Below are 72089 nucleotides of genomic sequence, written 5' to 3' on the forward strand. Positions count from 1 at the left end.
GTGGGGTTAGCCCCAGTTGACTGGGTTTGACCCCGTCTTACCAAGGTTTGACTGCCCTGGGTCACTGACGTGTGGGGCCAGCCCTGTTAACTAAACCAGTTTAGGTTTAAATTAAATTCGGATTAACCACAGTCACTGACACATGGGACCCACCGGTCAGGTTTGACCAGGAACGGTTCCGTTGTCTTGCTGACATCATGCTTACATAATGATGACGCAGTTAACCATTTTCTGGATTAAAAATAATCCAGGAAATTCCAGAAAATAGTTACAACTTCTAAAAAACATAGAAAATAAACTGTAACTCAGATTGAAATAAATTATATATGAAAAATTATCAGAAAAATACAAAGAACCTGTTTATGGCATTTGCATGCATGTTTGAGCAACTTCTTCCTGCTGATCAGGTCAAATCAATTAAATGACATTTGAATAATCACATATGGGGTTTGAATTTGAATCTTGTGTTCAAACCAACTCCATTTAAATTGCTGCTAGTTACATTAGCTCAAATCACAGCATGTTGCCATGTCATGATCATGCATCATATTGTTGCATTTTGCATTCCTTCTCTGTTGCCGATATTTGTCCCCTCTCAGTAGACGTGGTTCCGACGATGAGATCGATGACACCGATGAAGAACTATACTATCTTCAGAAGTGCCAGGCAAGCAAAACCCCCTTGTTCATTCTGATACAATCCCACTCTCTCGCTCCTGCTCTCTTTTATTGCATTCGGACAACAACGATTCAACGGTTACATGCTGCGGCAGTTGAACCTCTTTCCTTTGCATGATCTGTCATTGCCACAGTAAATAGATGAAACCCACTAGCATGAGTAGGAGTTATTTGAGCCCTGATGTGCCTACTCATTCATGCTTGTTGTTATGCCTGCTACTGCTTAGAGTTGAGTCAGGTCTGCTTCATCGGGGATGAATTGGAATGTGGTGAACATGTTTTACTATTGAGAGCTAAGTGTGTGATCTTCATAGAATATGTAGGAGACAATATGAGCATCCAGGTTCCGCTATTGGTTATTGACCGGAGATGTGTCTTAGTCATGTCTACATAGTTCCCGAACACGTAGGGTACGCACGCTTAACGTTCGATGACGATTTGTATTATGAGTTATGTGATTTGATGACCGAAGTTTGTTCGGAGTCCCGGATGAGTTCACGGACATGACGAGGAGTCTCAAAATGGTCGAGACATAAAGACTGATATATTGGACGATGTTATTCGGACACCGGATGAGTTCCGAGGGGTACCGGATAATTATCGGAGTGCCGAAGGGTTATCGGAACCCCCCAGGGGAACTAATGGGCCTTCATGGGCCTTAGTGGGGAGAGAGAAGGGCCAAAAGGGGCTGCCCCCCTACTTGGGTCCGAATTGGACTAGGGGAAGGGGGTGTCTCCCCCTTTCCTTCCCTTCCCCCCCTCCCTTCCTTCTCCCCCCTTCCTCCAGGTGTAATCCTACTAGGACTTGGAGTCCTAGTAGGACTCCCCTCTCCTGGCGCGCCCTACAGGGGCCAGCCGTCCTCCCCCTCCCATCCTTGATATACGGGGGCAGTGGGCACCCTAAAACACACAAGTTTCTCTTAACCGTGTGCGGTGCCCCCCTCCACAGTTACACACCTCGGTCATATCGTTGTAGTGCTTAGGCGAAGCCCTGCGCCGGTAACTTCATCATCACCGTCGCCATGCCATCGTGCTGATGGAACTCTCCCTCATCCTCAACTGGATCAAGAGATCTAGGGACGTCATCAAGCTGAACGTGTGCTGAACGCAGAGGTGTCGTACGTTCGGTGCTTGGATCGGTTGGATCGCGAATACGTTCACCTACATCAACCGCGTTACTAAACGCTTCCGCTTTCAGTCTACGAGGGTACGTGGACACACTCTCTCCTCTCGTTGCTATGCATCTCCTAGATAGATCTTGCGTGATCGCATGATTTTTTTTGAAATACTACGTTCCCTAACAGATTTCAGATCTGAACCATTTATCTTATCACCATTATATCCATGATCTAGATCTGATCTTGCAAGTTATAGTCACCTACTGCGTGTTATGATCCGGCAACCCCGGAGTGACAGAAACCGGGACTTCTCCCGGCGATGACTGTAGTTTTAGGAATTCATGTATTCACTATGTGTTAATGCTTTGTTCCGGTTCTCTATTAAAAGGAGGCCTTAATATCCCTTAGTTTCCAAAATGGACCCTACTGCCATGGGAGGGTAGGACAAAAGATGGCATGCAAGTTCTTTCCATAAGCACGCATGACTATTTACGGAATATATGCCTACATTATATTGATGAACTGGAGCTAGTGCCGTATCGCCCTAGGTTATAACTGTCTCATGATGAATACCATCCAACAAGTCACCGATCCAATGCCTACGAGTTTATCTTATATTGTTCTTGCTAAGTTACTACTGCTATCATCACTGTTACACTTGCTACAAAACTGCTATCACCGTTACTGTTACTGTTACTGCTGCTACTATTATCAAAACTATCATATTACTTTGCTACTGATTACTTGCTGCAGATAATTAATCTCCAGGTGTGGTTGAATTGACAACTCAACTGCTAATACCTTCAAATATTCTTTGGTTCCCCTTGTGTCGAATCTATAAATTTGGGTTGAATACTCTACCCTCAAAAACTGTTGCGATCCCCTATACTTGTGGGTTATCACTTACTAGTACTCCTAGTAGCACATGGGTATTAGATACCGGTTCAGTTGCTAATATTTGTAACTCGAAGCAAAAGCTATGGAATAAACAAAGACTAGCTAAGGGCGAGGTGATGATGTGTGTTGGAAGTGTTTCCAAGGTTGATGTGATCACCATCGCACGCTCACTCTACCTTCAGGATTTGTGTTGAACCTAGATAAATGTTGTTTGCATTGGTGTCTGCATTGAGCATGAACATGATTAGATCATGTTTATTGCAATAGGTTATTCATTTAAGTCAGAGAATAATGATTATTTTGTTTACATGAATAACACCTTCTATGGTCATGCACCCAATGTGAATGGTTTATTGAATCTCGGTCCTAGTGATACACATGTTCATAACATTGATGCCAAAAGATGTAGAGTTGATAATGATGGTGCCACTTTCTTGTGGCACTACCGCTTAGGTCATATTGGTGTAAAGCGCATGAAGAACCTCCATGCCGATGGACTTTTGAAGTCACTTGATTTTGAATCACTTGACACATGTGAACCATGCCTCGTTGGCAAGATGACTAAAACCCCATTCTTTGGAACAATGGAACGGGCAAGTGACTTGTTGGAAATCATACATGTTGATCTGTGCGGTCCGATGAGTGTTGACGCGTGCGGTGGATATCGTTATTTTCTCACCTTCACCAATGAATTGAGTAGATATGGGTATATTTACTTAATGAAGCATAAGTCTAAAACGTTTGAAAAGTTCAAGCAATTTCAGAGTGAAGTTGAGAATCATCGTAACAAGAAGATCAAGTTCCTACGATCTGATCAAGGGGAGAGTATCTGAGTTATGATTTTGGCAATCACTTAAGACAAGGTGGAATAGTTTCACAGTTGACGCCACCTGGAACACCATAGCGTAATGGTGTGTCCGAACATCGTAATCGCACCCTATTGGATATGGTGCGATCTATGATGTCTATTACCGATCTACAACTATCATTTTGGGGTTATGCATTAGAGACAACTACATTCACTTTAAATAGGGCACCATCTAAGTCCGTGGAGACGACACCGTATGAACTATGGTTTGGAAAGAAACCTAAGTTGTTGTTTCTTAAGGTTTAGGGCTGCGATGCTTATGTTGATAGGCTTCAGCCAGAAAAGCTCGAACCCAAAGCAAACAATTGTGTCTTCATAGAATACCCATAGAAGACGATTGGGTATACCTTCTATCTCAAATCTAAGGGAAAAGTGTTTGTCGCTAAGAATAGGTCCTTTCTTGAGAAAGAGTTTCTCTTGAAAGACTTGAGTGGGAGGAAGATAGAACTTGATGAGGTTGTTAAACCTTCACTTCAACTAGAGAGTAGCGTAGCACAGAAAGATGTTTCTGTGGCACCTACGTCAGTTGAAGAGAAAGCTAATGATGATGATCATGGAGCTTCAGATCAAGTTACTATCAAACCTCGAAGGTTGACAAGGGTGCGTACAACTTCTGAGTAGTAACCCTGTCTTAAAGGTCATGTTGTTGGACAACGGTGAACCTACGAGCTATGGAGAAGCGATGGTGGGCCCGGATTCCAACAAATGGCTAGGAGCCATGAAATCTGAGATAGGATCCATGTATGAGAACAAAGTATGGACTTTGGTGGACTTGCCCGAAGATCGGCAAGCCATTGAGAATAAATGGATCTTTAAGAAGAAGACAAACGTTGATGCTAATATCACCATTTATGAAGCTCAACTTGTCTCAAAGAAGTTTCCAACAAGTTCAAGGATTTTACTGTGATGAGACTCTCTCAATCATAGCAATGCTAAAGTTTGTTAGAATTATGTTAGCAGTTGCTGCATTTTCATCTATAATTTTTGATTGCTCCATGCTATTATATTATCTATTTTGGATGTTAATGGGCTTTATTTTACACTTTTATATCATTTTTTGGACTAACCTATTAACCGGAGGCCCAGCCCAAATTGCTGTTTTTTTGCCTATTTCAGTGTTTTGCAGAAAAGGAATATCAAACGAAGTCCAAATGGAATGAAACCTTCGGGAACGTGATTTTCTCAACAAACGTGATCCAGGAGACTTGGAGTGGGCGTCAAGAAACAATTGAGGTGGCCACGAGGCAGGGGGGCATGCCTACCCCCTGGGCGCGCCGTCCACCCTCGTGGGCCCCTCGTTGCTCCACCGACCTACTTCTTCCTCCTATATAAGTCCACGTACCCCGCAAACATCCAGGAGCACCATGAAAACCTAATTCCTACGCCGCAACCTTCTGTACCCAAGAGATCTCATCTTGGGGCCTTTTCCAGAGCTCCGCCGGAGGGGGCATTGATCACGGAGGGCCTCTGCATCAACAACATGGCCTCTCCGGTGATGTGTGAGTAGTTTACTTCAGACCTTCGGGTCCATATCTAGTAGCTAGATGGCTTCTTTTCTCTCTTTGGATCTCAATACAAAGTTCTCCTCGATTCTCTTTTGGATCTGAACATTCATGTCACAATAAAGAAAAATTACATTGAGAAATATGTTAGAAAGCATTCCACATCAAAAATTCTTTTTTTATCATTTACCTACTCGAGGACGAGCAGGAATTCAGCTTGGGGATGCTTGATACGTCTCCAACGTATCTATAATTTTTGATTGCTCCATGCTATTATATTATCTGTCTTGGATGTTAATGGGCTTTATTTTGCACTTTTATATCATTTTTGGGACTAACCTATTAACCGGAGGCCCAGCCCAAATTGCTGTTTTTTGCCTATTTCAGTGTTTCTTAGAAAAGGAATATCAAACGAAGTCCAAACGGAATGAAACCTTCAGGAACGTGATTTTCTCAACAAACATGATCCAGGAGACTTGGAGTGGGCGTTAAGAAACAACCGAGGAGGCCACGAGGCAGGGGGAGCGCCTACCCCCTGGGCACGCCCTCCACCCTTGTGGGCCCCTCGTTGCTCCACCGACCTACTTCTTCCTCCTATATAAGTCCACGTACCCCGCAAACATCCAGGAGCACCACGAAAACCTAATTCCCCTGCCGCAACCTTCTGTATCCAAGAGATCCCATCTTCGGGCCTTTTCTGGAGCTCCGCCAGACGGGGCATTGATCATGGAGGGCCTCTACATCAACTCCATGGCCTCTCCGGTGATGTGTGAGTAGTTTACTTCAGACCTTCGGGTCCATAGCTAGTAGCTAGATGGCTTCTTTTCTCTCTTTGGATCTCAATACAAAGTTCTCCTCGATTCTCTTGGAGATCTATTCGATGTAATCTTCTTTTGGGGTGCGTTTGTCGAGATCCGATGAATTGTGGGTTTATGATCCAGATTATCTATGAACAATATTTGATTCTTCTCTGAATTCTTTTATGTATGATTGGTTTATATTTGCAAGTCTCTTCGAATTATAAGTTTGGTTTGGCCTACTAGATTGATCTTTCTTGCAATGGTGGAAGTGCTTAGCTTTGGGTTCAATCTTGTGGTGCTCGATCCCAGTGACAGTAGGGGAAACGACACGTATTGTATTGTTGCCATCGAGGATAAAAAGATGGGTTTTATATCATATTGCATGAGTTTATCCCTCTACACCATGTCATCTTGCTTAAGGCATTACTCTGTTCTTATGAACTTAATACTCTAGATGCATGCTGGATAGCGGTCGATGTGTGGAGTAATAGTAGTAGATGCAGGCAGGAGTCGGTCTACTTGTCACGGACGTGATGCATATATACATGATCATGCCTAGATATTCGCATAATTATTCGCTTTTCTATCAATTGCTCGACAGTAATTTGTTCACCCACCGTAATACTTATGCTATCTTGAGAGAAGCCACTAGTGAAACCTATGGCCCCCGGGTCTATTTTCCATTATACAAGTTTCCAATCTTTTTTTTGCAATCTTTACTTTCAATCTATATCATAAAAATACCAAAATATTTATCTTATTATTATTATCTCTATCAGATCTCACTCTTGCAAGTGGTCGTGAAGGGATTGACAACCCCTTTATCGCGTTGGTTGCGAGGTTCTTATTTGTTTGTGTAGGTACGAGGTGACTCGCGTGTGGTCTCCTACTGGATTGATACCTTGGTTCTCAAAAACTGAGGGAAATACTTACGCTGCTTTACTGCATCACCGTTTCCTCTTCAAGGGAAAACCAACGCAGTGCTCAAGAGGTAGCAGATGTCACAAAAAAAAATTTCCTTGACGGTTTCCATAAGGAAAAGTTGTATGTGATACAACCAGAAGGTTTTGTCAATCCTAAGGATGCTAAAAGGTATGCAAGCTCCAGCGATCCTTCTATGGACTGGAGCAAGCATCTCGGAGTTGGAACATACGCTTTTGGGTTTATACAAAGTTTGCAAGAAACTTGTTTTTACAAGAAAGTGAGTGGGAGCACTACAACATTTCTGATAAGTATACATGGATGCCATATTATTGATCGGAAATGATGTAGAATTTCTGGAAAGCATAAAGGGTTGTTTGAATGGAGTCTTTCAAAGGAAGACCTGGGTAAAACTGCTTACATATTGGGTATCAAGATCTATAGAGATAGATTAAGACATCTGATAAGACTTTCACAGAGCACATACCTTGACATGATCTTGAAGGAGTTCAAGATGGATCAGTCAAAGAAGGAGTTCTTGCCTAAGTTGTAAGGTGTGAAGTAAGACATGAAGCTCGACCACGGCAGAAGAAAGAGAAAGGATGAAGGTCGTCCCCTATCACTACAAAAAAAGACACATCCATGACATTTTGGGCCGAATGAATTTTTTTTGTCATACTTATGACACTTCTATGACAATAATTGTGACAAAACCCGGTATCATCATAGATGTGGTGGGCTCCTACTTCTATGAAAAAAATCATGACAGAAAATGGGCTTTTCGTCCTGGGCGGGCCGGAGACACAGCTGCATGACATTCTTTGGGCCGTCCATGATGGAAAAAAACATGGTAGAAGCGAGGGCGAGGAAAATATCGGGGTGTTCCCGGTTACGGTGGGTGGTCGGGGCCGAGCGATGCACGGAGGTTTTGCGCATTTCTCTCGTACACGCATGCGCGTGGGTGCGAGGCGTTGGACTCTAACTGAACCCGAGCGATTGCACTGCAGGCTACGCATTACTGAACCCGATCGAGCGATTCCTTCGTTACTGCTGCTAACTGAAGCCGATCGATGCTGCCTCTGGATGAACAGTGAGCCTTGCTGGGGGGGGGGTTGGATGAACAGTTCCCGGTGGGGGGTGGATGAACATGACCCAGTGGTGTTGCCTCTGGATGAACAGGACCCCGATCGATCAAGCCGGTTGGGGCTAGATGAACAGGACCCCATGGAGGGCTGGATGAACAGGACCACCCCGTGGAGGGCTGGATGAACAGTAGACGGTGGAGGGCTGAACAGTAGCCCGTGGAGGGGTGGTTGAACAGGAGCCCGTGGAGAGGGCTGGTTGAATAGTAGCCGGTGGAGTAGCGCGCGGTGGAGGCTGGGTGAACAGGAGCCCGTGGATGAACAGTCGCAGGTGGAGGCTGGAGGAGGTCGACGGTGGATGAACAGTAGCCCGTGGAGGCTGGAGGGGGTCGACGGTGGAGATGAATAGTATCCCGTGGAGTCCCGTTTTGAGGTACGCCACACCCCTCCCGATGAACAGGACCCCCATTTCGACCGTAGCGCTCCAACACAAGTCTGTTTCCTCCATTTTGCGGTACGCCACACCCCTCCCGATCAACAGGACCCCGTTTCGACCGTAGGAGGTCGGTTTCCTCCGTTTTGCGGTACGCCAGACCCCTCTCGATGAACAGGATCCCGTTCCGAACGTGGCCGGTCGAACACAAGGCCGTTTCCTCCGTTGTGCGATACGCCAGGCCTCGTTTCCATCGGCTGTTCCGTCCAAGCCAGTTGGCTCCCACGCGTTCCGTTGCCTCCCGATGAACACGACGCATTCCGTTGCCTCCCCATGAACACGACGATGACGCTGTTTTTTTTGTGGGCGGCGACGACGTTGTTTCTCCGTTCCGACCCAGCCATGTACACGAGCCCTGGCTGTACATATGCGCGAGTAGGCGTTCGAGACCCCGTCCGTATGTACGTGTCCGTATTTTCTTTCTTGCACACTGGCATCTATACGTACGCGTACATGCTACGTGCGCGCCTCTACTACGACACGTGCGCGCCTCTACATCGACCAATATGTATGTACACGTTCGCGACCAGAATGACAATGCTACGTGCTTTGACCATGTGGGTCCCAACTGTCAGGCACTTCCTTTCGTGCGAAGATGTAGCTGGTGGGTCCCAGCAGTCAGGGGGGCGAATCTTTTTTTTGCCCGGACGCACTTCCTTGCGTGCGAAGATGTAGCTTGTGGGTCCCAGCAGTCAGGGGGAAACTTTTTTTTTCACGAAATATGGTGGCCCATCTGGTGGGTCCCCGCTGTCAGGTGGAGGAATACTTATTTTGCGCGTAATAAGGAGGCACTTCCTTGCTGCGGCCGTGGACCCAGCTGTCAGCCTCTCCACGTACAGTCCACGTTTGATGGAAGCTGTTCCTTGACCACGTTCACCGTGCCGCGCCGAGAGCACCAGGGCGGTGGACGACGGTGAGACCTAGGAAGGGGACGACATGGAGCCGGGGAAGACACGACAGTGGATGCCCACGCGTAGAGGAGTATGAGGATTCATTGGTTCTTTGCGGTGTGAGGCTGCCGTCGCCGTAGAATGACAGGGGGTCTGGTTGAGTAGAGGGATGGCCTGGCCAGCGGTGGGAGTAGTAGGGGGCAGTGAGGCCTCTGCCACATCGCAGCCGGCCACGGGAGGCAGGAGCACGAGGCACGACCGGCGCTGGTTTGGGCGGCTGGATCAAGAAGACCAGAGGTTGAAGAAGCACTACGGGCATTGGATGGACATCGTACGGTCACTGGAGCTAGAATCGTGCATATTGACTAAGTTGACAAAGCCCTCCGTCCCCGTTAACTTAGTAGGCCCCTACAAAGTCAGCCTGCCACTATACTGGGTCCCAACTAGCAGGGGGAGTATTCATTTTTTGTGCGTAATAAGGAGGCACTTCCTTGCGTGCGAAGATATAGCTGGTGGGTCTGAGCTATTAGCGGCGGTAATGTTTTTTCGCGAAATAGAGAGGCCCTTTCGGTGGGTCCCGGATGTCAGGTGGAGGAATCATTATTTTGTGCGTAATAAGGAGGCATTTCCTTGCGTGCGGCCGTGGACCCAGCTGTCAGCCTCTCCACGTACAGTCCACTTGAGATGCATGTCGGTCGTTGACCACGTTGACCAGGCTGCGCCGAGAGCACCAGGGCGGTGGACGACGGCGAGGGCTAGGAAGGGAACGACACGGAACCAGGGAAGACTCGGCAGTTGTTTCCCATGCGGAGGGGAGTACGACTGTACGAGGGTTTACTGGTTCGTCTGCCGTCGCTGGAGAATAACATCAGGTGTGGGTGAGTAGAGGGATGGCTAGGCCAGCGATGGGAGTACAGTGGGGCGGTGAGGCCTGCGCGGCAGCACAGCCGGCCGTGGGGAGGAGGGAGCAGGCAGTCCCGCCGGCGCTTGTTTGAGCGGCTGGAGCAGGAAGAGCAGAGATTGAAGAAGCACGACGGCCGTTGGATGGACATCCAACAGTCACTGCTTGTGCGTCAACCTTTTTTTTAGGAAAGACTCAAATCTATGGAAAACAACATACAACCCATCTGCCATTATTTCTAATAATTTACAGCCCATTTGCTAATTCTTAGGGTTTTTTTGGAGCCCATATTCTTTTTATTAGCATTACAACCCATATTGTGTCAACGGTTAAAAAATTATACGAAATTTTGCATATTTTGGTGCGGTCCAAACTGTTTTTAATACCGAAATTTCGAGTCACATTCAAACTGATTTTAAAAATAAATATATATCAATATAAAATCCAAAAAATTGTCCATGCATAGAAATCAATGTAATTTAAAATCTCAAAATGAAAAAAAGAATTTTGAAACTAGTTGCCGGTTTGATGTGTTTTAAAAATGTACAACCCATTTCTCATTACTGATATGCCATTTTCTCGGCCAGCCGAATGAAGCTCTCCTCGTCTTGAAAGATTTGCAGCCCAACAGGCCTGACAAAGCGACTTACTTGGCAAATCACAAAAAAACTGGGTTGTGGCCGTGGACCTAGCTGTCAACCTCTCCACGTACAATACTCTTCCGATGGAAGTCGGTCGTTGACCAAATTGACCACGCCGCGCCGAGAGCACCAAGGCGGTGGATGACGGTGAGGCCTAGAAAGGGGATGGCGCGAAGCCGAGGAAGACGCGGTAGTGGATGCCCATGCGAAGAGGAGTACGAGGGCTCACTGGTTCGGCTGCGGTGTGAGGTTACCGTCGCCGCAGAATAACAGGGGGTGTAGGTGAGTGGAGGGATGGCCTGGCCAGCGGTGGGGGTAGTATGGGGGCGGTGAGGCCTCCGCGGCAGCACAGCCGGCCACGGGAGGCAGGAGCAGGCGGCACGACCGGCGCTGCTTTGGGTGGCTGGAGCAAGAAGACCAGAGGTTGAAGAAGCACTATGGCCGTTGGATGGACATCGTACGGTCACTAGAGCTAGAATCGTTCATATTGACTAAGTTGACAAAGCCCTCCATCCCCGTCAACTTAGTAGTCCCACAAGTCAGCCACCCACTATGGTGGGTCCCAGCTAGCAGGGGGTATTCATTTTTTTGTGCGTTATAAGGAGGCACTTCCTTGCATGTGAAGATATAGCTGGTGGGTCCGACCTGTCAGTGGGGGGAATGTTTTTTCGCGAAATACAGAAGCCCTTCTCGTGGGTCCTAGCTGTCAGGTGGAGGAATCATTATTTTGCGCGTAATAAGGAGGCATTTCCTTGCGTGCGGCCATGGACCCAGCTGTCAGCCTCTCCACGTACAGTCCACTTCCGATGGATGGATGTCGTTCATTGACCACGTTGACCAGGCCACGCCGAGAGCACCAGGGCGGTGGACGACGGCGAGGCCTATGAAGGGAACGACACGGAGCCAGGGAAGACTCGGCAGTTGTTTCCCACGTGGAGAAGTACGAGGGTTTACTGGTTCGTTTGTCATCGCCGGAGAACAACAACAGGTGTGGGTGAGTAGAGGGATGGCTAGGCCAGCGATGGGAGTACGGTGGGGCAATGAGGTCTACGCGGCAGCATAGCCGGCCGCGGGAGGAGAGAGCAGGCAGTCCCGCTGGCGCTTGTTTGAGCGGCTGGAGAAGGAAGAGCAGAGATTGAAGAAGCACGACAGCCGTTGGATGGACATCCAACAGTCACTGCTCTCGTGTGCATTATTTCTAATAATCTACAGCCCAATTTCTAATTCTTAAGAATTTTTTTGGAGCCCATCTTCTTTTTGTTAGCATTACACCCCATATTGTGGCCACAGTTAAAAAGTATATGAAATTTTGCATATTTTGGTGCGGTCAACTGTTTTTAATCCTGAAATATCAATTCACATTCAAACTATTTTGAAAAATAATTTATATAAATATAAAATCCAAATAATTATCCACGCATAAAAATCAATGGAATTTAAAATCTTGTAATGAAAAAATTGAAACTAATTCCCGGTTTGATGTGTTTTAAAAATGTACAGCCCATTTCTAGGCAAACCGAATGAAACTCTCCTCGTCTTGAAAGATTTGCAGCCCAGCAGGGCTGATAAAGCAAGTAGGCCTCATTTGGGTATTTCTTCAAAAAATAGAACTGGGCTAGCCATTTTCAGCAAGAAAAAACACAACTAGGCTCATGATGTGGTAAACATAAATAAAACCCTGGCTAGACGGGCCACCGCCCCCGCACAGCCCCGTTGTTACCCTGACCCGTCGCTAAAACTAGTATAAATAACAACTGCTTGTTCCTCAAATAAATAAATAAACTACGCGACCTGCTGGGTCCTGGTGTCAGCCACTCGTAGTGTAATTCTCTCGTTTATTGACTATGTTGACAATGGCGTGAGCCCTAGATGTCCAACCATTAGGAGGAACCATATTTTTGGGCTTGTAATATAGAGGCACTTGCTTGCGTACTGCCATGACGCTGGTGGGTCCCTACTGTCATCCTCTCCACGTACAATCATCTCCATTGTCCGCTCGGTTGTTGACGACGTTGACAACGCAAGAGGGTGGCGCATCGCGCACGGTGAGCGAACCAAGGCCGCAAGGCGGAGGACGATGGCGAGGCCTCGGACGGAACGAATAGGAGCCATGGAAGATGCGCCAGTCCAGTAGCAGGAGGTGGGGAGTACGAGGGTTGACTGGTTCGGGTGCGGGTGCGTGTTGGGGCTGACGTCGCCGGAGAATAACATGATGTGTGGGGGAATAGAGGGAGGGACTGGCCAACTTTGGAGGGTACGTACGGTAGGGCGGCGGAGGCGCAGCCAACCATGGGAGGCGGGAGCAGGCGGAGCCGACAGGGTGGTTTGGTTTGGGTGGCTGGAGGAAGAAGAAGACAAGAGATAGAACATACACGACAGATGTTGGATGTCAATCCAACAGCTGGTAGGCAGAATCGTTTGTTGACTGGCTAGTAAGTCGACACCACCTTGGATAGGCTATTTCCTCGTGGGTCCCAAATGTCAGAATCCAAATCTGTCACGGTCATGCAGCCTTTCCTATGAAAATTTACAGCCCATTTGATGTGCTAGTTCGAAATAAGTTTGTTGGTGCTGGTGGGGGCTAATCACTTGGCTTCTATAATGCACAGTGAGCTCAAGAAGCCGGTGAGAGTGATGTTATTTCCCTTGGTTGGGATTTGTTAGTTGTTACAATATTTCACTCTAAATTAAACGACTGGAAAGCCATTTGCCTTGCTTCAAAGAAAATATGACAGTCACAGCCGAGTTGAAAAGGGCAAGAACATCTAACTCCAGCTTAAAACTGTACAAAAGCACGAGGGTTAATTGTTCATCAGGTTTACAAAAAAACCCAGGTTGAGAAGGGCAACAACATTTAACTCCGGCACTGTTTTCGGCAGTCACAGTCAAATGGATCGGTCAGGTCCATAGAATGAACATCCTGGGTCGTAAAATTTACTGGATTATGACCACAATATGTTGTAAATAGAATCCCGACACGTTCAGAAGCTCTTTTGCCCACCTGAAACTCCTTTTTTTGCTCTTCCACACCCATCCGTCAAAACCATGCTGCTGATAAACTTAAGCCTGATGGACAATAGTAACCTCGCATTCAGCAGGAAGAATGTGACAAATCTAGTGTTTGCACGGTTGGCTACATATCGTTCTAGCGTTATTGTCTTAAATCAAATCTCATGAGAAGTGAGAAAATCCCGATGCTTATGAATCCACCGATTGGTTATAACTTTCTTACCCCATCCTATTGCCTAAATAGACATGAAGATTGAAAACAGTTAAGGTCTAAAAAAAGAGTGTCGAAAGAGCAACAACTGAACGGTTAATTCTAGTACACTATATGCGGGCTTCCAATGTGCGTGAAATTATCACCTTTATATACAACTTCTCCAGACATGGAAAGCATTGCAGCAAGCCAATAATCTTGTTCAGATCAAAACTATTCATTTGGATATATAAGATCTTGACAGAATCTAGCACCATTGATAGACCATCCATGGAGAAACTCTTCATTGAGCATAGAACATAATATTAGTACAAAATGTGTACTCCAAGATGACATATAACTTATGCGCAGAAATTTAAAATGCAGCTTATGGTTACAAGTGTAGATGATAGTATAAAGTACCTGAAGAACTGTGGAGCCAAACACCATATTGAAATGAGCACAGAGATCATGTATTACACCCAAGGTCTCCAGTTTAGGCGCAGAGAGCACGGATATTTGCAATGGTGAATAACTAGAATCAAGGATCAACCTTTGAAGTGAAGGGGCATCTTGGATGATGAGCTGCCTTCCGTCAAAAGAAATTCCAAATCTTACAAGGTTAGGCGACTTTATTTGGAGACAACCGATTCTAACTGTGAAAACAAGCACCAAGCACTCCAGGGCAGGGCAACTAGAGTGGATGATGTTGTGCAATGAGGCCTCCGATATACGAACCCGCACAAGTGAAAGTTTCTTGAGAAATTGGAGTCAAAGGTTTAGTACCAGATTGTTTGGTAGGTCGCACAACGCAAAGGTGGCGGTGTGGAGAGAGGAGGAAAACCGTGAGATGGACATCGGTGCTGAGGGCATAGGTAGATGGCGTTCGATATATGGTAGGTGATTTCCAGGGGAATAGTAGAACTCAAGCAGCTGTAGTTCTGTGAATTCAGGGGATTTCAGCCAGGCATACACCGTGCAGGGCATGGTATGCTTGCTCAGGTAGCATGACAGGATGCAGAGGCTTTGGACGGAGCCCTGGTGGGAGGAGATGATGGCTCTGGGGATTTCAAAATCATTGAAGAGAGATAGCTGACGACAGTCGAGAGTAAGGGGCACGGCGCGCCATAGAGGGCACCACCGAATTGAGAGGACTTGGGTGCGGCAGCAATCCTTGGTGGGGAGAAGCGAGATGATCTCCCCAAGGACGGCTTCCGAGAGATCGCTGATGCGGTCCACTCGAGATTCTATGGGTTACTGGGATCCGGTGGGGGCGGGGTCGCCGCTTCGCCCCGCGCTGCCGGGTGCAGGATCTATAACAGGCGTCGCCGCTGGCGGGAGCCTCATCTTCTTGGTGCTTGGGTCAGCCAACTCCATTTTCCTCGAGGGTGTCGCGTCGCGCTCATGGATTTGAGCAGAGTAACGAATGACGAGCCTAGTTGTAGTGCGAGTGAAGAAGAAGGGGAGCTGGGTTTTTTCTGTAGTAGTGAGGAAGAAGGGGAGCTGGGGTTTTCTGTAGGAGTGAGGTGAGGAATTTGGGGGTACGAGTGGAGCGAGCTGACGTGAGGTGGGTGGGAGTGAGGAGGAAGAAGAACACCCAGGTTTTTTTGGGGGGACAGTGTGCTGGGTGTGGGTAGCGCCTCTCATTTAGTAAATATATAGACTTTTGAATTGATTTTACTATTTACTAGGGTGTATAGGCTGTTTTGTCTTGGGCCCAGAGAAACAATTACTACTAGTACAGTGGAGACACTCTACAACTACCTAGAAAAACAATTACTACTAGTACAGTGGATACAATACCGCTTCTTGATCCTCCTAGGTCATCGAAATGTCTCCCTCTACTGAATGTCGTTATACTTTTGTCCACCAACATGCAGGCCATGCAGCACGCGGGCTCAAATTCCATCCACCAAATTAGAAGGCAGTATGTAGGCGGAGAGTCACCCCGGTCGTAGCGCGGCAGTAACGAGCCGTCGTATCACAAAACCCCACCTCCCCGTAGTCTAAGTTTGACGGACGAAGCAACCATCATTTCACTCTTCGCTGAATCCCCTTCTCCCTCACAGTCTTATAGAAAGGCAACACTCGCATCTTCCACTATTCTTCTTTCCCAATGAAGGGAAGGTAAGCGGATCTGTGATGTTGGTATATTTTCGTTCAGAGAAAAAAACTTTTGCAAAGCAGTAACCGATCCTCACTTTTTTTTTGTTTAATTGTCATTGCGATTGTGTTTTCCTTTCAGTGGTCTCCTAGTATTCGTCAATTTCATGATGGACCAAGGAGAACCAGGCAAAGATCTGCCGATATTGGAGCAGACATGGGAGGCTGATCCCCACGAGACAGAGAGCTCCAAGAAGATGGAGGCAGCCACCGAGCCGACCCCAGATACGCTCACGACCACTACTGAGATGGTCAATGCCCCGTTTGAGGTTACAACCCCCGTGGCACTGCAGGAGCAGTTTTCCCCCTTCGAGGATGTGTCCCCCCCGCTGAGCTGCCCAAGGTGATTTTCTTCTTTGCCGATCTCGATTGTGGTTTTTCATCTAAGTATGTGGTGATGAATAATGCAAAATTTTATTTCGATGCCATCCTATACATATTGGTTTAAATAACTTGTGTTTCTTATACTGGAAAGTAATTTAGAATTTGTTTCTGTTTCAATAGAATCCTGATGCATACAAGGATTGTGTGGTTGTACATGTCACTCGTTATGAGGTGGATGACCTGAATATACGCACTGGGAAAACAGAGGTTTTAGGCTGTTGGATCCTGGAAGCCATTTGCGCTTATACCAATGAAGAGTTGTATTCGAGCCTCACTGTTGTTAGGCGTGTTGTCCAGGGTGTACTGAAGCACAAGAAGTTCAAAGCTACTCCTTCGTTTGTGAGGCATACTATTCTTGCCAAGCTTACGCAGGAAGATGATGTGGCATGCCTCCACAAACAAGTTTATGAGTGGCAAGGCCACAAGGTTGTCTTCATGAAGGTTCACAGGATTGAGCTGCTACCAGACGTCCTCGATGATGTTCATGGCAAGGTCCGTCTTGTGTCCAGCCCAAATTAGATCGAGGCATGAAATAGTTGCCCCAGCTAGTGTTTAATAGTAGTTTGGATTGTGTCTAATTATCCGAACCTTGCCTGTTATCGAGCCCTCTAGGGCTAGTACTCTTTTTGAATCCGTCTATGGGAACTGCTACTAATTTTGTGTGCCCATGAATCATGTGAGAACCATTGTAATTGTTGCCGAAACAGATGCGTCCTCACTAGTTTTTTCATGAATATGGCATGGTTTATCATACGAGCAGTGTGTGTTTTGATGAAATAGAATACTCATTCGAGAACTGTGCACCGACGTATACATAAGTACTTGTAAACACTGTTGGTGCTACCCCACTTCTAAGCAGTTGTGCAAAACACGGCACATTGGCTCAGCTCGCTTCAACACTAGGCTATCGACCAGCTAACAATCAACAATCTGCTATCTGACATATAAGCAACTATGTATCTTGTTACAGTGGTTCATGCAGTTAACTGAGGCCGCAATGTAAGTTCCAAATGTTCACATGCTAGTCCAGCGTTCATGTGGAACACTCACATTAAACTCGGCTTCATAAAAAACTTGAAAAGCATAAGTTAAGCAATTTTATACATCTCAATGATTCATAGAACATAACAAACATATACTAGTTCACAACAAAAGACAAAGTTGTGAGAAGGTTTACAAATCAGGAAAAAACAAGCAAGGCTTCTCTGAGCAAAGGGCCTCCCGGCAGGCTTAAATTTCCTGGAGTTCACTCTGGTTTTTTCTTGTTGCCACCATCCAGGGTTAGGTTCTCTCATTCCAGAATAACCAATTATAATTGTGTTCTCAGCTGAAATGCTGAACTGAACCATGTAGTGTACTGGGAAACTGAAAGTCTTGTGCATTCCACTAAATTTAAGCACCGGTATTTTCATAAATAAGCAGACCACAATGCCTCTTGTCTGCCCACCTGTCAAAAAAAACACCATGCAGCCGTGCCAGCTAGTCCTCGGTCCATGGATGAACTAGTAGAAAGTGCATTCCGGACTAGGATGCAGTTGTTTTCGCTCGTCCCTACACTGCAATCAGGAAGTAAAACAGACGAATCAACTTCTTTTATATTGCATTGGTCATTCTACCTAGTAACTACCAATGTAGGAATACCTGGAAGACGGGTGGTTAGACGATGTCAATGAGGGATAGCCATCTCATTTTGCATAGTTCTACTAAAACTGAGGTGTGTGCTTTTAATTGCGCGGATAGAAACGATACGGAGACAGACATCCCGAAATGATATGGAGGCAGACATCTCGGTTTGCGCAAATACGAAATACGATTATTTAAACAATGACAGATATTTGCAGTGGCGTATGATTAACAACAACATCTATTGTGTTATAATTGGCACTAGATTGATAGTATGAAAGTGTCCTTAAGTAAGTATCATCACATCATAATGTCTACTACACAACCTTCTTCTTGTAGACGTTGTTGGGCCTCCAAGTGCAGAGTTTGTAGGACAGTAGCAAATTTCCCTCAAGTGGATGACCTAAGGTTTATCAATCCGTAGGAGGCATAGGATGAAGATGGTCTCTCTCAAGCAACCCTGCAACCAAATAACAAAGAGTCTCTTGTGTCCCCAACACACCCAATACAATGGTAAATTGTATAGGTGCACTAGTTCGGCGAAGAGATGGTGAAACAAGTGGTATATGGATGGTAGATAAAGGTATTTGTAATCTGAAAATATAAAAACAGCAAGGTAACTAATGATAAAAGTGAGCATAAACGGTATTGCAATGATAGTAAACAAGGCCTAGGCTTCATACTTTCGCTAGTGCAAGTTCCCTCAACAATGATAACATTATTGGATCGCATAACTATCCCTCAACATGCAACAAATAGTCACTCCAAAGTCATTAATAGCGGAGAACGAATGAAGAGATTATGGTAGCGTACGAAACCACCTCAAAGTTATTCTTTCCAATCAATCCGTTGGGCTATTCCTATAAGTGTCACAAACAGCCCTCGAGTTCGTACTAGAATAACACCTTAATACACACATCAACCAAGACCCTAATGTCACCTAGATACTCCAATGTCACCTCAAGTATCCGTGGGTATGATTATACAATATGCATCAGACAATCTCAGATTCATCTATTCAACCAACACATAGGACCTCAAAGAGTGCCCCAAAGTTCCTACCGGAGAATCACGACGAAAACATGTGCCAACCCCTATGCATAGGTTCATGGGTGGAACCCACAAGTTGATCACCAAAACATACATCAAGTGATTCACGTGGTATCCCATTGTCACCACAGATACGCACGACAAGACATACATCAAGTGTTCTCAAATCTTTAAAGACTCAATCCGATAACATAACATCAAAGGGGAAACTCAATCCATTACAAGATAGTAGAGGGGGGAGAAAACATCATAGGATCCAACTATAATAGCAAAGCTCGCGATACATCAAGATCGTATCACCTCAAGAACATGAGAGAGAGAGAGATCAAACACATAGCTACTGGTACATACCCTTAGCCCCGAGGGAGAACTACTCCCTCCTCGGCATGGAGAGCACCGGGATGATGAAGATGGCCACCGGAGAGGGATTGCCCCCTCCGGCAGGGTACCAGAACGGGTCTAGATTGGCTTTCGGTGGCTACGGAGGCTTCTGGCGGTGGAACTCCCGATCTATTGCGCTCTCCGGAAGTTTTAGGGTATATGGAGATATATAGGCGGAAGAAGTACGTCAGGGGGCCCACAAGGGTGGAGGGCGCCCAGGGGGGTGGGCACGCCCCCCTACCTCGTGGCCTCCTCGAAGCTTCCCTTACGTGCACTTCAAGTCTTCTGGGCTTCTTTCCTTCCAAAAATGAGTTCCGTGAAGTTTCAGGTCAATTGGACTCCGTTTGATTTTCCTTTTCTTGGAAACCCTAAAACAAGGTAAAAACAGAAACTGGCACTGGGCTCTGGGTTAATAGGTTAGTCCCAAAAATGATATAAAAGTGTATAATAAAGCCCATAAACATCCAAAACAGTAGATATTATAGCATGGAGCAATCAAAAATTATAGATACATTGGAGACGTATCACATCATATCAACACTGCCACTAGATTAACATGCAGAACAATAGCATTAGTATTACTGTCATGAGAGTAGCACATCGTCAGTAAATGTGCAATCAAATTTGTGTAGTTCCACTGGGATGAAGCAATGTTAGCGGTGTGAGATTTAAGTGTAACTGCAAAAACACAATTCATGGGAAATAAAGCAAGACGGAAGCACTTCATAAAATGGTGGTGGCATTGCTTCAATTTATCGACGGCACTAGACCATTACTTATAGTGACATTAGGTGGCATTGCTTAATGCTTCATGTGATTTTACATTAACGGTAGCGATATGGGCGTAGGGACAGCAGGGGCATAAAGTGGTGAGGCAGATGTGGTTGCCGAGAGCGGCAAACACTCAGGCAGCATGTCCGCATTTGTCCCATTTTTATATCCTCGGTGACATTTTCCTATGTGAGCACAGGAAATCTAGACCTGCTCATTCTTATTTGCGTTGTCCCCCAACACCCGTCACTTTCTTTCCCTTTTCAACCAAGAGATAGGTCCACTTCCCCCCACCCTTCGCCATCCACCATGCTTTCTTCATCTTTTCAACCAAGAGACCGGTTGGGTAGCCAATATCTACTACTTTCCCCCGTTTCCTCTTAGAACCAAGTCCTAGATTCATGCTACAGCTTTCCCACTTTCTTCCCTGTTTGAACCAACTCTTAGGGTCGACTGTATGAACTGGCTTTACCTCTAATAATAGTAAAAGTCTATGTGGCTTTGGAACAGCGGACGGAAGTAGAAAAAGATCCACATGAAGCCAAGTGGGGAGCTGGGGCAGTAGAGCAAGGCAGGTTTCGAAGGAATATATAGCTGAGGGTCGTCGGCATGTGGCAGAGACGGCGTCGGCATGCCGCATCTTGGCCACAATACCGCAGGGAGGAAGAAGGGGTCAGAGGCCCTCCCGAGCCGATGCTCTCTCGGAGAGAACGGCACGACCGCCGATCGGGACGCGCAGGCAGCCGTTGGTCTCCTCCCTCGCCGCCGACGATAGCATGAACGATGCACCTACACCCCTGCCCCGGTTGAAGTTGTCCGGCCGGATTTGTGACCAGCCGTGAGCTGAGAGAGAGTGTGGCCACCTATGTCTTGCTTAGATCTGGAGAGTGTGAGAGAGTGAACGAGAGGAACCCTAGTAAAGCAAGTGCTAAGGCTCCTGCTTATATATATAGTGGAGTGATTTTGTTGTACCAGCTTCAAAAAAATGCGCTCCTACGTGTACCCGCGAGTGGGTGTGAGAGAACTAGTGCGTGCGTACACCGCTTCTCTTCGTGAGAGTACAATATACCATGCCCAAAGAATGTTCGCCATAAGAGTAATAGTATAAGTGTGTGACGTGTGAGCTAAAATAAAATGTGCGCAACGTCTTTTATTTTTTAGAAGTTCTGAGGGTAGGGTGTGAAGAGCACATATGTGTGTGACGTCTACCTGCAGATAGACGGTGGGTGTGAGAGGTCTCGGGAGAGTCGTGACTCGTGAGAGTGCGTGTGCGTGAGAGAGGGGCACGTATCATTGCAATGCATGTGTCCGTAAATCATTATCCGACAAACGTTCACCACAATCCTTTTCCTGACGAACGCAATAAGAACCGTTAGATCGGCATCCGAGAGTGTCAGTTTTGCCATGTCATTTAACAGAACAGCCACTCCTCCTACACACAAATCTTCCACGTGAGTGTTAGCAACTGCCGTATGCTCCCTCCGTTCCAAAATTCCGTGCATATAGCTTTATTGAAAATTTGAACCTCGCAAACTTTTACCGAGTTTTCATGTACCAAATTGCACATGTAGAATACCCTGTATATATCATTTCATTCATCTTCGAGAGGTAACTATAAAGATGGGGGAGGAGTCTACAAAGAAAGACCATCGTATCACCTGCAGCAATTTCAACCATCCTTTGGTGTGGAGGAATATCATAGGAACTCTATATGATATGATTTTTATAGGATTTTTTCCTTTAGAGAAAATTGGTTCATAGGAATAGATTCATATACTCCACATTTCAAAGGAAATAAACATGATATCATTTCTACAGCTTTAGAGCCACTTGGTTCATATGAATGGATTCCTATACTCCCATAATTTCAAAGTAAAATAAACATTAGCGTATATTCAATAGAAAAGTTCCTATGATATGAACCAAATTACATCTCTTTTCTAATCCCTCCTCATAGGAATTGAGATACATGTCATCTCTAGATTCAATAGAAAAGTTCCTATGATGTGAACCAAATGACATCTCTTTTCCAATCCCTACTCATAGGAATTAAGATACTCCGTGTCATCTCTTTCCCTACAACTTCCATGTATACATCTTCTATTCCTAAATAGCTAGTACAACCCACTAGTAGCTTTTTTCCAAGACATGCAACTATGGCACAAGAACTATATAGTGTGCGAATAACTTTGAAAGATGGTCGCTGGATGAAGCTAACCCGACAGTGTGGAGATGGAAAATCCGAGCACTACTGGCCGTTGGATATCATCAACATTCCACCAGATCTGCCACATGTACAATTTAGAAGACTCCATGGTTTAACTTAAGCATAATGCACAAACCTCAAAACACAAGCACTTCTCCTTTGTTCTAGAATCTCCCGTATCATAATTGAATTTTTTTTCTAAATGAATTGCCATTATTTGTTTTTTACTTTATGCTTTACAATGCGCAACCCCATGAATCTTAACATTTTTATAAAACTAATTGATTTTGAATGAGATGAACTATAAGAACTAAACGAACATCTACATCATGCATATATGACTCGAAGCTTTACATGCTATAGTGTGTATTTATTCATAATTTGGTTTCGAAATCTCATGCGTTCAATGCATGTGTACCTTACTAGTTTTGAATAGAGTAGCAAATTTCACGCGGCCCCAGCTGTCAGCCTCTCCATGTACAGTCCACTTCCGATGGATGTCGTTCATTGACCACATTGACCAGGCCGCGCCGAGAGCACCAGGGCGGTGGACGACGGCGAGGCCTAGGAAGGGATCGACACGGAGCCAGGGAATACTCGGCAGTTGTTTCCCACACGGAGGAGTACGAGGGTTTACTGGTTCGTCTACCGTCGCTGGAGAATAACAGCATGTGTGGGTGAGTAGAGGGATGGCTAGGCCAGCGATGGGAGTACGGTGGGGTTGTGAGGCCTGCGCGGCAGCATAGCCGGCCGCGGGAGGAAGGAGCAGGCAGTCCCGCCGGTGCTTGTTTGAGCGGCTCGAGCATGAAGAGCAGATATTGAAGAAGCACGATAGCCGTTGGATGGACATCCAACAGTCACTGCTCTCGTGTGTTGAGTAAGTTCACAAGGCATTGCATGTGCATCAACCTTTTTTTATGAAAGCATATGCGTCAACCTGTAGTAGGCGCACAAGTCAGCCTCAAATCTATGGAAAACATCATATAGCCCATCTGCCATTATTTCTAATAATGTACAGCCCATTTGCTTATTCTTAAGAATTTTTTGGAGCCCACCTTCTTTTTGTTAGCATTACACCCCATATTGTGGCCATGGTTAAAAAGTATACAAAATTTTGCATATTTTGGTGCAGTCAACTGTTTTTAATCCAGAAATATCGATTCACATTCAAACTATTTTGAAAAATAATTAATATAAATATAAAATCCAAATAATTGTCCATGCATAAAAATCAATTGAATTTAAGATCTTGTAATGAAAAAAAATTGAAACTAATTCCCGGTTTGATGTGTTTTAAAAATGTACAACCCATTTCTGGGCAAACCGAATGAAACTCTCCTTGTCTTGAAAGATTTGCAGCCCAGCGGGGCTGATAAAGCAAGTAGGCCTTGTTTGGGTATTTCTTTAAAAAATAGAACTAGGCTAGCCATTTTCAGCAAGAAAAAAACACAACTGGGCTCATGATGTGGTAAACATAAATAAAACCCTGGCTAGACGGGCCACAGCCCCCGCACAGCCCCGTTGTTACCCTAATCCGTCGCTAAAACTAGTATAAATAACAACTGCTTGTTCCTCAAAAAAACTGCGCGACTTGCTGGGCCCCTGGTGTCAGCCACTCGTAGTGTAATTCTCTCGTTTATTGACTACGTTGACAATGGCGTGAGCCCCAGATGTCCAACCATTAGGAGGAACCATATTTTTGGGCTTGTACTATAGAGGCACTTGCTTGCGTACTGCCATGACGCTGGTGGGTCCCTACTGTCATCCTCTCCACGTACAACCATCTCCTTGTTCCTCTCGGTTGTTGACGACGTTGACAACGCAATAGGGCGGCGCACCACGCACGGCGAGCGGACCAAGGCCGCAAGGCGGAGGACGACGGCAAGGCCTCAGACGGAACGAATAGGAGCCGTTGAAGATGCACCGTCCAGTCGCAGGCGGAGGGGAGTACGAGGGTTGACTAGTTCGGGCGCGGGTGCGTGTTGGGGCTGACCTCGCCGGAGAATAACAGGACGTGTGGGGGAATAGAGGGAGGGACTGGCTAACGTTGGAGGGTACGTACGGTAGGGCCGCGGAGGTGGGAGCAGGCGAAGCCGATGGGGTGGTTTGGTTTGGGCGGCTGGAGGAAGAAGAAGACAAGAGATAGAAGATACACGACAGATGTTGGATGTCAATCCAACGGCTGGTAGGCAGAATCGTTTGTTGACTGGCTAGTAAGTCGACACCGCCTTGGATAGGCTATTTCCTCGCGGGTCCCAAATGTCAGAATCCAAATCTGTCATGGTCATGCATCCTTTCCTATGAAAATTTACAGCCCATTTGATGTGCTAGTTCGAAATAAGTTTGTGGGTGCTGGTGGGGGCTAATCACTTGGCTTCCGTAATGCACAATGAGCTCAAGTAGCCAGCGAGAGTGATGTTATTTCCCTTGGTTGGGATTTGTTACAATATTTCACTCTAAATTAAATGAATGGCAAGCCATTTGCCTTATTTCAAAGAAAATATGACAGTCACAACCGAGTTGAAAAGGGCAAGAACATCTAACTCCAGCTTACAAATTGTACAAAAGCACGAGGGTTAATTGTTCATCAGGTTTACAAAAAAACCAGATTGAAAAGGGCAACAACATCTAACTCCAGCACTGTTTTCGGCAGTCACAGTCAAATGGATCGGCCAGGTCCATAGAATGAACATCCTGGGTCGTAAAATTTACTGGATTATGACCACAATATGTTGTAAATAGAAGCCCGACACGTTCAGAAGCTCTTTTTCCCACCTGAAACTCCTTTTTTGCTCTTCGACATACTCATCCGTCAAAACCATGCTGCTGATAAACTTAAGCCTGATGGACAATAGCAACCTCGCATTCAGTAGGAAGAATGTGACAAATCTTGTGTTTGCATGGTTGGCTACATATCCTTCTAGCGTTATTGTCTTCAATCGAATCTCATATATAAGAAGAAGGCGAGCTGGGGGTTTTCTGTAGGAGTGAGGAAGAAGGGGAGCTGGGGTTTTCTATAGGAGTGAGGTGAGGAATTTGGGGGTACGAGTGGAACGAGTTGGCGTGAGGTGGGTGGGAGCGAGGAGGAAGAAGAGCACCCAGGTTTTTTTGGGGGGGGGGGCGGTGTGCTGGGTGTGGGTAGCGCCTCTCATTCAGTAAATATATGGGCTTTTGAATTGATTTTACTATTTACTAGTGTGGATGGGTTGTTTTGTCTTGGGCCCAGAGAAACAATTACTACTAGTACAGTGGAGACACTCTACAGCTACCCAGAAAAACAATTACTACTAGTACATTGGAGACACTCTGCCGCTTTTGGCTCCTCCTAGGTCATTGAAATGTCTCCCTCTACTGAATGCCGTTATACTTTTGTTCACCGACATGCGGGCCATGCAGCGCGTGGGCCCAAATGCCATCCACCAAATTAGAAGGCAGTATGCAGGCGGAGAGTCACCCCGGTCGTAGCGAGGCACTAACGAGTCATCGTATCACAAAACCCCACCTCCCCGCAGTCTAAGTTTGACGGACGAAGCAACCATCATTTCACTCTTCGCTGAATCCCCTTCTCCCTCACCATCTTCAAACTCGCATCTGCCACTGTTCTTCTCTCCGAACGAAGGGAAGGTAAGCGGATCCGTGATGTTGGTATATTTTCGTTCAGAGAAAAAAAAAGAACTTTTGCAAAGCAGTAACCGATCCTCACTCTCTTTTTTGTTTCATTGTCATTGCGATTGTGTTTTCCTTTCAGTGGTCTCCTAGTATTCATCAGTTTCATGATGGACCAAGGAGAACCAGGAAAAGATCTGCCAATATTGGAGCAGACGCGGGAGGCTGATCCCCACGAGACAGAGACCTCCAAGAAGATGGAGGCAACCACCGAGCCGACCCCAGATATGCTCACGGCCACTACTGAGATGGTCAATGCCCTATTTGAGGTTATAGCCCCTGTGGCACTGCAGGAGCAGTTTTCCCCCTTCGAGGTTGTCCCCCCCCCCGCTGAGCTGCCCAAGGTGATTTCCTTCTTGGCCGATCTCGATTGTGGTTTTTCATCTAAGTATGTGGTGATTTTTTATAAAAGGAAGTATGTGGTGATTAATAATGCAAAATTTTATTAGCTTCGATGCCATGCTATACATAGTGGTTTAAATAACTTGTGTTTCTTATACTAAAAAGTAATTCAGAATTTGTTTCTGTTTCAGTTAGAGCCCCGATGCAGATGAGGATTGTGTGGTTGTACATGTCACTCGCTATGAGGCGGACGACCTAAATATACGCACTGGGAAAACAGAGTTCTTAGGCTGTTGGATCCTGGAAGCCATTTGCGGTTATACCAATGTAGAGTTGTATTCCAGCCTCACTGTTGTCAGGCGTGTTGTCCAGGGTGTACTGAAGCACAAGAAGTTCAAAGCTACTCCTTCGTTTGTGAGGCATACTGTTCTTGTCAAGCTTACGTAGGAAGATGACGTGGCATGCCTCCACAAACAAGTTTATCAGTGGCAAGGCCACAAGGTTGTCTTCATGAAGGTTCACAGGATTGAGCTGTTGCGGGACGTCCTCTATGATGTTCATGGCAAGGTCCGTCTTGTGTCCAGCCCAAATTAGATCGAGGCATGAAATAGTTGCCCCAGCTAGTGTTTAATAGTAGTTTGGATTGTGTCTAATTATCCGAACCTTGCCTATTATCGACCCCTCTAGGGATAGTACTCTATTTTAATCCGTGTATGGGAACTACTTCTACTTTTGTGTGCCCTTGAATCATGTGAGAACCATCGTAATTGTTGCCGAAGCAGATGCGTCCTCACTAGTTTTTTCATGAATATGGCATGGTAAGACATAAGCTGTCACGATTTATCATATGAGCAGTGTGAGTTTTGATGAAATAGAGCACTCGTTTGAGAACCATGCGCCGACGTATACATAAGTACTTGTAAACACTGTTGGTGCTACCCTACTTGTAAGCAGTTGTGCAAAACACAGCACATTGGCTCAGCTTGCTTCAACACTAGGCTATCGACCAGCTAACAATCAACAATATGTTGTCTGACATATAAGCAACTATGTATCTTGTTACAGTTGTTCATGCAATTAATTGAGGCCACAATGTAATAAATTCCAAACATTCACACGCTAGTCCAACGCTCATGTGGAACACTCACATTAAACTCGTCTTCATAAAAAACTTGAAAAGCATAAGTTAAGCAATTTTATACATCTCAATGATTCATAGAACATAACAAACATATACTGGTTCACAGCAAAAGACAAATTTGTGAGAAGGTTTACAAATCAGGAAAAAATAAGCAAGGCTTCTCTGAGCAAAGGGCCTCCCGGCGGGCTTAAATTTCCTGGAGTTCACTCTGGTTTTTTCTTGTTGCCACCATCCAGGGTTAGGTTCTCTCATTCCAGAATAACCAATTATAATTATGGTCTCAGCTGGAATGCTGAACTGAACCATGCAGTGTACTGACCAGCTTAAATGCTTGTGCATTCCACTAAATTTAAGCACCGCTATTTGCAGAAATAAGCAGACCACAATGCCTCTTGTCCGCGCACCTGTCCAAAAAACTGCCGTGCAGCCATGCCAGCTAGTCCTCGTTCCATGGATGAACTGGTAGAAAGTGTATTCCGGACTAGGATGCAGTTGTTTTTGCTCGTCCCTGCACTGCAATCAGGAAGTAAAACGTATGAATCAACTTATTTTAGATTGCGTTGGTCATTCTACCTTAGTTACTACCGATGTAGGGATACTTTGACGATGGGAGGTTAGACGACAGCAACGAGGGATAGCCATCTCAATTTGTGCAGTTGTACTAAAACTGAGGTGTGTGCTTTTGATTGCATGGATAGAAATGATACGGAGACAGACATCCCGAAACGATATGGAGACAGACATCCCTGTTTGTGCAAATACGAAATACGGTTATTTAAAGAGTGACAGATATTACTACTTTCCCCCATTTCCTCTTAGAACCAAGACCTAGATTCATGCTACAACTTTCCCACTTTCTTCCCTGTTTGAACCAACGCTTTGAGTCGACTGTATGAACTAGCTTTACTTCTAATAATAGTATAAGTCTAGGTGGCTTTGGAACAACAAACGGAAGTAGAAATGGATCCACATGAAGGGAGCTGGGGCAGTAGAGGAAGGCAGGTTTCGAAGGAATATATACCTGAGGGTCGTCGGCATGTGGTAAAGATGGCATCGGGAGGCCGCATCTTGGCCACAATACCGCAAGGAGGAAGAAGGGGTCGGAGGCCCTCCTGAGCCGGCGCTCTCTCGGAGAGAACGGCACGGCCGCTGATCGGGACGCGCGGGCAGCCGTTGGTCTCCTCCCTCACCGCCGACGACAGCGTGAACGATGCACCTCCACCCCTGCCCTGGTCGAGGTTGCCCGGCCGGATTTGTGACCAGCCGTGAGCTGAGAGAGAGTGTGGCCACCTATGTGTTGCTTAGATCTGGAGAGCATGAGAGAGTGAACGAGAGGAACCCTAGTAAAGCACGCGCTAAGGCTCCTGCTTTTATATATAGTGGAGTGATTTTGTTGTACCAGCTTAAAAAATGCGCTCCTACGTGTACCCGCGAGTGGGTGTGAGAGAACTAGTGCGTGCGTGCACCGCTTCTCTTCGTGAGAGTACAATATACTATGCCCAAAGAATGTTCGCCGCAAGAGTAATAGTATAAGTGTGTGACGTGTGAGCTAAAATAAAATGTGTGCGCTGTCTTTTGTTTTTTAGAAGTTCTGAGGGTAGGGTGTGAAGAGCACATATGTGCGTGACATCTACCTGCAGATAGACGGTGGGTGCGACGTGCGAGCTTGCGAGAGGACTCGGGAGAGTCGTGACTCGTGAGGGTGCGTGTGCGTGAGAGACAGGGGGGCACGTATCAATGCAATACATGTGTTCATAAATCATTATCCGACAAACGTTCGCCACAAGCCTTTTCCTGACGAACGCCGTAAGAACCGTTAGATCGGCATCCGACAGTGTCAGTTTTGCCATGTCATTTAACAGAACAGCCACTCCTCCTACACACAAATCTTCCACGTGAGTGTTAGCAACTGCCGTATGCTCCCTTCGTTCCGAAATGCAGTGCATATAGCTTTATTGAAAATTCGAACCTCGCAAACTTTTACCGAGTTTTCGTGTACCAAATTGCACATGTAGAATACCATGTATATATATATCATTTCATTCATCTTCGAGAGGTAACTATAAAGATGGGTGAGGAGTCTACAAAGAAATACCATCGTATCACCCGCAACAATTTCAAGCATCCTTTAGTGTCGAGGAATATCATAGGAACTCTATATGATATGATTTTTATATGATTTTTTCCTTTAGAGCCAATTGGTTCATAGGAATAGATTCATATACTCCACATTTCAAAGGAAATAAACATGATATCATTTGTATAGCTTTAAAGCCACTTGGTTCATATGAATGGATTCCTATACTCCCTTAATTTCAAAGGAAAATAAACATTAGCGTATATTCAATAGAAAAGTTCCTATGATATGAACCAAATTACATCTCTTTTCTAATCCCTCCTCATAGGAATTGAGATACATGTCATCTCTAGATTCAATAGAAAAGTTCCTATGATGTGAACCAAATGACATCTCTTTTCCAATCCCTACTCATAGGAATTGAGATGCTCCATTCATCTCTTTCCCTACAACTTCCATGTATACATCTTCTATTCCTAAATAGATAGTACAACCCACTAGTATCTTTTTTCCAAAACACGCAACTATGGCACAAGAACTATATAGTGTGCCAATAACTTTGAAAGATGGTCGCTGGATGAAGCTAACCCGATAGTGCAGAGATAGGTAAATCCGAGCACTACTGGCCATTAGATATCATCAACATTCCACCAGATCTGCCACATGTACAATTTAGAAGACTCCATGGTTGAACTTAAGCATAATGCACAAACCTCAAAACACAAGCACTTCTCCTTTGTTCTAGAATCTTCCGTATCATAATTGATTATTATTTTCTAAATGAATTGCCATTATTTGTTTTTTACTTTATGATTTACAATGCACAACCCCATGAATCTTAACATTTTTATAAAACTAATTGATTTTGAATGAGATGAACTATAAGAACAAAACGAACATCTACATCATGCATATATGACTCAAAGCTTTACATGCTATAGTGTGTATTTATTCATAATTTGGTTTTGAAATCTCATGCGTTCAATACATGTGTACCTTACTAGTTTTGAGTAGAGTAGCAAATTTCACGCGGCCCCGGGTATATCAAAATGCAGGGACCATGCATCATTGCCTTTCGGTCGAACCTACGTCCACAATTTTTTGTGCGTACTATATCTCCACTGGTCCTCGAACCCAAAATGTTGCCTCGTTCCCCTAAAACCAAGCGGCCCACATATATTTAAGGCATTGACTCGAACTCAATCCCTCTCCCATTTACTATGACATGGCCCTGCACGCCGTAGTAGTACTCCTACAAACCCTACCGCCGCACGCATCATCAGTTTTCTTCAAGAGGATGAGGGAGAGGCCGATTTGTAGTGGAGGCGCTTTAAAAAAACAAATGATCTATAGTGGAGACCCCTACCCTAGGGTGCCCTAGGTAGCTGACGCACGCATCAGTGGTTTTCTCTTTTCTTTATGCTCTTGCACCCTAGAGTGAAATGATGGTTGCTTTGTTCGTCCAGCTTAATGCAGGAAAGGTGGGGCTTTGTGATTTGACCCCTCATCGCTCATTTTCTACTACTGCGGCGCTACGACCAGGGTGCCTCCAATTCCAACCACTGCTATGAACTGTAATTTGGTGCATCGCATGTGGAACAAGACGGTGGATGAGCCACATATCGGCCAAAGGGGTCCTGTTAAGTGTGTCACCATTTCATGTGCAGACTAACCCTGCTTGAGTTGCTACGCCAACACGACAGGTGCAGCGTACCACTTGGTTTTGCTCCTTGGTGAATCCTGACTATATTGATATAAAAAGATACGTACTGAACTACCCTCTCCGTCTCTTTTTTAGGCGTCTCGGTTTATAGGGTGTGCACGTAGTTCTAGGTCATCCATTTGACTAACTAAATATGAGTTACTATGTCACAAAAAGTATATCATTGGATTATTAAGCAGATGTAGTTTCTAAACATATACTATTCATCACATATATAGCCAGTTAAATTCTCAACCTAGAATGACGTGCATGCCATGTAAACCGATACGGAGGAAGTATAGTAGTAAAAATGAGGTGATTTTACCGAGCGATCGGCGGGGGAGCATGGCCTGTCATGCGGTCCCACGTGTCATGATGTACCAAGGAGATGCGCGTGTCCCTCTTGAGGCAGAAGCAATACTACGTGGTTTGAGATGATGGCAAACCGAAGTGTGAAATAATGGTTGCTTCGTCCGTCTGGGAAGGTGCGGCATTGTGATTTGACGTCTCATTGTTCATTACTACTACTGCTGGGGCGGTACGACTGGGGTGTGTCCCCCTGCTGTTCTGCACTATTATTTGGTGCTTGACACGTCGACCCGGTTGCTATATGTCCCACATGTCGGCAACAGGAAGTACATAATTCAGGAAAGCGAGCGTCGATGGAGGAGTACAATACACGGCTTGGGTTTTTGCTGCTGCACGCAATCCATCGATACAAACCTGGACTAAAAAAAGGCGAGGGCAGGTCTTTTCCTATGTGGCAGGCAGGGGAGTTTGGCATAGTCTGTTCAAGGCAAGGAGGCAGGAAGGGAAACAAGCAAATAAAGGTTGAGCGACTTAGTTTTGGGAAAATTTGATTTTACGGAGTACGTACCCACTAGGGTTTATATGGCTCATCTAAAAACATTCGTTTTTCCGTTTTATAAGTCTCAATTCAACTACTAGTAGTAGTACCATCACATGTTGGATTTCGAGGTGCGTTAGATCACCCGATGCAAGCAGTGTCAAGAGAAAACTCACCAATGCATGTAGAAGTTCATGGAAATTTAGTGGTCATTCATGCATTCGTTCTAATTAATGCCTCAGTAAACATAACTTCTTGAGAAAAACGAGCATGCTAATTACTTGTGCAAACTAGGAGTACGAAATTAATTCGACTACTCACCGTCTACCTTGGTTGGAGAGATTTTGAAATTGAGCCATAAACTGGAAAGGAGGGAGTAGTAACTTTTGTCTCGATTACTATTTGTGACCTTGTATAGATGCAAAATGTATTTTTTATAGTGGCCTTGTATAAGTAAATGGAGGGAGTACTAAAGGACATATATATTCCAAACAATATGATAATCTCTCTAACCAAGGTAGTAGGGACAAGGAGTAAACGGAGGGAGTAGTAAAATTTTCTCCTCGTCCTGCGAGCCACCGCGCGCATGGGCGAGGGAGCGGGCGTAAGGCGTATAGTACTACTACTAGTAAGCAAGCTTCACCTCATCCTGCGAGCCACCATGCCCGTGGGCGGGGGAGACGGAGTACTATGCAAGCTTCTCCTTGTTCTGCGAGTTGACGAGACACATCAAAAGTACTCTAGTGTATAGAGCCTTGCCTCTAAGGTAGGCCCCACATGGTTTGCCTCTTTTTTAACATAACGCATCAAGTTGCAATTTGTTTGTTCACCCGTGGTAGACAATCCTCCCTCCACCAAGTGGACAACCAGTACACGGTTAAATTACCACGTGAGCTGCCTTTTCGTACAGAAATGAGCTCCACCGTGTACCCGTGCGGGTGTGGTTGGGAAAGAGACGGGAGTACGTGCGTCGTGCGTGCACCTCTTCTCTCCGTGCACGTCCCCCACCTATGTGGGTGTGTGTGAGAGATACAAACCTAGACAAATTGCTTGTGCAGAATAACTACTCTTTGTAAGCCATTGTAAGAGTGGACAAAATGGTGAAGGAGAAGATAGGGGAGCGGCGGAGGTGTGCGATTCTTGGCCGTCATTTGGCCTCGTTTAAATAGGAGATTAAATAGATGGCGTACGAGAGGAGCTCGGCCGACATTGCATTTAATGTCAGCCCGGTCATGAACGGACGTGTGTCCAGAGTGGGTTTCTCGGCTTCCACACAGGCGGGTTTCATGGAGGCGTTTGAATGCGGCAAGGAGGCGTGTTCAGCCGGGCATGCAGCGAGTCGCGCCCTCGACTCTGACGTAGGACACTGCGTCGTTCTTCCACTGACGTGTGGGCTCTTTGGGTACATGGCTTGCATGTCAGTGACCCAATGAGGGCAACACACAACAGAGGAACCTTTGGTGGGCCAGGGCGGTCAGAAGCGGGCATTTCATAAACCGATGATTGTTCATTGAGTGTGACATCATCCTTTTCATGTGGATAACCCTACTATGTTCATAGCCCGTTCGATATGTTGTGATTCATAAAGACCGCTGCAAACATCAATGTTCTGCTTATCACAGATAATATTGATTAATACCCGTAACAATCCATGTCCTTAACAAAGGGCGCATGCACGTATAGGTTGAGCGTGTGTCTTGTGCCGTGTGTTGTGTGCATGCAGGCGTGCGAGTGTTGCGTGCGTGCAAGGGTACGTTTCAGTGTTGCATGCATGTGTGCGTACGTGCGCGTGTTCGTGAGTGCATGTGTACATGTCAGTGTTGCACGCCTGCATGCGTGCGTGTGTTCGTTATGTGTACGTGTCAGTGTTGCACGCCTGCATGCATGCGTGTATTGCGTGCATGCATGTGTACGTGCGGGGTGAGGCTACACGTCAGTCGACTACCATTTTCATCTCTGGTCATTAGATTTTCCAGCCGTTGGATACGAAATCAAGGGCCTGCAGTTTATCATCAAACTCCACCCCCCTGAGCCGCCAGCCACCACCGGCTGAACCGCCGGCCCCCACTGTCCGCGGCCGGCCCGCGCCGCCACGCCGCCCCGCCCGCCCCGAAACCACTCCCCATCGTCGGTCCGCCACCGCACCGGCCATCCCTCTAGGCCTCCCTGCGTCGAGCTTTTTCTCCGACGATCCCCACCCCACCGCCCAATCAACGCGCCCTCCCCCCCACCGCCGGTGACTGCCAACCAGAGGTCTCACGACTTCGAGTACCCACCGACCACTAATTTATTACCATTTTTGTCCTTCACATACGCGCCTGCGGGTGGGCCCTATGGTAATGTGCGCTGCTAAATGTGGACCGTTTGACTGGTCAATTGATCGTGTCATCAACAAATTACAGAGCTGTATGGTGAGCTAGTGACCGTATGATCACCCTAAAATGTATTTTATTAACACAATACAGACTCAAACTACCATTTCTTTCTTTCATATACGGGCTGACAGGTGGGCCCCACGGTTACGCGCCCCGATGGTGCAACACTAGTTGCACCACGTGAAACGTTTGACTGGTCAATTGATTGTGTCATCAACAAAATACGGAGTTGTACGGGTGAGCCAATGACCGTATAATCATGAAATGTATTTTTTTAAACGGTATAGATGCAAGGGCTCATATATACGCGCAAGCACTCACCGCTATAAGCACACACACGCAGACCCTACCCCTATGAGCACCTTCGAGAGAGTGAGCCAGCATATGACCTTGAGATTTTATGAAGTCACCATAGGTGCCTCGTAGTCGAGTGGAACGTATCCTCCCACTGAACGCACATCACCGGAAAATACTGAAATTAACCCAGGATAAATGCGAGCACCGGGACTTTATCCCTGGTGGGCTCGAGAAACCACTGTCCTCCTAACCATCCAACCACATGTTGGTTAGCACGACAAAATGTATGTGGTGACCGTGATGAGCTTATTCTGAAGTCCAGTGACCATATCGTGCTTTCGCTTCAAATATAATGACCGTAAGTGTCATCAACAAAATACAGAGCACGCATAGAATGCAAAGTCCGTCAGTGTCATCAAGAAAATAGGGAGACGTATCGTGAGCTAGATACCGTATGATCACCACGAGAATGTATACGGTGACCGTAATGAGCATATTCTGAAGTCCAGTGACCGTATAGTGCTTTAGCTTGAAATAAAATGACCGTCACGCGTGAATGTGTCGTGGGCATGCATACTTTTAGAGGGCCGAGAGATAGTTTGTGTGCGTACGTGAAAGTGGTGTAGAAAGAGGGGGTGTCCGGTGGAGACAAGGAGAGATATGCCCTTCGTTTCTCTTTCCCGTGACTAATATTTTAGGAGAATATATAAACATTCACAATGCAGAACAAATATTTTTGGATGCACCATGCAATTAACTTTCATGTATAACATTGTACTATTGTATATGCTTATTTTCTTAGTGGCCGACTGCGTGTGTGGTGTGGTGGGCACATCATTTCTAGTTGTGGTGGGTCAACATGAGGACTCATGGGCCGGTTCCATCCTGCGCCACATAGGTTGGACCGAGACACGTTATACGAAGACCCATGTGGAGGACTTACAACACGAAGCTAGCTACCAGAGTCGCGGAGGACTCTATCCCCACTGGTGATAAGCCGACTATATATGATTTGTAACCCTAGACCCCCAGTATGTTATAGAAGCTTGGGGGCTAGTTCGTCGATAGTATACACACACGCACAATGCCTGGTATTCACGTGTACTTTGTACACACCCTATCACTAATATACAGTACCATGAGTGGGCTTTTTCCTCAACTGCAAGGGTCCGAACTAGGGTAAAACTTTGCCTCGTATTACCATCTAGCCTAACAGTCAGGGATATCCTACCGAATGATATGATGGAATCATATCTGCCAACTACTAAGAGAGAGGTGTGTCTGGGAGGGGGGGGCAATGTGTGCGAGAGAGGCCTAAAGATAATGTGCATGCGGGAGACACGTAGGCACGTATATGTGCGTATAGAGGGCTAGTAGAGACCGTGCGTGTGTATATATATGCATGTGAGCGAAATAGTGTTTTCCAAATGAGATTAGTGAAAAGAGTGGTACATAGTATTCAGAAAGTGAGAGAGAGAGAGATACAGAGAGAGCATGTGCGTGAGACTCCCCGACACCCCGAGAGAGATTGTGAGCATGTGTGAAAGAGAAATGCCGATGCATATAAAGTGTGTGCACTTATGCGGTAGATAGAGAGATATATAGTGCATATATGCATTGTGAGAACGGGCCAAGGCATAGTGCATCTATGTGTAAAAGGCGGTTCTACACATTAAATTAAAATATAAATGGCATTATTATTTTTGGAGATCATGAATTTTGCAAATTGCGTATGGATGAAAATCGGTCTATCAGACACCCATACTCTATTGAATTCTAGCATGTGCATGTGTTTATTTCATATTATCGATCCATAGAGTGAGAGCGGTTTGAAATACATGCAATGGATGCTTTTGCAATTCATATATAAACATTAATTAGTGCACTCCATGTTGTTAGTGTGAAGCACTTTATACATTTGTCACTTGCATGGATACATTCCAAATTGCTAGCTACGAAATAGAATACATGTTGAATTCAAAATAAAGGGGGTTTCGAAGATTTGAATTCATAGGAAGTACATTCATCTATTTGAACCCGAGATAATGGCATTTGTAAATCAGATGTAAAAGGGGGCATCAATCTTTGTTGTGCGTTTGAACATGCTATATATATTCATACGCATGTCTAACTTTTTTTTGCAACCAAGGAGATTATATCTGGAACCATGCATGAACTAAGGTAAGTTGCATATTTTTTAATATATACTCGTGTACAATGTATATTCAAATGTACCCCCTCCATTCCAAAATAATCGTAGCTTTAGGATTTTCAAGAGTAAAGATTTGTGAAGTTTGACAAATCCTGAAAGTTCAATTCAAGAGAACCGAAAACGTTAATGCTTCTGCTCCCAAATATTGAACGAAGCGCCAAATAGGCCTCTGGTCACCCGAAACCACGCGAGACTAATGTTTGGTGGTAGGAAATTACTGTCCTGACTCTGGCCCGTGTAGCCTATCGGCCCGATGTCCAAAGGTCTAAACTGGGGTAGGTTTGTAACTTCACCAAGACGCTAGTCTCAACTGCCTCCGAGAAGCATTCATACGCCGTGGGCACCTAAACACCCATGCGCTCGGCCGAAATCTATCCCACCCACATTTGGGACCTGAGATTACTATCCTACCCCCAACCTGCAATATGTCCGAAATTTTAGATGGGGGCAAAGTTTGTAACTTTCCCCAAATTTCAAACAAGCGTGTCCCAAACCGAAACATTGTTCCCCCTTAGTTCCCCGCCTCCCTCTGTTTCCCCATTCATACTCCGTGGGTGCCAAAATGCCCTCTCCACCAGCCGCGAAACCCCAGCCTCCTCCGTCCTCCACCCCATAGCGCCCAATCCACCGCCGCCCTCCTCCATCACACCGGAGTCGGTACCCCGACGTCGTCGCCCAAAGCAACCGCAACACCCTCAAGGACTTAGCAGCTAAAGCCGAGGTAGAGCTGCCTCCACGACGCCGACGCTGACGTGCGCCATAACAGAACCACTCCAACCATGTCGTCCTGCGCCTAATTGCTGCTGCTCCACTGTCACAACCGTCCACCGCACCGGAGCTGTTCCCGCTATGCCGTCGTTCGCCGCCTCGGATCTGGTTCCCCACCACCGATAGACGGCCACCGCACCACACTCAACAACTTGGCCATGGGTTCGTCCAAGGCTCCACCGTCCTCCACAACTTCTCGTTTCCAGCGAACCACAAGAAGATCGTTGGAAAAACAGAAGGAGGACACAGCACTGCCAGTAGAAAGAGGTACTCATCTTCCCTTATTCGTGCAAACCTTACGCCTCTTCTCACACCTTATACATCCCACAAAATAAACTAGTTGAGCGCTTCTTACTGCATCTTCTTCGTGATACTAAATGCACAAGGTTTCCTCCCTTTACTTTTTCACCTTTGCTAGAGGTCAGTAGCCCCCCTGGATTTCAATTCAGGGTCAGTCGAACCACAATTAAAATAAGCAACACCCGCTTAGGCGCGCGGAGCACCTAGTCCGCCTATTCGCCGAGGAAGCGGCCCATCGGTGTCTATCATAGGGGTGTGGGGCGCAGGAGCTGCTTGCGCCCAATCTAGCGGTCGGCTGGGCTTGAATGGATGGCCGGGGGCGGTGCCAAGCACGGAGGTGTGGTGAGGTCGAGGCGAGGGCGCAGGCAGGGGACTGGGCCGGTGGTCGCTGGCGTTTCAAGGAAGATTGTCAACACTGACTGGCTGGAGGTAGATGAAGGCGATCTGCCCGTTCTTTGTACATCGGACGGTGCAGAAAAAATGGACTGACCTATTTGTTTTCAGTCGACTATTATTTTCATAGAATCCTGTAGTAATTTAGTGTGCCATGCATGTTGTAGAGCTATCATATGTCTCCCGTCATTTATTTCTCACCGACCTGCTATCCGCTACCTTTACACTGTACTAATTGTGCACACACTTCACCCATACTCACACTATTGTTTTTTTATGCACGGGTATTTCAGACTCTGACGCGGTGTTGATGAATGCAGAAAAGAAAAGACAGAAGTCATTCCAGTGTAATTCGAAGATAAGCACTAAGCGTTTCAGCGCTCTAAAGGGTGCAGTGTCAGAAGTTGGAGACAGTAAACGTAGCTCTGCAGTTGATGATCTCAATTTCCACACACAACCATCCCAGGTGCTTGCTTTAACTTCACGCAGTCAAATGTGGTTGCATGTTGCATATGATGTCTAGCTTGTATTGCTCCCAATTTGGTTAAATTGCATTTGCTTACTTTACACATTATACATTTGATAATGACATGCCTTCCTGTTTTTGATACATACTACATATGTCTATTAACCATGTTCGTACATCAAACTAATGCTCTTTTGTATCCCTCATCAATCACTTATGATGAGACAGTCACCCAAGTGGGTTACTATGAGACGCCATACTCATTTAAAGAGTGCAGTGTCATCCTCCCCACATGATTCTCAAGAAATAGCAAGGCTAAATGAAGATAGTCAACTTAGCTCTCTAGTTGATGACCGCAATTCCCCCACACCACCATCACAGGTGCTTGCTCTAACTTCACAGTGTGATATGTGGTTGCATGTTGCATATGGTGTCTAGCTTGTAATGCTTCTAATTAGGGTAAATTGCATTTGCTTAGTTTACACATTATACCTGTGAATATGACATGCCTTCCTATTTTTGGTACACACTACATCTATGTGTTAACCTTGTTCTTACATGAAACTACCTCTCTTCTGTATCCTGCATCAATCACTTACGATGAGTCACCTTTATTTGTTGCATATTGCATATTATTTCTAGCCTGTTGCCATGTATTTCTTCTAATTTGGTCAAATACATTTGTTAGGGCACCCTTTTAATTTGGCAGAGTGATATTGGTTTCATCTTTCATATGGTTTCTAGCTTGCATTGATTCTAACAAGTTCAAGCACCTTGTGCTTAGTTTACACTTTATACATCATACATGTCAATATGTCACGCCGTCCTGTTTTTCATACATATTCCATCCTCCTATCATGTGGATGCCGTACATGAAAGTAGTGTTCGTTAGTATCATGCATCAATGAGTTCTGAAGAGCAAATTTTATTCCTTTTTCTTGTGGGTTTGACTTGACAAGGCAAAATAAAGAAAGAGGAAGGAAAAGAGTAATGAAGGCGATGATGGTGGTCCTCTACAGCAACGTAAATGGAGCATCTGTACCGATTCTCCTTGTACTGATAGTGCATTGTCCAAGTCTCCGCTCCCCTACTCCACCATCCAAGGTGCTTGCTCTAACTTGGCAGTGTGATATCTGGTTGCATGTTGCATATGGTGTCTAGCTTGTATTGCTCCTAATTAGTGTAAACTGCATCTGCTTAGCTTACACATGATACATGCGAATATGACACGCTTTCCTGTTTTGGTACATACTACATCTGTCTTTCACACCATGTTCTTACATGAAACTACTCTTCTTGTGTATCCTGCATCAGTCACTTATGATGGGACACCTTTAAGTTGGCAGTGTGATATTGGTTTGCGTCTTGAATATGATTTCTAGCATGTATTGCTTCTAGTTTGATGAACGCCACCTATGACGAGATAGTTTTAACTTGGCAGAGTGATATTGATTGCACCTTTCATATGGTGTCTAGTTTGCAGTGCTTCTAATTTGTTGAAGTGCCTTCTGCTTAGTTACCACATCATATGTGTGAATATGTCAAGCCGTCCATTTTTCGTACATGTTCCATCCTTGTATCATGACTTTGCCTTTCATCAGAGTAGAGTTCGTCAGTATCATGCATGAATGAGTTCTGAAGAGCGAATTATATTCCTTTTTCTTGTCGGTTTGACCTCACAATGCAAAATCAATAAAGCTGAAGGAAATTGGCAAGGCATTGGATGATGGTGGTCCTTCCGAGCAACTAAAATGGAGGTTCTCTATAGATTCTACTCCGCCATCCTCCCAACAAGATTCGCAAGACAACGCAAGGCTAGACAGTCAACATAGATGTGTAGATGATGAGCACATCTCCCCTACTCCACCATCACAGGTGCTTGCTCTAACTTGGCACTATCATATGTGGTTGCATGTTGCGTATGATGTCTAGCTTGTATTGCTTCTAACTTTGTTGAATTGCATTTGCTTACTTTACACATAATGCTTGTGAATATGACATATGTTCTTGTTTCTAGAACATATTATATCTGATCACACGATGTTCTTACATCAGACTACTGTTCTTGCATATCCCGCATCAGTCACTTATGATAAGGCACCTTTAAGTTGCCACTGTGATATTGGTTGTGTATTGCATATGATTTCTAGCATGTACTACTTCTAATTTGTTGAAACGCCATACAGTTTGAACTTGGCAGAGTGATATTAGTTGCATCTTTCATATGGTGTCTAGCTTGTATTGCTTCTAATTTGTTGAAATGCCTTCTGCTTAGTTACCACATCATAGGTGTGAATATGTCACGCCATCCTGTTTTTCATACATATTCCATCCTCGCATCATGTGTTTGACTTTCATCCCAGTAGTGTTCGTTAGTATCATGCATGAATGAGTTCTGAAGAACGAATTTTATTCCTTTTTCTTATAGGTTTGACTTCACAATGCAAAATCATTACAGCTGAAGGAAATTAGTCTGGCAGTGGATAATGGTGGTCCTTCGGAGCAACTCAAACAGGGGGTCTCTACAGATTCTACTCCGCCATCCTCCCAACAAGATTCGCAAGACAACACAAGGCTAGACAGTCAACGTAGATGTGTAGATGATGAGCACATCTCCCCTACTCCACCATCACAGGTGCTTGCTCTAACTTGGCACTATCATATGTGGTTGCATGTTGCGTATGATGTCTAGCTTGTATTGCTTCTAACTTTGTTGAATTGCATCTGCTTACTTTACACATAATGCCTGTGAATATGACATGTGTTCCTGTTTCTAGAACATACGTGTACATGATGAGCACATCTCCCCTACTCCACCATCACAGGGGCTTGCTCTAACTTGGAACTGTTATATGTGGTTGCATTTTCCGTATGATGTCTAGTTTGTATTGCTTATGATTATGTTGAATTGCATCTGCGTAGCTTACAACTTATACCTGCAACGATCACTTACCCATAAGACACATTTAACTTGGGACTATGATGTAGGTTGCATCTTGCATTGTCTTCTAGCTTGTACTACTTCTAATTTCTTGAAATGGCACTTACGACGAGATACTTTTTACCTGATAGAGTCATATTGGTTGCATGTTCATATGGCACCTAGCTTCCATTTCTTCTAATTTTGTTGAAATGCCTTCCGCTTACTATTTTTCATACATATTCCATCCTCCTATCGTACGTGTGAATATGAAACGCTGTCTTTTTTGTATATATTCCATCCTCCTATCCTGCGCTTGCCTTACATCAAAGTAGTGTTCGTCTGTATCATGCATCAACCAGTTATGCAGAGCTAATTTTATTCATCTTCTTGTGGTTTTAACTTCATAAGGCAATATCAGAAAATAGGAAGGAAAAGAGTAAGTTAGGGGATGTTGGTGGTCCTCTGCACCGACGCAAACAGAGACTCTCTAGATTTTCCACTGCTACTGCTAATGAAGTTGAAGTCCCAAGTCTACATGATGAGTTCATCTCCCATACTCCACCATCGTAGAGTAATATTGGTTGCATCTTTCATATGGTGTCTAGCTTGCATTACTTCTATTTTCTTGAAAATCCTTCTTCTTAGTTTACACATCGTAGCTGTGAATATGTCATGTTGTTCTATTTTTCTTACATATTTTATCCTCATACGGTTGTCTTACATCAAAGTATTGCTTGTCTGTATCATGCATCAATGAGTTTTGAAGAGCGATTTTATTCTTTTGTGTTATGGGTACGGCTTGACATGGCAAAGTCAAAAAAGAGCAAGGAAAATAATATAATAGGGAGTGGTGTTACTCGTCGGGAGAAATGGAAAAGGATCTGCCGTCCAGATTCTGCTGGTACTTATAGTGCAGTAGAAGGTCCAAGTCCACCGGCTAAATCTACAAACACAGTATCACCTGCTCCACCAGCTGCAGCATCCGCTTCAACTGTACCAGCATCTCAACGAGTTACTCGTTCGTTTGCTCCGAAACTGGCCAGTTCCCAAGCTGCCTTCACACCTAACAGTACTTCTGAAGCACTGCTGACACAACAGGACTTGGCAAGATCAGATGAACCTCATGAGCATCAACACCAAGACGGTACCTGACCGAGTCAAGTTGCAGTTGCATGCTCCTTTATATGTACTCTCACAGTTTTATGTACACTAACACTTTCTATATTCGTTGTTGAACTAGCACCAGGGCGCAAGCGGAAACAGACATCAGGGATAATGCTTGACAGATTAACAAAATCTAAAGGAGGAAGAATGGAGATCCATTTTGAGGCAGGTTTAAAAAGGCCACGTGATGCTGCAGAGTCAGCCAAGTTAGTATCAGAGGCAACCGTTGCCATTAGGTGTCATGCACGTATCCTCCCAACGTGGATCTAGTACAGGAATGAGAAAGACAATACCCAGTTTAACACCTTCCTTGACAATTTATCCGTAAGTCATGTTATTCATCGCAATTAGTAATATTGTCTTGCTCTGTCCCATACTTTCTAGCTTCCTCCTAATAAGACTCACATTATTTTTTTCAATAGATGAGGTTCAAGTTGGATCCGAAAGATGATGCAACTAAACAAGCATGCACTCATGTTTTTCAGTCTGCTCTACGACAGTATCGGTACCACCTTAGAAAATCTCACTTTGAAGGAAAGGCTAATAATGAAATCGCCCAAACATCTCCAGTGGAATATATTACAGATGAAGACTAGACAACCCTTGTTAAACACTGGTCTGATCCAAAGTATCAGGTAGGCTATATGTATTTGATCAAACCACATATTGAACTTGTATTTATGTATGTGCCTTACAAGTGTATTTTCTTCTAGGCTAACTGTTTGAAGAACAAGAGCAACCGTTCTAAAGTGAAATTCCAACATACAACAGGATCTTGTAGCTATATTGCACACTGCGAGGCTCTTGTAAATAGTTTCTACTTCCTTCTTTTTTCTGTGCCATATTATCATATCTATATTGACTTGTTCCAAATACAGAGGAAAGCCTGTGCGGACCAAAAAGAACCTGAACCGAATGCAGTGCAAATCTTCAAGGATTGTCACACCAGCAAGATGAAGGGCATGAGCACACCAGTTCAAGCCGCTGTTGTAAGTGCTTACTCCTCCTGCCTTTGAACTGATTGGTACTGTTATGTGTTCATTTAACTACTTGGTTTGCAGCCAATGTCAGTTACTCTGTTCACTTTTATACACAGTTGTCTTAATGTATCATTTCACCTTACATGGTTTAAAGAGATGAAGGATATTCTTTTGGTCTTGATCTATAATCTAGTTGTTATGTTCACGTGCGCACACAATGATAAAATAGCATGTTTGTTTTATATCTGTTTGCCCATGATATGAATGATGTCATACTATGTTCATCCTACTTTAAACCATGTCTCTTTATCCTTAGATGTCAACGAATGTGAGGAAATAGACAATACATTAGGCATGCTACATGGACATATGTTCCGAAAGTGATTTTATTATGTAGTTGGCACTACAACACATGCTAATGTATTACAGTAGTTCACCAAAATAAGTTATGTATAAACGTGTAACCTACTTTGTTTGTTTTTGTCTCATTAGTAACTTATCTGGTACACTAATCTACAAGTTCAAACTTATAGGAAGCTATGGAACAAATGATTGAACAGCCACAACCACCTGAAGGTGACGAGGCTACCACAGGCACAATGTCACCTCTTGCTGCAGTTCATCAATATCTCTCCACTAACAGTGCAAAAAGCACCTTCCTGCGTAATCCTGGGTTGGTTGTCAAGGTAACCTCGTCCAAATCACCTACTGAACAAAATCTTCCTGCTAGACACAAGTCCAATCCCTAATGGACGTCATTTTGGAAGCAAGAATAGTGGTTGACAAATGTCGTCAAGATATGAATGGTTTTGAAACCAGACTATCAGACATTCGCTTCGTTGTTAAAGAGCAATGGCAGAAAAAGGTGAAGATCGTGCTGCTCCATCAGATTCTACAGCCTGAAACATTAGCACTCAAGTCAAATGATCTGTGCTTCTATACATATGATGGTGCTTTTATCTGCAAGGACTATAAACTTTATGCCAACAGGCCTTTTGTTGTATGGTTGGAATTTATTTTGTTGTGATACAGCATTTATGATGCTGCCAAAGGCTGCAGTAATTACGATGCTATTTTTGTACAGTGTAGGTTTATCTTAGTAATGTATTTGGCCGAAAGCTTCGTAGGAGCCCAACATGATAACATTCATCGGGCCCATTCCAATTGGGATAAAAATGATTATGGGTCGAAATTTGCATGTAGCCCACTAAAAATATTTGGGCCTAAATCAGCATAAGCTTTCATATTTTTCTGGTAGGCCTGTGACCATAGTGAGCCTTTAACAGGCCTAAACATAATTTGGGCCCTCAGTAACAATAGGCCGTTTACATGTGTAAATATCTCGAGCCCATAAAAAACATGGGCATTTAATAGACCAAAAATGAGATTGGGCCCTGATTGTGCCAAATAACCCACTGGTCTTAGCAGGCCGAAATGGTTGCCCATTTATGCTGCGGATCTTTCACAGGCCGAAATTCGGACGGGTCGTAAATGCACCGACCTAATACACGGGCCTTTAACAGGCCAGAAGTTTGGTCAGGCTAGATTATCGTCATTTTTATATGGGCCGTTAATGGGCCCGATGTGACCTTGGGCCACATATGGCCCATGGATTTCGTCCGACGTTAACAGGCCGAAAATCACAACAGGCCGAAAGTGGCCCAAATCTATAGTGGGCCTCTAATAGGACGAATGTCAGACATGGCCGAATATGACCCAAATCCTTCACGGTCGTTTATGGGCCGAAAGTTTCAATGGCCTGTAAATGGGCCCAAATGAAGCAGGACCTTTAACAGGCCGGAAGTACACCGGGCCGTAATTCGGCCCATATACTTAGCGGATTGTTAACGGTCCAGAAGTGACCGCGATGATGACAAGTTTAGGACAGGCTGTTGACGGGCCGATTTGACACTAGCCGTACGGGCCTTAACTGAGAATGTTGGGCCTTTAGATGGGCCGGCCCATTATGGTCTGCAAAATCTTGTGGGCCTTTAGCTGGGCTGGCCCATTGTGGTCCGCTAAATCTTGTGGGCCTTTAGCTGGGCCGACCCATTATGGTCTGCAAAATCTTGTGGGCCTTTAGCTGGGCCGGCCCATTATGGTCCATTAAATCTTGTGGGCCTTTAGTTGGGCTGGCCCATTTAAACTTTATGGGCCACTTTTGGGCCCGTCCACGTGTCAACATATTATAGGCCCATCTCGACCGTTGGATGAATGACACCTGTGCCAACGCGGAGCTGACGCGTGGTTTCGTCGACCAATGAGAATTTTACACCTGGAAAATCGGCATTGGTCGTGGCTGTTAGCGGGTTATCGGATTCAAAACCAGACCCATAGCTTAACGGCGTCCCGTTATGGTGGATGCCACATGTCGGTCACCCTTGACGAAAGCACTTCTATGACGCGTGATTTATCGTCATGGAAGTGGACACTTCCGTGATGATAATTTTGGTAATGTCATGGAACACTTCTACGACAGCACATGTATGACTATCTTCATTCTATCATAAATTTTTCATGGATGTACATGCATGACAGAAAACGTGACCTACTGTGACAAACACGTATCATCACGGAAGTGTATTTTTTTTAGTGTATGCTTTAGCCATAGGCTCTATACGATATGCCATGCTGTGTATCGCGCCTGATATGTGCCTTGCCACGTGTCTGGGAAGGGGGTATAAGAGTGATCCAGGAGTGGATCATTGGACAGCAGTCAAAATTTTCCTTAGGAATAAGGAAATGTTTCTCGATTATGGAGGTGATAAAGAGTTCGACGTAAAGGGTTGCGTCGATGCAAGCTTTAACACCTATCTGGATGACTCTGAGTAGCAAACCAGATACGTATAGTGGAGCAACCATTTAGAATAGCTCCAAGTGGAGCATGGAGGAATCATCTACAATATGACCTAGAGATTTGTGAAGTACATATGGATCTGGATGTTGCAGACCCGTTGACTAAACCTCTTCCATGAGCAAAACATGATCAACACCAGAACTCTATGGGTGTTCAATTCATCACAATGTAACTAGATTATTGACTCTAGTGCAAGTGGGAGACTGTTGGAAATATGCCCTACAGGCAATAATAAAATGGTTATTATTATATTTCCGTGTTCATGATAATTGTCTATTGTTCATGCTATAATTGTGTTAACTAGAAATTGTAATACATGTGTGAATACATAGACCACAACATGTCCCTAGTGAGCCTCTAGTTGACTAGCTCGTTGATCAATAGATGGTTGTGGTTTCTTGACCATGGACATTGGATGTCGTTGATAACGGGATCACATCATTAGGAGAATGATGTGATGGCCAAGACCCAATCCTAAGCATAGCACAAGATCGTGTAGTTCGTTTGCTAGAGCTTTTCTAATGTCAAGTATCATTTCCTTAGACCATGAGATTGCGCAACTCCCGGATACCGTAGGAATGCTTTGGGTGTATCAAACATCACAACATAACTGGGTGGCTATAAAGGTGCACTACAGGTATCTCCGAAAGTGTCTGTTGGGTTAGCACAAATCGGGACTAGGATTTTTCACTCCGTATGACGGAGAGGTATCTCCGGGCCCACTCGGTAATGCATCATCATAACGAGCTCAATGACTAAGGAGTTATCCATGGGATCATGTGTTACGGAACGAGTAAAGAGACTTGCCGGTAACGAGATTGAACGAGGTATGGGGATACCAATGATCGAATCTCGGGCAAGTAACATACCGATGGACAAAGGGAATTGTATACAGGATTGATTGTATCCCCGACATCGTGGTTCATCCAATGAGATCATCGTGGAACATGTGGGAGCCAATGTGGGTATCTAGATACCGCTATTGGTTATTGGCCGGAGAGGTGTCTCGGTCATGTCTGCATGGTTCGCGAACCCGTAGGGTCTACACACTTAAGGTTCAGTGACGCTAGAGTTGTAATGGGAATAGTATGTGGTTACCGAAGGTTGTTCGGAGTCCCGGATGAGATCCTAGATGTGAGGAGGAACTCTAGAATGGTCCGGAGGTGAAGATCGATATATTGGACGAAGGGTATTGGAGTTTGGAATTGTTCTTGGAGTACCGAGTGACGACCAGCGTGACCGAAAGGAGTTTCGGAGGCACCGACAAGCGTTGGGGGGCCTTATGGGCCAAGGGGAGGGGCACACCAGCCCACTAAGGGGTTGTGCGCCCCTCCCACCCCATCTAACCTAACCTGGAGAGGTGGGGGCGCCTCCCCTAGGGCAGCTGCCCCTCCCGGCTTGGGGGCAAGTTTCCTAGGGGTGGGGGCGCCCAAACCCATCTAGGGTTTCCGTTGGGAATATAGCTACCAAGTATGACCCTCCCAGGAGGGACCGGGTCAACCCCAATGGCGGGTTACAAAACAAGCCCAGTAATATTCAAGGTGATAGTTTATTAAGACTTGTAGAAGGCCTAAAGCCCAAAGGCGGCTTGAGGCCCAATATTGTAAACCGCCGTATGTAAAGAAAGACTTGTAAAGAAAGGCATATAAAAGAAGTCTCCGAGCCGGACACGTTTTATGAGCCGGCCGGGACTCTGTAGGCCGCCAGGCATCAACCCATGTATATAAGGGGACGACCCGGCGGCGGCTTAGGACAAGAAACAACAACTCGAAGCTAGGCAAAGCGGATTCGCTTCTTGGTCTTCGAAACCCCAGCAATTCCAACACAACTAGACGTACGCTTTTACCATCATCGTAAGGGGCCGAACTAGTATAAACCTCTCGTGTCCTTTGTCTCGATTAACCCCTTTAAGCTTCCTAGTTGCGATGGACCTATGACTAAGTCCTTTTGCTAGGACATCTGTTGTGTCAATTCCACGATAGTTGGCGCCCACCGTGGGGCCAGCGCACGGTGGATTTGAGTTCTTGAAGGGCAACTTTGAAGGGCTCAAGGGATATGCTGTGGGCCGGATGACCAAGAGTCGTCGCGGCAAGCTCTACATCGATGACGAAGGCTGGGGCCCCAAGGCCGACTCAATTGAGTACGGGTACCGGGTCCCCTTTGGCGGAATCCATGTGTTCATCGGCCGGATCGGCGAGTCAGGCCCTGAGCCTGACGTCTGCACCAACCTCATCGAGACGGCTCAGCGCGTGAGATCTGCCCGGGCCCAGCCTGCCGTAAGGCATGCCTTCATGGGTTGCATCCATGGAGGTGAGTTCTCTGAAGGATCAGTGGATGGCGGTGTGACGGCCATCTGTTCCGACGGTGAGTCGTCCTCAGGCGAGACAGATTCTTTGCATCAGCTACAAGATGGCGTGCTTGGGGGCTGTTCCAATGGCAGCAGTATTTCGAACCTCTCTGAGCCGCCGAATCAAGCCGTAGTTTTCATGGCTGGCACTCAACGCGGGCAGAACTCTATGGCTGCGGCAGCAATAACCACCGGGTCGGCAGTAGCCAGGTCAGGAGACCCCGCATGCCCCCGGCTCAGATGCTAATAGACCTCATGGATAAGTTGACGGCTCTGTTGACTGCTATAGTGGAGTCGGCGGATAAGGTTCATCATGACGCGGAGGTGGCCCGGCTACGCGAAGAGAGGGCACAGGCCAAGGAGGATTTTGCAGCAGAAGAGATCAGGATGGCCGCGGAGCGGGCGTCTTTGGATGCTCGTGCTCAGCAGCTTCAAGCGGAGACTTTCCGGCTCTCGGTGGATCTGAACACGTCAAACGAGGTCATGAGGAGAAGGCACCAGAAAACTCAGTCACGTCTGTCTCTGACGTACGATCCTAAGAACCTTTTCCACACACACGGGGCTGGTCCAAGTAACCCGCCGGAGGCGAACCGGATCACGACTCCCGGGGCTGGGGCGCCGGTCCAACCGCGGGCCATGGAACCACCTCGTATGAATATCGCTCCGCCTCATTACACAACAATACCACCGGGTCACTTTTCTAACCCTTTGGAGAATCTCATTGCTGCGTCTGCTCGTTTGGCGGCTCTCCCAATGGAAGGCGATTCTCCAACAGCAATTGAAACACGAAGGGTGAGGGAACTTCTTCAGACGGCTCTGGCGCAGCAGGATGCGTACTCTTACAGTCGAGACAGAATCCATTCAACCCCTCGCCCAAGCCGGAGCCCGAGCTATAGCAGACATATGGACTTAGCCGCGCAGGCATGAGTCGACGCAGGGTGGATCCCTTAACTTGGAGGATCAGGAGAGAATCTGTTAAGAGGCGGAGCAGGCGGTTCAATTGGCAGTTGAGCAGGCGGCTCATCAGGCTTTTTCGGTTTATCCAGCAACCTCTGTTTAGGCAGGAGTAGCCATGAGAACAGGAGGTGTCCCTTGCCTGGTGCCGGCTATACGTAATGAGCGCTTTCCAAAAGACTTTAAGGGGCCTCGCAAGGTGCCTAATTACATGGCCAACTTGCAGCCTGGGGCATGGATTGAAAGTTATGAGATGGCAATGGAGCTATTGGAGGTCAGCGATGCAGCAATGGCTAAGTATTTCACTATGATGTTGGATGGAACAGCTCGCACTTGGTTGAAAGGGTTGCCACCCAATTCCATCGGCTCATGGGCGGAGTAAAAAGCCCGGTTCATTCAGAACTTCAAGGACACGTGTAAACAACCTATGTCAATTGTGGACCTGACTAATTGTAAGCAAGAGGAAGGTGAATCCATGACACATTGGGTGCGCCGGGTCAAGGAGATAATACATTCGTCTGATAAGATGGACGCCGGCTCTGCGGTCTTAATGTTGGAGAAAAATTGTCGTTTTGAACCTCTGAAGCAGAAGCTGGGGCGGCTCAAACGTGATTGCAATGACATGGGCCAGTTGATGGCGGGACTGGTCAAATATGCTAATTCTGGCAATGCCAAGGATCCCGCGTCTGATGAAGAAAAGGCAGGAAGGGAAAGAAGAATGGCAACAACAAGGGTCACCAGCATAACCTGGAGAATCAAGGCGGTAATAAACATAAGGCTGACGAGTTTGTGGCTAACACCAATACATAGGGCAACAACCAAGGGCGCAAGGGTAGGCCACCTCCTCGGTCAGGCGGGTCAGGTCCCACCCTCGAGTAGCTGCTGAATGAACCTTGTCTGAGACACGGCACCCGGGAGAAGCCAGCTACCCATCTGTGGAAGGACTGTACGATCATGAAGGCGTTTAAAAATTCCAACATGTTCGATGGTAGCCACGGACCTGGCGGCGGTTCAGGCGGAGGCGGCTTTCACGGCCCGGGCGGCGGTTCAGGAGCGGGCGGTTTTCAGGGTCAGGGCCATCCGGGTAGCCAGGGTGGCTATAATCAGCAATCCGGCCAAAATAATCAGCAACAACAATCCGGGTATCAGAGTAACCCAAAACAGTTGAATAGTGGGCAGTACCACGTATTTACACTCGTTTATGCAAGAGGGGCCATAAGCTTCATAAGAGGGTTGTCAATTCCATTGAGCCGGCGATTCCACGTTATTTGAGGTGGTCAGAACAGCCTATTATGTGGAGCAGAGAAGATCACCCTCCCCGGGTTGATAATCCGGGTCACCTGGCCTTGGTGGTGGCACCTCAGGTTGGTAGATATAAGTTCACTAAGGTGCTCATGGATGGAGGCAGTAGCATCAACATCCTCTATTATGAGACGTTTCGTCCGATGGGGTTGACTGATAAGAGTCTTAAACAATCCAACACTATTTTTCATGGTGTTGTCCCTGGTAAGTCGGCATACCCAGTTGGTAAGATTGAACTGGAAGTAGCCTTTGGGGATGAATATGATTCCAGGGCTGAGAAGTTAACTTTTGAAGTGGTTAAGATCAAAAGCCCATATCATGCTCTGTTTGGACGGCCGGCTTACGCCAAGTTCATGGCTCGACCATGTTATGTGTATCTGCAGCTCAAGATGTCGGGTTATAAAGGCACCATCACAATACATGGAAGCCGGAAAATAGCCCTGGAATGTGAAGAAGGTGATGCCGCTTATGTTGAGTCTGTTTGTGCGACAGAGGAGTTGAAGTTTTATGAAGATAATGTTGACCCGGCAGACATGACGTCTTTGAAGAAGCCAACTACGGAGCATGAACCGGTGTTGAAATTCAAGTCAGCTGATGACACCAAGATGGTTGATTTTGTGCCTAGCGACTCATCCAAACAGTTCATCATCAGTGCCAACTTGGATCCAAAATAGGAAAGCGCGCTCATCGAGTTCATCCGTGAGAACTGGGACATCTTTGCATGGAAGCCTTCTGACATGCCGGGTGTCCTGAGAGAACTCATTGAGCACACCCTTAACATTGATACGAAGTTTAAGTTGGTCAGGCAGTTCCTTCGGAAGTTTAACAAGGAACGGCGCAAGGCCATCGAAGATTAGGTGGCCCGGCTCTTGGCGGCCGGGTTCATTGTGGAAGTTTTTCACCCAGAGTGGTTAGATAACCCAGTGCTTGTACTCAAGAAGAACGACACCTGGCGTATGTGTGTGGATTACACTGATTTGAACAAGGCTTGTCCGGCTGACCCTTTTGCTCTCCCTCGTATTGATCAGATGATTGATGCTACGGCGGGTTGTGAGTGTTTGAGTTTTCTGGATGCCTATTCAGGTTATCATCAGATCAAGATGGCAGTCAAGGACCAGGAGAAGACAGCTTTCATCACTCCGTTCGGAGCCTTTTGCTATGTGTCTATGCCTTTTGGGCCTAAGAGTGCCCAGGCGACTTATCAACGGTGTGTGCAGAATTGCCTTCACAGTCAGATTGGGCGTAATGTTCATGCTTATGTGGACGATATAGTGGTGAAGTCCAGAGAGAAGGAAACCTTGGTAACAGATCTGAAGGAAACCTTTGATAACCTCCGGGTCTACAAGATGATGCTTAACCCGGCCAAGTGTGTTTTTGGAGTCCCTGCTAGCAAACTCTTGGGTTTTTTGGTGGCTAACAGAGGTATTGAGGCTAACCCGAAGAAAATTAAGGCAATCACATCTCTAGCCAAACCGGTGTGCATCAATGACGTTCAGCGGCTGGTAGGTCGCGTCGCTGCCTTAAGCCGGTACATAAGCCGGTTAGGGGAGAAGGCAATGCCTTTGTATCAAATGATGAAAAAGGCGGATGACTTTGTCTGGAGTGACGCTTCTAACTCTGCTTTTGAGGATCTGAAGAAACAGCTCGCTGAGCCGCCGGTTCTTGCTGCTCCAGTTGAGAAAGAGCCGTTGTTGTTGTACATGGCTGCTAAATCACGTGTTGTCAGCACGGCCATTGTTGTAGAGCGCAAGGAGGCTGGCAAGGAACATCCGGTTCAATGGCCGGTTTACTACGTCAGTGAGGTGCTCATTGAGTCCAAACAGAGATATCCACATTGGCAAAAACTGGTTTATGGGGTGTTCATGGCAAGCCAGAAGCTCAAGCATTACTTTCAGGGTCACCCAATTACTGTGGTTAGCTCTGCCCCTCTAGGAGACATTATTCAAAATAGAGAAGCCATAGGACGAGTCGGCAAGTGGGCCATTGAACTTGGATCTCATGGTTTAAAATATGTGCCACACACTGCGATCAAGTCTCAAGCACTGGTTGACTTCATTAATGACTGGACAGAATTGCAAATACCGGAGGAGAAGCCAGACAACACATATTGGACAATTCATTTTGACGGGTCCAGACAATTGGAAGGCTCGGGGGCTGGAGTTGTTTTAACCTGTCCTCAAGGTGACAAATTTTGTTATGTGTTGCGATTGATGTTTTCATGCACTAACAACACAACTGAATAAGAAGCCTTGCTCCATGGTCTTCGGATGGCTAAAGAGATGAGCCTGAGCGGGGTCCGGTGCCTTGACGATTCATATTTGGTGGCCCAATAGGTGTCAGGCAAGTGGGATTCCAAGGATCCTCTCATGGTGGCTTATCATCGTGAAGTCGACGCTGTTGCAGGACATTTTAAGGGTTATCAAGTGGAACACATTGACCGCAGGAAGAACGAAGCGGTCGATGCTTAAGCCGGTTGGGATCTCAGCGTAAGCCGGTGCCACCTAACACCTTTTTAGGTGTTTTTGCATAACCCGTCTGTTAAGTTACCTACAGAGGAAGATTTGGCCGTTCCTGACCCGGAGGCATAGTTTGTGGCGTCTCTTCATGTCATTCCAGATTGGACAGTACCGTTCTTGGCTTACATGACCCGGGGCGAGTTGCCAGAAGATGAGACCCTGGCCCGACAGATAACCCGGTGGTCCAAGTCAATGACGATTTCTGACGGAGAGTTGTACCATCGCAGCGTCACTGGAGTGTTTCAGCGTTGTGTTTCTCCTGAAGAAGGCCAAGAAATACTTCATGAGATCCATGAAGGGGATTGTGGTCATCACGCTGGGTCAAAGTCTCTTGTGGCCAAAGCTTTTCGTCATGGTTTTTATTGGTTAACGGCTCATGCTGATGCAGAGGATCTGGTCAGTAGGTGTGATGGATGTCAAAAATTTGCACTACGAGCACATGTGCCGGCTCAAGAGTTGCGGATGATTCCAATCACTTGGCCGTTTTCAGTTTGGGGGCTTGACATGGTCGGACCTTTCAAAAGGTCCAAGGATAAAAAGACACATCTTTTAGTGGCAGTTGACAAATTCACAAAATGGGTTGAGGCAGAGCCCGTGAGTAAGTGTGATGTAGCCACGGCGGTTCAGTTCATGAAAAAGGTGATTTTTCGCTTTGGTTTTTCACAAAGCATTATCACTGACAATGGCACTAATTTGTCCCAAGGTGCTATGGAGGAGTTTTGTCAACGAGAGCACATCCGGCTTGATGTTTCTTCCATAGCTCACCCTCAATCTAATGGTCAGGCTGAGAGAGCAAATCAGGAAATCTTAAAAGGTCTCAAGCCCCGGCTCATGGTTCTCGTACAACGGACGCCAAGTTGTTGGGTAGAGGAATTACTCTCGGTGCTGTGGAGTATCAACACCACTCCTAACAGGTCTACATGTTATACACCTTTCTTCATGGTTTATGGAGCGGAAGCAGTGCTGCCTAGTGACATCCGTCATGACTCACCTCGTTAGGCGGCTTACGTTGAAGCTAATAATGAACAAGCCCGACAGGATGCACTTGACTTGTTAGATGAGGAGAGAGACTTGGCAGTGGCTCGATCAGCAATTTATCAACAGGACCTGCGCCGTTGTCACAGCCACCGGGTTAAGTCCAGGACCTTTCAAGAAGGTGATCTGGTGCTCCGGCTCATCCAGGATCTGTCTGATGCACACAAGCTATCCCTGCCTTGGGAAGGACCCTTTGTGGTAAGCAAGAATTTAAACAACGGGTCATATTACCTCATCGACGTTCGAGAGCACAAAGACTCACGTAAGTTGGAGGAGGAGACCCGCCGGCCATGGAACATTGCTCAGCTTTGGCCATACTACACCTGAGCTACCGGCTCTCGTCATGTACATACTTTGACGTTGTATATACTATGATAAGTAATAAAGCAGGACCTCTGTATTTTTCCTCTTCAAACATCATATATCTTTACTATTTTCATTATTTAAATGACTATTAAGGAGCTGATCATATCTGAATCTAGTTTAACCTTTTTGGTCTGGCTTATGATCGTATTCGAGTCTAGCTGTAAACCTCATGATCACTTGGGGGCTTCCTGTTCAAACATAGGTCGTATCCGAACCAAAGAGAACATAGCTGTTGTAACCCTCTTGACCAGCTCAAAGCCAAACTCACTAGGGGGCTTCTTGATCGTGTCTGAATCATAGCTTAACCCCTTTTGGGTCTGACTTGGATTGTATTCGAATCAGGGTCGTTAAAAACCTCTCAAGGTCATTTGGGGGCTTCCTGTCCAAACATAGGTCATATTTGAACCAAAGAGAACATAGTTGTCAGTACCCTCTTGATCGGCGCAATGCCAAAGCCACTGGGGCTATATGATCGTATTCGAATCTTAGCTTAAACCCCTTTGGTCCGGTGTACTGATCGTATTCGAATCAGAAACCCCCAACTTTTAGTTAAAAAGTTAATTTATATTGTTTGCAATCTGCTATTTTGTCTTACTGGTCTTTGTTGTCTCAAATTTAAACGACCAGCACGGTTTTTTCACCGGCTTGACTATTTAACAATAAGCTACCAAGGCATGATAGTCATCATACATATAGAAGCATTGACTTCTTAAAAAGACTGGGTCATCCACCTTATCACCCGAGTCATATAAACCGGTAGTCCAGATGCAAAGGATACATGTATGACTGTTATTCATGAATAGTTTTTTTGTGTTTTTTCGTTAATCAAAGGTTGTTTCAACCTTGTTTATTTTCACGTCTGTTTCTTTTTTTCTACTATGATAAAATCATTGGTCATGTACCGGGTGTTCTGACCTGTCCGGTGCTAAACCGCCAGGACAGCCTTTTTCCTTCTCTACAAAAACAGAGTCGAAATATTACAGATAACCATATATATGACGCATATATGTGTATTGACATCAGGAGCAAAGAGCCATACGCGGCATCTTATGCATGATGGCATAGGCAAAATATGCAGTTTTTAAACTAACCTATTACAAGGCATTAAGAGCCCAAAAGGTTATTATTTCTCTCTTTTAAAATAGGTCCTAAGATAAAAGCTGGATTGTTCAGATGGTTATGACTCTCCCCTGGCCGGTTCACCTCCCTCCACTGGTTGAAAGCTGGGATTGGACCAGTCAAAGTCGTTCAGAGCAATGAACTTAGCCTCATCATCAATTAAGCCGGCTGGGTCAATCTCGGGGGCAAATGTATGTTGGTGAACCGACGGGATAAGATCCGTCACTTTATAAGAGGGATTCGCCATCTTCTTATTCTCCAAATCAAAACCCAACTGATATTTATTAATGTTGGTCTCATCTCCAAGAATGGTAGCTTGAGGTCGAACTCCCCTCATGCAGGCAATGAAGTCATCTTGCTCAAAAAGAGTCCCGTCTTCCTTCATGGTAGGGTACCCCTTAGCTACATCCGCTGGGTCTAGATCTGGCACCCAGGCTTTGGAGCGGCTCAGGGTAGTCAGGGCTCTAGCTCTGGCACAAGATCGTTTGACCTCTTGAAACCTGGCGGGTAAGATTGACAACTTATTCAAGACACCGCTCAACCGATTGGGTCCTTGGTTGGCACGAGAGATGGTGGAAAGTGCTCGTTGAGCGCCAGTATACAATTGCTCCACCAAGGTATAAACCGCTTCAATTTGGTCACACTGTCTTGGCTCAGATTTTTGCTTCGTGGACCTGCGAGTATTTTTTAAACAAAGGGTCAGCAGGCGGCTTATATTCCGGGTCAAAAGAAGGTATAAGTGATTAAACACAGATGACTTACCAAAGATGGCGGAGACCATTTGAGACACCCGGTTCTTTAAGCCGGTGAGCTCGGTGGTAACCTCCTCAAGAGCCGCTTCAGCTTTTCAGCACGTTGTATCAGCAGCGTCTTTTCCTCGTCCCGGGATTTCTTCTTTGCCGTCAAGCTGGTCTTCAATTTTTCTGTCTTAGAAAGACTCAGTTGGAGTTTAGAGTCAGCAGTCTTGATTTCTGCCTCTTGATCCACCAGCCGGGTCTTTACATCAGTTAATTGGGAGACCAATTCAGATAGGGCGTCCTACAAAACATACATAGGTGTGTCAAGGCTTAAACTAAAAGTTATAAGGGTTCAAGTCTCAAGTACTATGCGCCGCAATACCACTTGACACTTGGGGGCTAATGTCTGCCAAAGCAATTTGTTATGACTCATATATATTTCAAGTCCCAAGTGCTTTACAAAGTAACAGCACATGGCACTTGGGGGCTAATGTATGATATTCAGAAAGTTTCTCAAGATTAAGCCGGATTGCAATACTTATTGGGACTGGTAAAAGGCAGTTATGAAGTTAAGTACCGGTTCATTTATGATAATTGAGCCGGCCCTTGGGGACTACAAGTGAAGTTTACAATACTTTGTTGGACTTTTTGAAAAACTTAGAGAGAAAGTATCAATCCATATCATAAAGTCTACAGATCATTCAGGTTCATCATCTGAAGACTTGGGGGCTGGCAGAGTATAAGTAAACTGGAGAGCATACCTCATATTTCAGCTGCAATTGCTTGACCATCTCAATTTCCGGCTCACGGCTGGAATGAACATGACTGAGATAGCCGAACAGTATGTCACTAGCATTCAGATGAGTGTAGTGAGAGATATCAAAACGCACTTTCTGCTTCTCCAAGGCTTCGTGTTTCACAGTGTGCCGGGCTAACACAGTGGGGGTCCCCGCTTCAACAAATCTGCTGCCAGTGATCAGAACGTCATGATCAGAAGACGTTGGCGGGTTAGCTGAAACGGATGGTCTGGCAGTAGAGGGATCGACAACGGTATCATCAGCTGACGGCTCAGGAGGGTCCAATTGAGTATCAACAGCTGGGTCTTCTGGTGCTTCAGTTTGAGGGGGAGAAGTTGGCATGGCCTTTTCAGGTGCAAGAACTGATGGGTCTTCCGCCGGTTTAATCACCTTGGCCTTCTTGGACTTGGCTTGACCACTAAGAAATATTTTATGAGACAGTTAGTACAATGATGCAATTTTAAAGACACAGAGCAAAGATGATTTTTTCCTTACCCAGGAGCAGTTTTGAAAGCCAGAAACTGAGTCTAAGATGAGTCGCCAGAAGAGCGAGAAACCTTCTGTAAAAGGTAAAATAAAGTCAGTGAGGCAAGGGAATAGATTCATTAATGAAAGCAACAGATGAAGATGAAAGAAACCTCATTATGGCGCTTTCAAGGAGTTTCTTGTAAAACGGAAGGCAGTTCATCGTCGTCATTATTCCAGGCCTGAGGCGGATCTCATGTTGCTCCTTTTTCAAAAGAAAATGAGGGTCCAAATAAGCCAAAGGGTGCGAAAACCTTACTTTCCGGGTTACCAGTCGAAGTTTCTGTCTTGGCAAATGGGCTGAGTCGGAGGAAATAGTTACCTCTTCTTCTACGGCCTGGCTGGCCCCCCGTGTCGTCCTGGTAATATTCAGTGTCAATAAGGTTATTAAAACACTGGCCAAGGGAGTCAAGGGCTACCCCCGACTCAGAATCATCGTCAAGCTTTAACAGGTCCGAAGCAGTGCTCTTTTTCTTCTTGGACCTCCGGGTCGTCTTCCTGGCGGTTATGGCGGCGGCTCTAGACTTCTTGGCAGCTTCATGGTCATACTTGGCTTTCCAGAAGTCAGATTTGGCTTGTAAACAAATAAACAGGATCAAAGGTCATGCAAGTATTTAAAATTACTAAGGAAAACACAAAGAGAAAGAGGTCAGGGTTTTTTTACCTCTGGCGCCGGGTTAAGTTTGCAGAAGGGGTTTAACCTGACTTTACTGCAGTCTTCATATTTGCCGTTCACAAGGAGGGTTGACATTGAAACAATATCTTCTTCAGTTAGTTGAACGGAGTTGTGACGAAGAGAGTCATCTGGGCCTCCGCCATAGTCATACATCAGTTTGGATCGGCGGCTTAGAGGGATGACCCGCCACGAGATCCAGCAACGGATCAAGTCAACTCTGGTTAAGCAATTCCCTAATAAGGCATTAATCCTTTTAATAGATGGAATAAGCTTCTTGCGTTCAGCTGCAGTAAGCTTATCAGGGAGCGCAAACTTGGAATCTAGACACTCCGCACGATAACCCGGCAGTGGTTTTTCATTGGCTGGTGACGTGTCTTGGCAATAGAACCAGGTCTGATTCCAGTCTTTGGGATGACTCGATAAGACTATTAGGGGAAACACGGTGCCCTGTTGCGCTGAATTGAGATTCCACCAAGTTCCAAGCTAGGGCCATTGGTACACTCATTCTGGCGGTTCAGATAAAAGTACTCTCTGAAGAGTTCCACAGTCGGCTCTTCTTGAAGATACACCTCACAGAGAACTTGGAAATTGCAGATGTTGGATATGGAATTGGGTCCAAGATCTTGAGGGTGAAGTTTGAAAAAATGAAGAACGTCTCTGAAGAACTTTGAGCCGGGTGGTGAAAACCCCCGATTCATGTGGTCAGTGAAAACAATAACTTCACTCTCTTTGGGATTAGGCCGTTCCTCGTCCGGGTCAGGTGCACGATAAGACATAACATTTTTCCCTGGCAAAAATCCTATGGTGAAGAATTCCTTCAAAGTATCTTTAGTGACTGCGGAAGGGACCCAGTTGCAGACAATCGGTGCTTTTGACGACATGATGATCAAAGGACAAACTGAAAGGAAAGTAACGTGCCGGTTCAAGTTAATGGTGAAGTTAAAAGTTAAATGATGACGATGCAAATGAGTAATGGCGGCTTAAGTAAGGGCTAATGTCATATAAGGGAAAAGTGAGCCGGTGTAATAAGCCGCCATGACTAAAGACATTTGAAGGAAACTAGAAACAGAATCAGCTAAGTGTTGAGGCAAACAAGTTTCCTAATTTCTTGATATTATTATGGATCAAATGGTCATTTAAAATGGAAAATATTCTAGACCTAAAAAATCTAGCACAGATGAGTTCATGAGTTCTAATGAGACCTTTGTACCAGAAAAAGGGATCTACTGGTATCAAGAATGGGCGCAAAACAACTACCGCACGAATATATGTTCTTTTTGGATCAAGAGGAAGCTGCAGTAGAAGAACTACGAAGAAACTATGATGAACTATGAAGAACACGCAGAAACCTAGAAACCCTAATGCGGATCTGAGGAGCAGGAAGGTAAAACACTTACAGCCACGGATCTTCTGTGGAGGGTCGCCGTTGTTCTCTGGGCCGATTCAGGTTGATGCACGGCCAAGGTCGACGAAGGCGAGGTGCTCTGCGACGGCGGCGGAGCTCGAGCAGCAGTCGGGTTGTGAGAGGAAGAAGACGAAGAGAGGGAAGAATGAGAAAGACCAGGTCGTGCCTATTTATAAGGGGATAAGCAAACAGGTAGGCGCGAAAATCGAGGAAGACCCAAATAATGATTATCCAACTAAACGGATGCCTCGATTCTCGGAAGACATTAAAATATAAAGATCCATTGAGGATGACGTCATAGCAGTTTTTTGTGTTTTCATAAGATGATGTCATGGCGGGTTACGTAATTTTTACTGAGAGAGGAAGATGGATTTCGTCTAAGTATTGAAGATTGACAAAGAACAAAGTTTAAGTCAACCTGGGGCCTAATGTTGGGAATATAGCTACCAGGTATGACCCGCCCAGGAGGGGCTGGGTCAACCCCAATGGCGGGTTACAAAAGAAGCCCAGTAATATTCAAGGTGATAGTTTATTAAGACTTGTAGAAGGACTAAAGCCCAAAGGCGGCTTGAGGCCCAATATTGTAAACCGCCGTATGTAAAGAAAGACTTGTAAAGAAAGGCACATAAAAGAAGTCACCGAGCCGGACACGTTTTATGAGCCGGTCGGGACTCTATAGGCCGCCAGGCGTCAACCATGTATTTAAGGGGACGACCCGGCGGCGGCTTAGGACAAGAAACAACAACTCAAAGCCAGGCAAAGCGGATTCGCTCCCTGGTCTTCGAAACCCCAGCAATTCTAGCACAACTAGTCGTGGGCTTTCACCTTCATCGTAAGGGGCCGAACTAGTATAAAACTCTCGTGTCCTTTGTGCCGATTAACCCCTTTAAGCTTCCTAGTTGCGATGGCCCTACGAATAAGTCCTTTTGCTAGGACATCTGCCGTGTCAATTCCACGACAGTTTCCCCTGTGGCCGCCGCCCCTCCCCTAGGGAAACCCTAGGGCGCCTCCTCCTCCCCCCTTACCCCTATATATAGTGAGGGACAGAGAGGGCAGCCGCACCCCTTCCCCTGGCGCAGCCCTTTCCCCCTCCAACACCTCCTCCTCCGTAGTGCTTGGCGAAGCTCTGCCGGAGAACCACGAGCTCCACCACCACGTCGTCATGCTGCCGGAGCTCTCCCTCAACTTCTCCTCTCCTCTTGCTGGATCAAGAAGGAGGAGACATCCCCGGGCTGTATGTGTGTTGAACACGGAGGCGCCGTCCGTTCGGCGCTTGGATCAGATCTCCCACGATTTGAATCGCCGCGAGTACGACTCCATCAACCGTGTTCTTGTAACGCTCCGCTTAGCGATCTTCAAGGGTATGAAGATGCACTCCCTCTCTCATTGCTAGCATCTCCTAGATTGATCTTGGTGACACGTAGGAAAATTTTGAATTATTACTACGTTCCCCAACAAATCCCTACTCACTTGCACCAATATCAATTGATGGGCATCTCCATAGCCTATCAATTTGCCTAGCTGGTGTGAGAATTTCTTTCTCCTTTTTTGTCTACAACCACCTTCTATTCCACCCATAGTGCTATATCCATGGCTCATGCTCATGTATTGCGTGAAAGTTAAAAAAGTTTTAGAACATCAAAGTATGAAACAATTGTTTGGCTTGTCATCGGGGTTGTGCATGATAAATACTTTGTGTGATGAAGATAGAGCATGACAAGACCATATGATTTTGTAGGGATAACTTTCTTTAGCCATGATATTTTGAAAAGCCATGATTGCTTTATTAGTATGCTTGAAGTATTAATGTTTTTATGTCAATATTAAACTTTTGTTTTGAATCTTATGGACCTGAATATTCATACCACAATAAGAAAGATTACTCGATAAACATGTTAGGTAGCATTCGACATCAAAAATTTTGTTTTTATCATTTACCTACTCGAGGAGAGCAGGAATTAAGCTTGGGGATGCTTGATACGTCTCCAACGTCTCCATAATTTTTTATTGTTCCATGCTATTATATTATCCATCTTTGATGTTTTATATGCATTAATATGCTATTTATATCATTTTTGGGACTAGCCTATTAACCTAGTGCCCGGTGCCAGTTGTTGTTTTCCCCTTGTTTTTGTCTTCTATAGAAAATCAATACCAAACGGAGTCCAAACGGAACATAACTTTTTGACGATTTTTCTTGGACAACAAGACACCTAGGAAGCTTCAGTAGGAGGCCAGAAGACCCACGAGGGGGCCACAAGCCCTAGGGGCGTGCCCCCGTGGCTCTTCTAACCCTAATCTTCGTTCTATAAATACCCAAATATTCCCCGAAGACCAGAGGGCACACCAAAAATACTTTTCCACCGCCGCAAACTTAAGTTCTCGTGAGATCCCATCTTGGGGCCTTTTCTGGCACTCTGCCAGAGGGGGGTCCGATCATGGAGGGCCTCTACACCAACCTTGCTCCCCTTCCAATGATGCGTGAGTAGTTTACCACGGACCTAAGGGTCCATAACTAGTAGCTAGATGGCTTCTTCTCTCTCTTTGATCTTCAATACAATGTTCTCCTCGATGTTCTTGGCGATCTATTCGACATAATCTTCTTTTGCGGTGCATTTGTTAAGATCCGATGAATTGTGGGTTTATGATCAGATTATCTATGAATATTATTTGAGTCTTCTCTGAACTCTTTTATGCATGATTAAGATAGCTTTGTATTCCTCTTCGATCTATTTATTTGGTTTAGCCAACTAGACTGATATTTCTTGCAATGGGAGAGGTGCTCTGTTTCGGGTTCAATCTTGCGGTTGATACGTCTCCAACGTATCTATAATTTTTGATTGCTCCGTGCTATATTATCTACTGTTTTGGACATTATTGGGCTTTATTATCCACTTTTATATTATTTTTGGGACTAACCTATTAACCGGAGGCCCAGCCCAGAATTGCTGTTTTTTGCCTATTTCAGGGTTTCGAAGAAAAGGAATATAAAACGGAGTCCAAACGGAATGAAACCTTCGGGAACGTGATTTTCTCACCGAACATGATCCAGGGGACTTGAACCCTACGTCAAGAAACAAAAGAGGAGGCCACGAGGTAGGGGGCGCGCCAACCCCCCCCCCCCCAAGGTGCGCCCTCCACCCTCGTGGGCCCCCTGTTGCTCCACCGACATACTCCTTCCTCCTATATATACCTACGTACCCCAAAACGATCAGATACGGAGCGAAAACCCTAATTCCACCGCCGCAACTTTCTGTATCCAGGAGATCCCATCTTGGGGCCTGTTTCGGAGCTCCGCCGGAGGGGGTATCCATCACGGAGGGCTTCTACATCAACACCGTAGCCCCTCCGATGAAGTGTGAGTAGTTCACCTCAGACCTACGGGTCCATAGTTAGTAGCTAGATGGCTTCTTCTCTCTTTTTGGATGTCAATACAATGTTCTCCCCCTCTATTGTGGAGATCTATTTGATGTAATCTTCTTTTTGCGGTGTGTTTGTTGAGATCGATAAATTGTGGGTTTATGATCAAATCTATCTATGAACAATATTCGAATCTTCTCTGAATTCTTTTATGTATGATTGGTTATATTTGCAAGTCTCTTCGAATTATCAGTTTGGTTTGGCCTACTAGATTGATCTTTCTTGCAATGGGAGAAGTGCTTAGCTTTGGGTTCAATCTTGCGGTGTCCTTTCCCAGTGACAGTAGGGGCAGCAAGGCACGTATTGTTGCCATCGAGGATAACAAGATGGGGTTTTCATCATATTGCATGAGTTTATCCCTCTACATCATGTCATCTTGCTTAAGGCGTTACTCTGTTTTCATGAACTTAATACTCTAGATGCATGCTGGATAGCGGTCGATGAGTGGAGTAATAGTAGTAGATGCAGGCAGGAGTCGGTCTACTTGTCTCGGACGTGATGCCTATATACATGATCATACCTAGATATTCTCATAACTATGCTCAATTCTGTCAATTGCTCAACAGTAATTCATTCACCCACCGTACAATACTTATGCTCTCGAGAGAAGCCACTAGTGAAACCTATGGCCCCCGGGTCTATCTTCATCATATTAATCTACCAATACTTAGTTATTTCCTTTGCTTATTACTTTGCTTTTATTTTACTTTGCATCTTTATCGTAAAAATACCAAAAATATTATCTTATCATATCTATCAGATCTCACTCTCCTAAGTGGCCGTGTAGGGATTGACAACCCCTTATCGCGTTGGTTGCGAGGATTTATTTGTTTTGTGCAGGTACGAGGGACTCGCGCGTAGCCTCCTACTGGATTGATACCTTGGTTCTCAAAAACTGAGGGAAATACTTACGCTACTTTGCTGCATCATCCCTTCCTCTTTAGGGAAAACCAATGCAGTGCTCAAGAGGTAGCAAGAAGGATTTCTAGCGCCGTTGCCGGGGAGGTCTACGCAAAAGTCAATATACCAAGTACCCATCACATACCCTTATCTCCCGCATTACATTATTTGCCATTTGCCTCTCGTTTTCCTCTCCCCCACTTCACCCTTGCCATTTTATTCGCCCTCTCTCTCTATCCTCCCTCTCTTTCCCGTTTGCCTCTTTTGCCCGCTTGCTTTTTGTTTGCTTGTGTGTTAGTTTGCTTGCTTGTCTTGATGGCTCTACCTAAATTTGGTAATCTTCACCTTAAAAGGTTAGAAGAGATCGAAAGCAATGTCAGGAGTTTTATTGTTTTGCAATTTGAACATAATAGTTTCTTCAAAAACGAGCTTAAGGAACAGAAAATTTTTATGAGTTTTATGAATAAATAGCTTGATGATATGTCTAAAGAATTCGATTTTTTAAGATCCCAAATTGCTCGTCTTGAGAAATTGACTGCTAAAATTTCGGATAGGCAGGCTACCTTAGTTAATAGGATGGCCGCTAAACCGGATTGCTATGAAAATAAAGATGAAGATCTAAAAGTTATTGATGTGTCCCCTATTAAATCTTTGTTTTGCAATATGAATCTTAATAATGATGGGACTGAATATGATCCACCTTTACCTAGAAGGCTTTCCAAGAATTCGGAGTTTTTAGATCTTGATGCTAAAATTGATAAAAGTGGGATTGAAGAAATTAAAACCCTAGATGTTGCTAAACCAACTATTTTAGATTTCAAGGAATTTAATTATTAAAATTGCTCTTCGATTGATTGTATTTCCTTGTTGCAATCTGTGCTAAATTCTCCTCACGCTTATAGTCAGCGTTCACTAAACAGATCGTTGATGCTTTGATGCAATCTTATAAAGAAAAACTTGAGTTAGAAGTTTATATTCCTAGAAAACTTTATGATGAGTGGGAACCAACTATTAAAATTAAAATTAAAGATCATGAATGCTATGCTTTATGTGATTTGGGTGCTAGTGTTTCCACGATTCCAAAGACTTTGTGTGATTTGTTAGGTTTCCGTGATTTTGATGATTGCTCTCTAAACTTGCACCTTGCGGATTCCACTATTAAGAAACCTATGGGAAGAATTAATGATGTTCTTATTGTTGCAAATAGGAATTATGTACCAGTAGATTTTATTGTTCTTGACATAGATTGCAATCCTTCATGTCCTATTATTCTTGGTAGACCTTTCCTTAGAACGATTGGTGCAATTATTGATATGAAGGAAGGAAATATTAGATTCCAATTTCCGTTAAGGAAAGGCATGTAAAACTTTCCTAGGAATAAAGTTAAATTACCTTATGAATCTATTATGAGAGCCACATATGGATTTCCTACCAAATATGGCAATACCTAGATCTATCCTTACTTGTTATGCCTAGCTAGGGGCGTTAAACGATAGCGCTTGTTGGGAGGCAACCCAATTTTATTTTTATTCCTTGCTTTTTGCTCCTGTTTAGTAATAAATAATTTATCTAGCCTATGTTTTTGTTGAGTTTTTTTTGTGTTTAATTAGTGTTTGTGCCAAGTAGAACCGTTGGGAAGACTTGGGGAAAGTCTTGTTAAACTTGCTGTAAAAAACAGAAACTTTAGCGCTCACGAGAACTACTCAATTTTTATTTGGAAAGTGATATTTAGTTAATTCTTTTTGAAGATGATTAATAGATAAATTCCACATGTCCAGATCTTTCGGTAGCTACAGATTACTACAGACTGTTCTGTTTTTGACAGATTCTGTTTTTCGTGTGTTGTTTGCTTATTTTGATGAATCTATGGCTAGTAAAATAGTTTATAAACCATAGAGAAGTTGGAATACAGTATGTTTAACACCAATATAAATAAATAATGAGTTCATTACAGTACCTTGAAGTGGTCTTTTGTTTTCTTTCGCTAACGGAGCTCACGAGATTTTCTACTTTGAGTTTTGTGTTGTGAAGTTTTCAAGTTTTGGGTAAAGATTTGATGGATTATGGAACAAGGAGTGGCAAGAGCCTAAGCTTGGGGATTCCCATGGCACCCCCAAGATAATCTAAGGACACCTAAAAGCCTAAGCTTGGGGATGCCCCGGAAGGCATCCCCTCTTTCGTCTACTTCCATCGGTAACTTTACTTGGAGCTATATTTTTATTCACCACATGATATGTGTTTTGCTTGGAGCGTCTTGTATGATTTAAGTCTTTGCTTTTTAGTTTACCACAATCATCCTTGCTGTACACACCTTTTGAGAGAGCCATACATGATTTGGAATTTTTTAGAATACTCTATGTGCTTCGCTTATATCTTTTGAGTTATATAGTTTTGCTCTAGTACTTCACTTATATCTTTTAGAGCACGGTGGTGGATTTGTTTTATAGAAACTATTAATCTCTCATGCTTCACTTAGATTATTTTGAGAGTCTTAAATAACATGGTAGTTTGCTTAAAATCCTAATATGCTAGGTATTCAAGATTAGTAAAATTTTCTTATGAGTGTTTTGAATACTAAGAGAAGTTTGATGCTTGATGATTGTTTTGAGATATAGAGGTAATAATATCGAAGTCATGCTAGTTGAGTAGTTGTGAAATTGAGAAATTCTTGTGTTGAAGTTTGCAAGTCCCGTAGCATGCACGTATGGTAAACTTTATGTAACAAATTTGAAACATGAGGTGTTATTTGATTGTCCTCCTTATGAGTGGCGGTCGGGGACGAGCGATGGTCATTTCCTACCAATCTATCCCCCTAGGAGCATGCGCGTAGTACCGTGGTTTTTGATGACTTGTAGATTTTTGCAATAAGTATGTGAGTTCTTTATGACTAATGTTGAGTCCACGGATTATACGCACTCTCACACTTCCATCCTTGCTAGCCTCTTCGGTACCGTGCATTGCCCTTTCTCACATTGAGAGTTGGCGCAAACTTCGCCGGTGCATCCAAACCCCGTGATATGATACGCTCTTTCACACATAAACCTCCTTATATCTTCCTCAAAACAGCCACCATACCAACCTATTATGGCATTTCCATAGCCATTCCACCATGCAACTTTCCACCATTCCGTTTATCATGACACATTCATCATTGTCATATTGCTTAGCATGATCATGTAGTTGACATAGTATTTGTGGCAAAGCCACCTTTCATAATTCTTTCATACATGTCACTCTTGGTCCATTGCATATCCCGGTACATCGCCGGAGGCATTCATATAGAGTCATCTTTTGTTCTAGCATCGAGTTGTAATCGTTGAGTTGTAAATAAATAGAAGTGTGATGATCATCATTATCCAGAGCATTCTCCCAAGTGGGCAATTATTAAAAAAAGGGAAGGCCATATAAAAAAGGAGAAAGGCCAAATTAAAAAATGAGAGAAAAAGGGAGAAGGGACAATGTTACTATCCTTTGCCACACTTATGCTTCAAAGTAGCACCGTAATCTTCATGATAGAGAGTCTCTTGTTTTGTCACTTTCATATACTAGTGGGAATTTTTCATTATAGAATTTGGCTTGTATATTCCAACAATGGGCCTCCTCAAGTGCCCTAGGTCTTCATGAGCAAGCAAGTTGGATGCACACCCACTTAGTTTCTTTTCTTGAGCTTTCATACATTTATGGCTCTAGTGCATCCGTTGCATGGCAATCCCTACTCCTTGCATTAACGTCAATCGATGGGCATCTCCATAGCCCATTGATTAGCCTCGTTGATGTGAGACTTTCTCCTTTTTTGTCTTCTCCACATAACCCCCTCATTATATTCTATTCCACCCATAGTGCTATGTCCATGGCTCGCGCTCATATGTTGCGTGAAAGTTTATAGGTTTCAGATTACTAAAGTATGAAACAATTGCTTGGCTTGTCATCGGGGTTGTGCATGATGAGAGCATTCTTGTGTGACAAAAATGGAGCATGACTAAACTATATGATTTTGTAGGGATGAACTTTCTTTGGCCATGTTATTTTGAGAAGACATAATTGCTTAGTTAGTATGCTTGAAGTATTATTATTTTTATGTCAATATGAACTTTTGTCTTGAATCTTTCGGATCTAAATATTCATACCACAATTAAGAAGAATTACATTAAAATTATACCAAGTAGCACTCCGCATCAAAAATTCTGTTTTTATCATTTACCTACTCGAGGACGAGCAGGAATTAAGCTTGGGGATGCTTGATACGTCTCCAACGTATCTATAATTTTTTATTGCTCCATGCTATATTATCTATTGTTTTGGACATTATTGGGCTTTATTATCCACTTTTATATTATTTTTGGGACTAACCTATTAACCGGAGGCCCAGCCCAGAATTGCTGTTTTTTGCCTATTTCAGGGTTTCGAAGAAAAGGAATATAAAACGGAGTCCAAACGGAATGAAACCTTCGGGAACGTGATTTTCTCACCGAACATGATCCAGGGGACTTGAACCCTACGTCAAGAAACAAAAGAGGAGGCCACGAGGTAGGGGGCGCGCCAACCCCCCCCCCCCCAAGGTGCGCCCTCCACCCTCGTGGGCCCCCTGTTGCTCCACCGACATACTCCTTCCTCCTATATATACCTACGTACCCCAAAACGATCAGATACGGAGCGAAAACCCTAATTCCACCGCCGCAACTTTCTGTATCCAGGAGATCCCATCTTGGGGCCTGTTTCGGAGCTCCGCCGGAGGGGGTATCCATCACGGAGGGCTTCTACATCAACACCGTAGCCCCTCCGATGAAGTGTGAGTAGTTCACCTCAGACCTACGGGTCCATAGTTAGTAGCTAGATGGCTTCTTCTCTCTTTTTGGATCTCACTACAATGTTCTCCCCCTCTCTTGTGGAGATCTATTTGATGTAATGTTCTTTTTGCAGTGTGTTTGTTGAGATCGATGAATTGTGGGTTTATGATCAAGTCTATCTATGAACAATATTTGAATCTTCTCTGAATTATTTTATGTATGATTGGTTATCTTTGCAAGTCTCTTCGAATTATCAGTTTGGTTTGGCCTACTAGATTGATCTTTCTTGCAATGGGAGAAGTGCTTAGCTTTGGGTTCAATCTTGCGGTGTCCTTTCCCAGTGACAGTAGGGGCAGCAAGGCACGTATTGTATGGTTGCCATCGAGGATAACAAGATTGGGTTTTCATCATATTGCATGAGTTTATCCCTCTACATCATGTCATCTTGCTTAAGGTGTTACTCTGTTTTCATGAACTTAATACTCTAGATGCATGCTGGATAGCGGTCGATGAGTGGAGTAATAGTAGTAGATGCAGGAAGGAGTTGGTCTACTTGTCTCGGACGTGATGCCTATATACATGATAATACCTAGATATTCTCATAACTATGCTCAATTCTGTCAATTGCTCAACAGTAATTCGTTCACCCACCATAGAATACTTATGCTCTCGAGAGAAGCCACTAGTGAAACCTTTGGCCCCCGGGTCTATCTTCATCATATTAATCTACCAATACTTAGTTATTTCCTTTGCTTATTACTTTGCTTTTATTTTACTTTGCATCTTTATCATAGAAATACCAAAAATATCATCTTATCATATCTATCAGATCTCATTCTCGTAAGTGGCCATGTAGGGATTGACAACCCCTTATCGCGTTGGTTGCAAGGATTTATTTTTTTTGTGCAGGTACGAGGGACTCGCGTATAGCCTCCTACTGGATTGATACCTTGGTTCTCAAAAACTAAGGGAAATACTTACGCTACTTTGCTGCATCATCCCTTCCTCTTCGGGGAAAACCAACGTAGTGCTCAAGAGGTAGCAGCGTGTCCTCACCCGGTGACAGATGGATAAAAAGATGGGGGGTTTAACATATTGTTTGGATCTATCCCTCTACATCATGTCATCTTGGTTAAGGCATTACTCCGTTCTTGTTAACTTAATACACTAGATGTATGCTGGATAGCGGTCGATGTGTGGAGTAATAATAGTAGATACAGGCAGGAGTCAGTCTACTTGTCACGGACGTGATGCCTATATTCATGATCATTGCCTTAGATATCGTCATAACTACGCGCTTTTATATCAACCGGTTAACAGTAATTTGTTCACCCACTGTATGCTTTCTTCAAGAGAGAAGCCTCTAATGAAACCTTTGGCCCCCGGGTCTATTTTTACCATATTATTTTCAGATCTATAAAACCAAAAACCCAAAAAATACCTTGCTGCAATTTATTTACTTTTATTTACCTTTTCCTTTTTACTTATCTTTTATACCTATCTCTATCAGATCTCACTCTTGCTAATGACCGTGAAGGGATTTACAACCCCTTTTTCACGTTGTGTGCAAGTGTTTGTTAGTTTGTGAAGGTGCATCTATTGGGAACTTGCTTGTGCCTCCTAATGGATTGATACCTTGGTTCTTAACTGAGGGAAATAATTATCTCTACTTTGCTGCATCACCCTTTCCTCTTCAAGGGAAAAATCAACGCAAGCTCAAGAAGTAGCAGACACTACTAATGGAAGAGCAACATAAATATCATCAAAATATTGAAGGAATGCCAACTTCTCATGATTACTTATAACAAGACTTCTCCCATGTCCTCAAGCACAAAAGTAACTACTCACAAATCATATGCATGTTCAAGATAAGAGGTGTATTGAATATGCTTAAGGATCTAAACATATAATCTTCCACCAAATAAACCAACTAGCATCAACTACAAGGTGTAATCGACACTACTAGCAACCCATAGGTACCAATCTGGGGTTTTGAGACAATGATTGAATACAAGAGATGAACTAGGGTTTGATAGGAAATGGTGTTTCTGAAGATGTTGATGAAGATTGGTCCTCCCACGATGAGAGGATTGTTGGTGATGTCGATGGTTCAAAAGCGCTCCTGCC

This window comes from Triticum urartu, chromosome 3 (genome assembly GCF_003073215.2).
Source record: "Triticum urartu cultivar G1812 chromosome 3, Tu2.1, whole genome shotgun sequence".
Lineage (NCBI taxonomy): Eukaryota > Viridiplantae > Streptophyta > Magnoliopsida > Poales > Poaceae > Triticum > Triticum urartu.